Here is a 71,806-nt window from a genome sequence, read left to right on the forward strand (position 1 = left end):
TTTAATTTTCTGAATTATGTGTCAGAGCTTTCCCAATCACATTTTCTGTGAATAAAATGCAATTTAGTTCAATTTTACAGGTTATCTTTGTTTTGGAATAAACAAAAACATGTTGAAAAGATGATTCATGTGTTAAATTACAAATACAATTGAAATTTCCCTAAATGAAAGGAATTTTGTACCACAGCCAGACAATTAGCATTTCCTGTTTCAAAGGCTTTTAGAGAGAATTACAGCAGGTTCCTGCAAAGCATCACTATTTACAGAATAGAGCTTTTATCCAGACCTGGCATCCTGTCATCACCTTTAGGACCAAAAGGTGATCTTCAAACAGGGCCACTCCCTGTTAGAAGACTGACTACAGGTCTACCGTCAGTTACATTTCCGTGATGCCAGATTTGCAACGTCTTCATCCCAGATCCATTTAGTAGAGACAGCTTTGTTCATCCGAAGTTCTTTTGGGTATCCTTGTTTATTCGTGAGTGTATCAGTGAGCCCACACATGAAAGGTCTCAGGAGGCTTTGCTGTCCTCACAACAGACAGGACAGAGGTCCTAAACAATCTGGAAAGGTCCTCCTCTGAAAAGACCTTTGTCCCTTTCCTCAGCAGTTGAAACCTGGAACTTTTTGTAAAGCATCAGTCTTTTTTCTTTTTCTTAAATGTTGTTTTTGCTGCCCTTCTGGACAGGAGGAAAGTCTCTAAAAGATGTTTCCCTGGAGGTCACCATGTTTGACTTTGAGGAGAATGCAAAAAGTGCCACAATTAAGCATTAAATTAATAAGCTATTAGTCGTTCAAGGCATATTGAAAAAAATAAGGGGACATAAATACCATGAATTAAAAATGCAGTTAATCAAATCTGTCATTCATTGAATGAAATAATTACCTGCAGTGTCTATTATTTATAATATAATTCATTACACTGTAAAATCCTGTAAATATTTCAGCATGTAATGAATTATTTGATAGTTCCTGTGCTGCTGTGCTCCAAGCAATCACCTTTGCTGTCCCAGACCCTCAGATCTGTCTGGTTAACCTGGACTATAAGCACAGAGTAACTTTGATTGGAAAGGCTGATAGATAAAATAAATTTCCATATATATATATATATATATATATATATATATATATATATATACACAAACACATTTTTGCTTCATGTTAGAATTGTACAAATACATAAATAGTTTATTACATTATGGCACATTTAATCCTCCTTGGGCACAGGTTTTTGGTTACAATGATTTTTTGGGTAACTTACTTTCTCCTGATGCAGCACCACCGCTGCCACCATCATACCTGGAGTAGTGAAGCTTGTAAGAAGGGTTAGTCCAGTGGATGATGATTTTCTTCAGTATTTTAGCCACTAGATGGCAGAAGCTGCCTCTTTAAGCGTTCCTTGTGGGATCTGAGTGAAATCTGCCATGCTGTTGGTTTTATGGAGCTTTCTGATCATTTAATCGTTTAATCTGATTCAGATAATGACCATGGTAAATCCACACCATCATGTCAGAGAGAAAAACTGCCTCAGTACTCAGCGCTGTTGGACAGTGGGACTGGGGTGAAGCTGAAGGGGTCAGCCGGTTTCCTTCCAGTCCAGATCCATCTGAAAACACGAAGCTACTGGGTAGTGGGAAGCTTCCGGCCCTTTGGCCCCGGTCGCCTGTATCCTCTCAGCTTTTATGAGCCAGCTGCTCTGAACATTAATAGGGCGAGTCTGTGGACTCGGACTACTTATACACTGAGGACAGTCCATTAATGTGAACACATGCAAACCCAAACATCTGTCCAGACTGCTGCTCTAGAGCAGTCGTTTCTGGTCTCTAGTGAAAGTGAGGCTCATTGAAAGATAAAGTGCTCAAAGATTATTTGCGCTTGTCAAGAGGCAAATGCCAACACGGAGCACAGTGAAAATCTTGCATCCATCGGTAGTGAGGCCCTACCAAACAGAACCTTGAACCCGAACCACTGGGTGGCTGTGTAACGCAGATGGCTTCTCAGTCCAATCAAAGCAACGAAGGCCGACAGCTTTTAACTGCAGTTCCAGAGGGCTGTGGAGCCCCACACTGTGTCTTTAGTAAGAACTATGGAAAACAGTTTGAATTTCCAGATATTATACCTTATTCTATAATCTGAAAGAAAAAGATGAAAGGCTTTTTACACTGATTTATACATAGACAAGGATCAGTTTGCCATATCACAGCTTTTACTTACTGTCTGGCTCAACAGTGAAACACTCATCCATCCATCGTCTATACCTCCTTATCCTAGTGTGTGAGGCAGCAGGTCCTGTGTGTCCATCAGAGATACAAATGGTCATACACACACACGCATACTCCAGGCAGAAGGACCCCAGACTGGGATTTGAACCCTTGGTCTTCTAGCTACAAGGCACCAGAGCTTGCAACTGTTCCAACGTGCAGCACATTTATAACATACTCAGCCAGAAAAGGTACCTTCTACAGATGTTTTGACCCACAGATCTTTTACTACTGGCTTTTAAACTGAACTCAAGATCCTTTCAACTGACTCTGATTCAGATGCCAAACAAAGCATTGAAATAATTTCTTTGGTCATTTTCTGGAACAAAGATTTCACAAACTGGGATTTAAAAGATCTGCATCTACTCCATGATGTTCCAATCCAGGTGTTTTTCTAAGTATCATAGATTTCAACTAGTTTAAGTTTCTCTAAATGCCAACAAAAGCACAACAGGCCATAAGGCACTGCCAACGTGGGAACCAGCTGCAGGCCTGCATTTCATCATTTGTGAGATTTGGGGGGGGGGGGGAACTAACAAAATTAGATAATAAAAAACAACTACAGTATCGGTTTGTCTTGCACTGATATGTCCACAAAGATGAAAAAGGTACAGAAAATTCCTAATCTTGGAAAAGTAGGGAATTTTGAAATGGAAAATCTGTAGGATTCCCATGGACAAAGAAAAAGCCATGCGTTATAGAAATAATGGAAAAGTGATGTGTGTTTGGAAACTAAAACGGACCCAGATGCAGCAAATTTATTTATATATTACTCAGACATGTCAAATTAAAAGTCTGCTGTGGCCTATCATCCACAGGTAGACCCAATAATAAATGGACTTCAGGCTCTAAATGTTATTGGTTTTTCATTCTTAAACAGGGGTACCAAAACTCACTTCTGGAGTGAGACTGAAACTTTTCCTCCATTTCTCACGCTACCCAGATAAATCTCACACCAAATAAGGAACCCGCCTGCAGTGAAAGCCAAAGTCCCCCTCCACAGTGACGGTTGTGATCAGTCACCCTGAACCCAGTGGTAATGAACTAGTCCTCTCTCAGGTCAGATCTCTGCAGCTCTTGGTTCTGTTGCCTCAGCACCACCGTGTTTCAGCTGGATCACACAGCTGTAGGATCACTCTCTTGTTAAGGCCATTGCTCCTCTGACTCAGTCTGGGTATCTGACACATCCTCCAGTTTACAATAACCTCCTTGGTTCCATCAGCAAGTCGTATCCATATTTTCCAGGATACCCATGTGTCTGGCAGCAGTCAGTAGCTTGCAGTGTTAAAAGGAAGCATTAAAGTATCTCAAGAGGGCTTCCGATGTTCGAGAGCAGATAAACATATGGACACAATGGCATCAGTTCCTTAAAGTAAACCACACAGTACTGGCCACGCAGATTGTTTGACTCTTTTCATGACCAAGTGAGGTACCATGGCATAATGGAGTCTGATTGGCTGCTAACTGTTCTGCTGTAAACCCGACAGAAAACCTAAGGAGTGTCTGGAGGAAGGTGAGAGGCAGCTATCAAAGCAGCCTGGGCTTTCTGGGCACCTCAGCAGAATCCCAGGCTGATCCCCTCCATGCCATGCTACATTGATGCAGTAATTCTTCTAAAAAAATAAGTCCAATCAAGCAAAGATGCAGACTCTGAAAGCACATGGATATGCTTTACTTTTGGATGACTGGCACAACTCTTTTTTTTTTCTTAACTGTAAATTCCAGTGTGTAGGTGCCTCTCTGTGATTGGCGGATCCAGAAGACGGATGAATGCGGATTGGTTACCTTGCTGCAGATTGCCAGTCACTCCTCCTCTGCTCCTCCCTACCAGCCAGACCTTTGCAGATGTTGGGTGTCTTTGTGGACACCCAACATCTGTACACCACGCTGAGGTGCTGAGGGTGGGTGCCTTTTCATTTTATCCTGGTTTTCTCATGTTCATTTGAAGTTAGGGAGGCAAGTCGCTGTCATTTTGTATATTTACATGTTAGTTTGGTTAAAAGTTCAGTCAATTTGGCTTAAAGCTCACCCTGAAGCTACACCCGATTCCCTCCCTTCTCAGTGCTAAACCAAAACACTTTGTAAATAAATTATTGTGAAGTGTGTAAACTGCTGCTCCTTGAGGTCTGACGAGGATGGATCACCTTTATATTGTTGTCTGGCCACCCCTAGACAGGCCATACGCCGTCATTTCTGTATCAACAATTCCTTTTCATTGGTCTTATGTAATATTTAAAATGTTCTGAAAAACTGAATTTTGAATTTTCCTGAATTGTAAGGAACATATCTTCAACACATATGCAGAAATAAACATAAAAAAGTGTTGCTCCATGTGGAATAAATCTAGGTTTGTTTCACAGTCTGAATTGAAATAGTGAAATAAGCTCACTTGTCTGTTTCCTTCTCATTTATCGCCATGCAGCTGTGCATGGCTTCCTGTGCCTCCAGTGGCGCAGTCAGGAGGCCAACTGTCCACATTCTGCTTCAGGAAGCCTCAGTTTAATCCTTGGCAGTTTGCTTACAGCCAGACATCCACCGTTTCAGACCATGCAGTTTGCTACAGAAATGTAACGCTTCACCATTAATCTCATATATATATGGATGTTGTGAAGCTTCACTAACCAACAAGGAAGTCAACCCAAAATGAGGCTGAAGATACAGCTAAAATGATCTGTACAACACCAATTAATTACCAAGCTTCTCAACTGCCCTGAAAATTAAACGCTACTCTGATCGTGAATCTGGATCTCCACCAGAACGTAATTTGAAAATTGGAAGCAAATGTTTACCCAGTAAACAAGCCCTGGAGCTCGGCGGCGGCCTCCTCGCAGCTATTTCAGGCCTGTGGGTCCCAGTCAGACCAGATACGCGCGTGCTGTGGAGAGATCCTCCCTCGCAGGGCAGTGTCATAAACTCTGCTCCACGGCCACAGCTAATATTTGAGCTCTGTTTAAGCAAAAATAATTACAGGCATGCTCATGCAAGGAACCTCCAGAGAAGGGCATTCGTCTTCACTGGCGTGACTGAGACTGTCGGAGGCAGAGCTGTTTGGGCCCAAATTAGATGTTTCCTTCAGGAGGCATCGAGCAAGCCCAGCGTGGGGTGTTAACGTCTGTCATGCGTTTTCTGGGAGCTGTTTGTGTGTGTAAGTTTGTTTTGGGGTTGAGGGCGTGATGGCGAATTAGAGCAAACTGTCAGAAAAAGCACAAGCAGTACTTTTCCTTTCTTCCTCCACTGCTGAAGGGAGCGGACCACAGGATGGAGGAGCATTTCTGCCTAAGGATTTTCTTCTTTCTTCGTTCCTGCACGTGTAGCGCTGCAGCTGTTGATTATTTTTGTACTAATCGATTGCTTTTCTGATAATTCCATTAATCTAAAAAGAGATGGTCTTAGTAAATAACACATCTGAATAAACAAGCGTTTTGAACTTGAAGAAACAACCATTTATTGCACATTTTAAATGCGCTGCAATTGTGCCGTGCCACCGGAAAGCCAGCAACAAGTCGGCAGAGCACAAACGGATATAACAGAAGAACGCCTTAAATTTCTGAGAACATTAGTGTCAGGGTTCCCTGTGTATCTGTGCCCTATTCTGCTCCGCAGGTGGTTCTAGCTGGCGAGGGGTGTGGCCCACACCTGCGATTCATTTGGAGCGGCTTCTTAAGCAGAGCACCGACAGATGGAAGACGCCAGAATGTTAAACCAGTCGTGTTTTTGTGCTTGGAAGCACTTACCTCTTGACACTCTGTCCGGAGAATCCCACCCGCAGCATCACAAGGCTCAGATCTTGCTCTGGCGACTCCCCCCTTGCTCCCTGGATGTTACCCAGCCGGGCTTGTGGTTCCCCTCCCGGATGCTGCTGGTTCCTCCCTTCATTCAAGTTAATCCATCTGTCAACCCGCTCAGCCGAAGCTCGCTCTGGGTCCCTCGCCAGTTCCACCTGCTGCCCTCCAGCCGCTAGCCACTACACCAACAGGGGGTAGGATCACAGGGTCCTCTTGCCGCTACTTCCTCCCGGTCAGGTCCGCCCAGCTGAGTGGTAAGCTGCGCAGGTTCTTGTATTTCCTTGGTTCGTTCAATCGTAGTCATTTTTCTTTCCTTTCCCACAGTACCTCCCGCTCGACGCTCACACCTCTCCTTCGGTGTCTCGTCGTTGTATCCCAGCAGTTGATTCCTTCAATAAAACATCTTAAAACTTGTGCCTGGCCTCCCGCTCGTATCCGCATATGGGCAAAACAATTGAAAACCATGACAGAGGAACATTCTGGCCAACAAAGTCCAGCGGATACGTTCGGGCGGCAGCTGGCCGCGCAACAGGAACAGCTGCAGTCACTGGGTTTAGCAGTAAATTCAACGCAGGAACAACTCCAGGTACTCACCGCCCAGCTTAGCCAGCTCACTGCCTCGCTTGCCGCGGCAACCCAGCCTGTCACTCAAGCTCCTGACACCCCGCCTCCTGCAGCGCAAAGCGCGGAGGACAGCAGTTTGGCCCCGCCTCCCGGAGACACGTCACCGTGTCCGGAGAAATTTTCCGGTGACAGCGGGGATTGCGGAGGTTTTTTATTCCAGTGTAAACTAGTTTTTAATCGTTCTCCCCACACATTTGCTTCAGATCAAGTTAAGATCTCCTATATATTACGACTCTTAACGGGCAAAGCCTTCAGATGGGCAGAAGCCCGTTTCCCTGACTGTGACTCGTTTGGCTGCTCTTTTCAGGACTTTATTACAGACTTTAAGACGGTGTTTTCGGCAGAGTTAGACACCGATCAGCAGTCTCGAGTCCTTCTCGGTTTAAAACAGCTCGGTCGACGTGTGTCAGACTTCTCCATCGAGTTTCGCACCGTGGCAGCAGCAGCAGGTTGGGAGGGCAAGCCCTTAAAGGCAGCATTCTTTCAGGCTCTGGATGAGGGTCTAAAGGATGAATTGGCCCGGGTTAAGGATCCCAGCACGTTCGAGGAGCTGGTGACTTTAGCTATTCGTCTCGACTCCCGGCTACGTAGTCGAAACCGGGCTCGTTCGGACAGACCGTTACGGTCTTTTGGACCCCCGGCACATACGAACGGTTCTCAACGACGGGAGGTTACTCCTCCACCTGAGCCCATGCAGTTGGGACGGGTCAGTCTGACTAGCGACGAGCGCCAGCAGCGCTTCTCCAATAACCTGTGCCTCTACTGCGGAGGCGAGGGTCATTTTGTCAGGGAGTGCCCGGTGCGGCCAAAAGACCGGGTCCGCCGTCAGTAGCGGGAAGGACGGCGGACCGGTGTTCGATTCCCACCCCCAACATGAGTGACAGCCAGCCGTCCTCGCGTTTTTGTTTACCTGTTACACTAGTCTTTAATCAGGATAGTATTAGTGTGTCGGCTCTCGTAGATTCCGGCTCCGATTTTAATTTAATCGACCTAGAGATGGTCGAACCGCTCCGTTTACCTACTAAACCATTATCGGAGCCACTCCAGGTTTCCTCCTTAGATGGGCTAAGACTGACTTTGATCACCCGCCGGACTGAGCTTCTGGAAGTGACAGTATCAGGCAATCATCGGGAACAGCTCTCGTTCTTTGTCTTTCCCGTAAAGCGTTCGCCAGTGGTTTTGGGTTTAGCCTGGTTAGCCGTTCACAACCCGCAATTAAATTGGGCTGAATCACGGCTCGAGTCGTGGTCCCCTGCCTGCCACTCTCGGTGATTGCAGTCTGCGCTCCCGGTTTCCCACGCCCCGAGTTCCATCTCGGGTCCTGTGGATGTTATTGATCTTTCTCGCGTCCCGGGTTGTTACCACGATCTGCGAGAAGTATTTAGCAAGAGTCGGGCTAGCTCTCTACCCCCGCACCGTCCTTATGACTGCGCCATCGACTTGCTGCCCGGGGCCCCTCTACCAGCCAGTCGCCTTTACAACTTCTCGAGGTCTGAGCATCAAGCGCTCGAGCGTTATATAAGAGAGTCCCTTTCAGCCGGATTAATCCGCCCGTCGTCCTCACCTTTGGGGCTGGCTTCTTTTTTGTGGGAAAAAAGGATGGGTCCCTCCGACCTTGCATTGATTACCGGGGACTAAACCAAATAACCATTAAGAACAAGTATCCACTTCCTCTGTTATCTTCTGTGCTTGAACCAGTCCAGGACGCGGTCATCCTCACCAAACTCGACCTGCGCAATGCTTACCATTTAGTTCGTATTAGGCAAGGAGACGAGTGGAAGACAGCCTTTAAGACCCCGCTAGGTCACTTTGAGTATCTAGTAATGCCTTTTGGTTTGTGTAATGCCCCGGCTGTGTTTCAAGCCTTAGTAAACGATGTCCTTCGCGACTTTCTAAACGTCTTTGTTTTCGTCTATTTGGACGACATTTTGATTTATTCAAGCGATCTTGAGCAGCACAAACAGCATGTTCGCTTAGTCCTGCAACGCCTCTTAGAGAACCGCTTATTCGTTAAAGCGGAGAAATGCGAGTTTCATCAAGCTTCTGTTTCCTTCCTCGGTTTGATTTTAGAAGGCGGACGAGTCAGATCAGACCCTGAAAAGATCAAGGCGGTCGTAGAGTGGCCAACCCCAGAGTCCCATAAACAACTCCAGCGGTTCTTGGGTTTCGTCAATTTTTACCGGCGTTTCATTAGAAATTATAGCCAGATTGCCTCGCCCTTGCACGCGTTAACCTCTACCAGGGTCCCTTACGCCTGGAGCCCTAAAGATGAGGCCGCTTTCGTTGATCTCAAGACCCGGTTTTCTCAGGCCCCCATTCTTATTCACCCCGATCCCTCTAAACAGTTCATCCTCGAGATTGACGCGTCCGACACCGGGGTCGGCGCGGTCTTATCTCAACAATCCAAGGTTGATAACAAGAACCACCCCTGCGCCTTCTTTTCTCGCCGGTTATCCCCAGCCGAGCGAAATTACGATGTCGGCAACCGAGAACTGCTGGCCATTAAGTTAGCGTTGGAGGAGTGGCGTCACTGGTTAGAGGGATCCGAGCAGCCCGTAATCGTCTGGACAGACCACAAAAACCTTTCATACCCGCAGTCAGCCCAATGCCTTAATCTCCGACAAGCCCGCTGGTCCTTATTTTTCTCTAGATTCAACCTCACTATAACCTACAGACCCGGATCCAGAAATGTGAAACCAGACGCTCTCTCTCGCCAATTTGCCCCTCCAGAACAGGAGAGAGAACCAGCACCAATCCTTCCCCCCTCGTGCACCATTGGGGCCTTACATTGGGACCTGGAGGATCGAATCAACCAAGCCCTAAAGCTCGATCCAGACCCAGGTACTGGACCCGCAGGTCTTAAGTACGTACCCCGATCTGTCCGTCCCGATGTCCTACGCTGGAGCCACGATTCCAAGTTTTCCGCACACCCCGGCATATATAGGACCCAGTCCCAGGTTTCCCGGCATTTTTGGTGGCCATCCTGGACCAAGGATGTCCGAGAATACGTCCTAGCCTGTCCGGTTTGCGCCCAGAACAAACCTTCGACCCAACCACCTTCCGGTCTATTACATCCACTTCCTATCCCCAAGCGTCCCTGGTCCCATATAGCCTTGGACTTTGTTACCGGTCTTCCCACATCCCAAGGTATGTCTACCATCCTTACAGTAGTAGATCGCTTCTCCAAGTCCTGCCACCTCATTCCGATCCGAAAACTACCTAATGCTCTCCAAACAGCCCAACTCCTCATTAAACACGTGTTTCGACTCCATGGGATCCCCACAGAGATCCTCTCTGACCGGGGGCCCCAGTTTGTCTCCCAGGTCTGGCGGCACTTTTGCTTTGCTCTCGGTGCACATTACACCCTCACTTCTGGATATCACCCACAGCCAAACGGTCAAACCGAACGTATGAACCAGCAACTAGAAACCACCCTCCGCTGCCTCACCTCGTCATCCCCAACAGACCGGAACAAATTTTTACCATGGGTTGAGTACGCCCTCAATTCTCACCTCTCGTCATCCACCGGACGTTCACCTTTTGAAGTAGCCCTAGGTTATCAACCTCCACTTCTACCCTCCGATGAACTCCAAATCCCCTTCGCTTCTGTCAACGAATACATCGCCCGCTGTCAAGATATCTGGAAAGCCACCATCTCTGCACTTTCACGCACCGCAGAGCAGAGCAAGAGATTCGCCGACAAACGCCGCAGAGCAGAGCAAGAGATTCGCCGACAAACGCCGCAGACCAGCACCGCCTTATCACCCCGGTCAGAGAGTCTGGCTGTCTTCCAGGGACGTCTTGTCAGACTCATCCGCCAAGAAACTCGCTCCCCGGTTCACCGGCCCCTATATTATAGAGTCCATCATCAACCCCTCCTCCGTCCGTCTGCGTCTGCCTCCTCACTCCCGTGTGCATCCCACCTTCCATGTCTCCCAAATAAAACCGGTCTTGGACAGCGACCTGTGCCCGCCTGCCGAAGCCCCTCCACCCTCCCCGGATGATCGGAGGCCCCGCGTTCTCAGGGTTGTGGACGCCCGTCGTCGAGGTAAGGGCCACCAGTACCTTGTCGACTGGGAGGGTCGCAGCCCTGGGGAACGATCCTGGGTTTCCGGTTCTGCAATAACAGATAAGGACCTGCTAAGCAGGTTTTGGTCAGCGCAACCTAGCACGTCCTCGTCCGGGCCGCCAGGAGGCGGCCGTTGAGGGGGAGGTAGTGTCAGGGTTCCCTGTGTATCTGTGCCCTATTCTGCTCCGCAGGTGGTTCTAGCTGGCGAGGGGTGTGGCCCACACCTGCGACTCATTTGGAGCGGCTTCTTAAGCAGAGCACCGACAGATGGAAGACGCCAGAATGTTAAACCAGTCGTGTTTTTGTGCTTGGAAGCACTTACCTCTTGACGCTCTGTCCGGAGAATCCCACCCGCAGCATCACAAGGCTCAGATCTTGCTCTGGCGACTCCCCCCTTGCTCCCTGGATGTTACCCAGCCGGGCTTGTGGTTCCCCTCCCGGATGCTGCTGGTTCCTCCCTTCATTCAAGTTAATCCATCTGTCACCCCGCTCAGCCGAAGCCCGCTCTGGGTCCCTCGCCAGTTCCACCTGCTGCCCTCCAGCCGCTAGCCACTACACCAACAGGGGGTAGGATCACAGGGTCCTCTTGCCGCTACTTCCTCCCGGTCAGGTCCGCCCAGCTGAGTGGTAAGCTGCGCAGGTTCTTGTATTTCCTTGATTCGTTCAATCGTAGTCATTTTTCTTTCCTTTCCCACAGTACCTCCCGCTCGACGCTCAGACCTCTCCTTCGGCGTCTCGTCGTTGTATCCCAGCGGTTGATTCCTTCAATAAAACATCTTAAAACTTGTGCCTGGCCTCCCGCTCATATCCGCATGTGGGCAAAACAATTGAAAACCATGACAATAAGGATTCTCGTTTTATTGGAAAATGCGCAACATCTGAGTTAAAGTTATGGACAAGTCACTCGACGCTTTAAATGACCACACCAGAGGTTTTAAACCGGTAAACTAAGTTTAAACTCGGCCTGCATCTGTTTGTGTGTGTGTGCATCTTAAATGCAAAATGTTTATTTTGTAGATTTGGCTTCATTAGCCTATTGCTGAGAGGGTTATTCTTTCAGCACATGGCATGCTTCAGAGTTTGTATACTCCAGTTAACGATTCCATGACTAAATTAGTTGACGGCTGTTTGAATAATCTATTAATTCAGCCCTATTTTTAGGTCACTCGATGCAATTAACAAGGTTCAGAAACCTTCATGCTGAGGTTTAGCAAGCCATTCCTAGGTCATGGAGATATACCTCTACCCAGTTCTTGGTCTGCCTTGGGTTCTGAACTCAGCAGGACGGATCCGGTGATGCATCCAGAAGGCGTCATGATCAGAAGCTTGAACCTCGTTAACTAGCTCTTTTAGATACAGAAGCAGTGGTTGTACTGGTTGCCCTGGATGAAGGAACAAACTCATCTCTAGAGGAGCTACCCGTCAGCCCTGACTGCTTTGGCTGTGAAAGGCTCGTCTACGCTGAAGGTCAAGGCCTAAAGACGCCGACAGTCACATCTGTAAAAAGCAACGGTAAAACCCTAAAGATCCCAAACCTGACTCCCTCCTCTGTATGATTATGCCTTGAGGTCCCGTGAGTCCAGAGAAACACGAGGACTGGACAATCAAACTCCTCTGACCGATTCAGAAACTCTGAGAGTAAAAGCCTGCTCCCTGGTGCTACAGCCAAGATTAAAGCCACACTGCTCCCTCTGAATCCAAGGGTCAACAATCGGTTGGAGTATCCTTGCAAGGCTCCACACAGACACAAAATAACTTGACTTTGAAGAAAACTGAAGTCAGAGGAGCTGAGGAACTAAATGTAGATAAGACTCAAACTTCTCCTTACCCCACGACTGAATAAACTGCATGAGGAAAATGTCTGACCTGTGGAATCAGCTCAGAAAGCTAACAGTTTTCAAATGTGCACCACTGCAGCTCGTTTATCTGTAGAAAGGAGCAGAAAGAAGATGTTGTTACCGATCAGTGACCTCCACCTACTCCAGTCCATTAACAGTATCAAAGGTTTTACTCTCCGACTGCAGAGGCTGGATGAATCACACAGCCAGGTTTTGGCTGCTGCTGACCCCTGAGCTTAAGATCTTTCTGCCACATTTGACGTACCGAGACCAGGAAGAAACAAATCACGGCCAGAAAAAGGTTCCTTCGAAGGGATCACAGGCAATCAGGCAGCTGATTTTGGTCCAGTTTTGCCCTTTTCCCGTTCTGAAGGCACAACTCATTTACAATACGACTTTGTCATAGTAGCAAACCACCAGCGACGGCAGCCGGCTTGGTTCTTAATGTGTTCTGCTCCAAAGCGATATCTCTGAGTGCACTGCAAAAACAGAACCAAAAATAAGCAATATTTTCTTGAAATTAGTGTGAAACCTTGAAAGCTCGCGAGATCAGGATGGTCTCACGAGGCTAGTTATGTGATGGACTATAGTTGTGAAGTTAAATGAAGATTCTGTTCAATTCATCAAGACCTGCTTTTTGGTGTTGGGTTGCGGGGGGCGGGTTCGAAGCAGGGAAGACCCTGGACAGGTGGCCAGTCCATCTCAATCTGTTCCATCTATTAACCCAACGTGGAAATAGTACACAACCGTTTACCAGGGAAGCAGCCAACAGGCTCGTGGTGTCTCTGGAGCAGCTGCAGAGATCAGTAACTCAGGTGGGAGTAGGAAAAAGGCCATGAGAAGGCTGTTTGGCACAAGACACACAGCAAAGTATGCAGACTGCCTGGAAGACAGCTGACATGGCACCTCTCTGGAAGACAGCTGACATGGCACCTCTCTGCACCCAGGCTCCACTGTCACTGTGAAACAGAGGGACACCGTAGGGCCCGGCCCTAAACATTCAGAGATAAAATGAAGTAGTTCAGACTTCGGTTTTTTTGAGAATCTGAGGTAAGACTTGAAAATGCATGTTAATATAATATGATTGATTCTGACTTTGTAAAGTGCCTCAAGATGACATGTTTCGTGAATTGGCGCTATATAAATAAAATTTAATTGAATTGAAAATTGAATTGAATTGAAGTTAATAGATGCTCTATCCGACCTGGGCCTGAGCTCTTCTGCAAAGAACAATGCCACCAACATACTTCCATCAATAATTACAGCCAAAGCCGGTTCTGAAAAGTATTAACTTAGGAGGGATGAATCAAAATGCACACCACACTGTTATGTTTCTGTGTGTGGATAAGGTTGCATCGGATCAGGATGCCCCCATGGCGCCTCCCTTAGGGGGGTTTTCAAGCACGTCCCACTGGGAGGAGACCCCGGGGAAGACCCAGAACTCACTGGAAGGACCATTTAGTCTGGCCTGGGAACGCCTTGGGGAGGAGAGGGATGTCTGGTGGCAGCAGAGGGGTTATCCGACCCGATCCCGGAGAAGCAGAAGACGATGGACAGATGCTGAAACCATTTATTATCTCCGTCCCACTTTACAATTATACACTATGTAGTGTTGATCTATCACATAAGATCCCAATAAAATACGTAGAAGTCTGTGGTCGGGGTGTGAATAGTTTAGCAGGAAACTGCAGTTCAGACCCTGTTGGGTGTAGCGGTGGTGCAAAATGGCTGCTGGAGAAGTAAAATGGTCACTTTAAAGCTTTCTGTGTAAAAAGATGTAAATATTCATACAGTACATGACACTAGGGACATGAAATACATGAGTTAAGCACAAAATAAGGACAATATTCCATAGCAGAGCTGGCACACCCAGCACCTACTAGAATTGCACAGAACTGTGTCAGCCATTTTTGGGTTTTTAACCACGCATCAGCACAAGCTTTCAGAGCAGGGCGGAGTGTTCGCGGCAACAGGAGGCTCGCTGGCTTCACCTTTTGGCACGTTAAATTCTGACGCCGAGCTGCACCTCACTTTCAACGTCCTGCTGAAACAGTAGGGTCTCTTTGGGGCGGCGGGGGGCGGCCGCTCTCTTCTGGAGCTCCGTTTGCACCTTTTGGCGCTTTGCTCCCGTGTGACGGGAATACTGTTGGGCCTCTCCTGGTTGCCAGGGATTTTAGCACAATCGGCGAGTTCTGCAATTGCGTCTGTAATAATGATGGATGCAGGATTTGCTTCACAGCAGTGTTCGCTTTCCTTCATCCTGTGTTTGTCATGACGGGCGGTCTGTGCAGAGGGGCTGGCACACCGGCCGTTGGGCCGTGTCGGGGCTTGGGAGCTCGCCTCCTGCTCCCCTTCAGGATTTAAAGGTTTTGTTACTTTGTCCGCAGTCTGCGGAGTAGAGCCTTGTCCGGAAGCTTTGCTGCTGTCCTGGTGTGACGCCGGTTGGACACAGTACTTTCTGAGACGGCAGGCATGGGCAGGTCCCTGCCTGGGGCCCACTGGCCTTCCCTGTGAGCAGTGATGGAACTGAGTGAGGGGGCAGTGGACGTAGTGGACACAGCAGTCCATGTGTGAGTAGGCCGGGTCCACGCTGGGCGCTAACAGGGCTGGGTTCTGTTTGATCCTGGCATTGCCTGAGAGATGGAGGAGCTGTGGGGTGGGAGGGCAGGACGGGGAGTCCCGGGGAGTGCAGGGACGCGGGGCCCACTGCTGAACAAGCTGAGATGGGGGATCTACACATGTACAGTTGTAAGTGTACTGGCAACTGGGTGGGGTAGGGAGGCCGTTTTCTGGCTGTGTTCTGTCTATATCAGTGCTGCGAACATGTGGAAAAGCTGCGGTGTGGTTTGGATGAGGAGGGACTCCGTTACAGAGCCGAGAGCAAAGCTCCTCCTCCGTCTCCTCCTCCTCCTCCTCTCCGGGTTTAACTTCGGCCTTCTGGCAGGAGGCCAACGGCTCCAGCTCATAGCGCTCTGCCTCCCTGCCCCTGGCCCCCAGCTGATACTTCTCCTCGGGGGGTGGGCATGCGGGCATGTCTTCGCCAAATGCTTGGCACTGCAGCTTCTTGGGCAGAGGGATCTAACCACAGGTGCCCTGGGGCCCCAGGCAGCAGCACATGCACTGGAAGAAGAAGGTGGCAAAAGCCCAGCTTATGCACATGATGAGCATCATGAACGTGCCCAGCTGGGTGTAGGCTAGGACCGTCGACGGCATCATCATCGCCCCAGCAACAAAGGTTGTCACCGCTGCCATGGCGATGGCGGAGCCCATCCGGCTGAGGGAGAAGACCACCTTCCCCTCCCGGCCGGGTTCTGGAGCGAGCCTGAAGGCCACGCCGTAGTGGACAGCGAAGTCCACAGAGAGCCCCACGGCAACGGAGATGGTGACCGACTCCAGGACGTTCAGCTCCCAGCCCAGAAGCACCAGAGAGCCCACGGTGACAAAGATGGTGCCAGCAATAGACAGGATGGCGTACAGGCTGATTATGACGTTCCAGGTGGTCAGCAGCATGACCCTGAAAGCCACGGCCACAGACAGCGCCATGGCAATCAGCGTGCCGCCCGACAGGCTATCCTGGAGGTCGTAGAACTCCAGGTTGCTGACAAACCAGCCGTGGCTAAGACCTTCTGGGGCGAAGCGCAGCTCCTCCGTGATCCAGGCGTCCACCTAAAACATCATCATGACGACAGGGGGGACACGTTTAGTCAAAGCATGAAGCATTATCACACAGGATCAAAACTTTAAAGGCCACAGGCACAACCTCACGGTAGAACTGGTACATCTTCTCATACGCCAGGGTGAAGAGGTACGTGCTCTGGAACTCCAGAACGATGGCTCTGATGGTGTCGTTGATGTCAAACCGAGGTCCGGGGGTCTTGCTGTCCAGATGGTAGCTTGTGCTTCGATCCAGCTCCATGATGGCTCTCTTGATGCACAGCTGAAACACGTCCTTCTTATAGGGGAAAGTAGACTGACTACAGCAGGGGTAGACCGAGGTCTCCTCACAGTCCTGGTTCTCCATCCACTGTTACACAGAGCAGAAGACATGCTGTAAGGCAACTCCTCAGGGATGGGCCGGTCCAATCAGAGCCTTGCAAAGCCGTCACATGATCCAAACCTTTTACATACCCACTGTATTTTATCAGAATGTTATGTTATAGACCAAAACAACGTAGTACATGTCTTTGAAGTAGAGGGAAACGGATAACTGGCTCTGTTTTTGTTTAAATAAAATCACCTCCTGTATTCGGCCTCCCTGTTTCAACACCATGTTGAAAACAATTCTTTCAGGATATGTCCCCATAGCTTTGCACATCTAGAGATTACGCTTGGCCGTCGTTCATTTTTGAAAAATATGTCAAGTTCTGTCGCACTGGATGGAGAGCATCTGACAACCAGACTTTTCAGGTCTTACCAGATCCTCGAGTGGATCCAGCTGTGGACTTGGACTGGGTCTTTCTAACACAGGAACATGCTTTGATCTGAGGTAAGAAGCTGAACTCTGTGCCAGTCTCAAGTGGTTTGCAGAGTCTGATGGGTTTTCTCTCAGAATCGTCTCATGCTTAGCTCCATCCATCTTGGAATAAACCCTGAGCAGCTTAAATGTCGCTGTTGAAGAAAAACAGCCCCGTATGATGCTGCCACCAGGGTGTCTCTTGGACTGGATGGCATGTTCAGGGTGATGTGTGATGGTGGTTCTCCCCCAAACAAGAGTTTTGCATGTTAGTCAAAGCATTTCATTTTGGTTTAATCTGAGCAGAGAACCTTCTTCTATGTGTCCCTTACCTGGTTTGGGTCAAACCCTAAGCAGGATTTATTTTGGCCTTCTTTCGCCAATGGCCTCTGTTAGTTCTGCCCCAGGGCAGCTGTGGCTTCTGACATAGCTCACCACCGTCAGGGTGTGAATGTGTGTGTGAATAGGTGAATGATGTAGTGCAAAGCGCTTTGGGGTCGTGGGACTTGATAAAGCGCTGAGTACAAATGATTTGCCATTTTCTTGCAATCAACAGCCAGATTTGTGAAGTGCAAGAATAATAACTGGCCTGTTGACAGATTAGTTGACCTGAGCAGTGGATCTCTGCAGACTGACCAGAATTACCGCGGTTCTGTCAGTTTAAGAAGATGGACAAACCTTGGTTGGTTGGGAGCACCTTCTATAACCATCAGATTCTATTTAGGGTACTAATGTAAAAGATCTGAACAAAAATGCATGAAAGGGTTTTAAGATTTTTCTTTGTATAAAACTTCCATTCCAATTCTCAATCAAGTTCTAGTCTGCAACGTTTTACTACATAAAATTCAATTTAAATACATTAAAGTTTGGTTGTGAAAAAATGATGAGCTGTGGTACCGACCTGTTTGAAGGTCTCGATGAAGCAGCTGGTGAAGTCCTGATCCTCCGACTGAAAGACAAAGCTCTGGTTCCTCAGCTTCTGGCAGAAGTTAAGGATCCACAGCTGAGATGCTGGGCTGGCTATGTTGAAGCTGCTGTCCAGCATCAGCTTCCCCTAGTTCTTAGGGTTCAGGGGATCCCTGTTGTCCTCGGGTGTAACCCCCCCCAGATGATGGTGATAGGCTGCGTGGGCTTGGAGCAGGCGAACAGGTTAGGCAGGTAGTGCTCACCGCGGCGGGCAGCCACATCACCATCAGGATGTAGTTGACCAAGATGGCCGTGCTGGCGTAGACGCCAAAGCAGCGGATGGCGGTGATATTGCTGACGTAGTTGCCGTAAAAGGCGGCGGCGGTGGTGAAGCTGGTGACGAACATGGAGAGGGCGGCATGGTGCAGGGTCACACTCACCGTCTCCGACAGCTCGGCGTGCTGCTTGTCGAACTTGGTGTAGTTCCACACGTCGCACAGCACAAGCGCGTCGTCTGCCCCGATCCCCACCAGGATGATGAGGGCGGTGAGGTTCATGAACGGGAAGAACTCGAAGTTAAAGACCATTCGGTACAGGAAGTAGGACACGATCAGCGAACTGATGATGGCGATTATGGTTATCAGCTTGATGAAAACCGAGCGTGTGTACACGCACATGACCAGCAGGACTATCACTATGACTATAGCGGGGTACAGCGTGTCAGTGAGCAGGTAGTCCTGAAAGAGGTCGTGTTTGATCCCAAACTCGATCCCCGTGACGGTGGTGACGCCATCTGACGAGTTCCAGTTCTCAAAGTTGTCCAGATAAATGTTCATCATGGACTCTCCTTTCTCTGTGGGCAAGAACAACATGCTGTACCTGAGCACGGGAGGATGCTCCAGGCTCTTTGGGCTCAGGAAGTCTTTGTCCACCAGGAAATGGAGGATCTGGAAGACGGCGTCGTACTTGGTGCACTTGCGGGGCACGCTGGCACATTTCAGCTGATCTTTGCGCCACAGCGCCATGTCCCAGCAGTCGGGTACGAGGGTGCCGTTGTGGTAGTACTTGGCGCACGAGCGCAGGGTCTTGAGTGTGTGCGACACGTCCCACTCTGTGATCTTCTGGCAGGATGACTTGTTGGTGAGGACGGCTATGTAGTTACCCAGAGTCCAGCTTGGACAACAGGAGACGTTATTGGTGCGCTGGAAGAGATTCAGGTAATCGCGGTGGGAGCGCACCTGTGGAACACACAAAGAATAAAAACAGACTAAAGGTAGGTAGAAAGGCAGCGAACACTAACAGCGTACCCATGGCGAGGCTTTAGTGGGCTTACCCTTCTGTTGTCCTGATTGCACATGGATTTGATGGCCTGAATGTTCCACAGACTTTTCCCCTCGGCCGATGCAAACACCAGTCTGGAATAGCTGTCACCTGCATAAAGTTACAAAAACCTTTTGACTCCACGAGGAAGACACAAACAATAACACCTCTCAGCCAGGCCTGATTCTTCCCAACGGCTTTTCACAGATCTAGTTTTGAACACAATTTGTTTCTACAGCGGCTCGCAAAAGTAAACACACCCCCTTTTTTCACGGATTTTATTAGCCAGATGAACACAAAGTAGCAAAAATAATTGGAAAGTGGAAGAAAAATTTACTTTTTAAAGCAGAAGAATCAGAAAAGTGGCAGTGCATCTATATTCAGTGTCCCTTAGCCAACACTGTGGAATCCCCTTTCACTGATCCACAGCTGCAACCCTTTGCTGCCATGTCTCTACCAGATTTGTAAATCTACAAACTATTCTTCTTTCCTATTCTTCTTTGTTAAATATCACAATCTCAGTCTGACAGGATAAATATCTGTGAACGGCCTTTTTCAGGTCTTTCCACAGACTCCTAATGTTTAGAGTTGTTATCCTGCTGGAAGGTGAACCTCTGCTCCAGTCTCAAGTCTTTCTCAGCCTCTAACAGCGTCTCTTCCAGGACTGCCCTGTATTTCCCTCTGGCTTCCTTCCCTTCAACTCTGACTAGCCCCACTTCCCTCGTTAAGGACAGCATCTCCACAACACGGTGCTAACACCACCATGTTTAACAGAGAGGACGGTGACTTCAGCATGCCGTGCTGTGTCTTCAAGCACACCTTCGGTTTTGCATGTCGGCCCAAAGGTCATCTGAGGACAGCATCTTTTGTGTCTGTGAGTTAGCTTGGGACAAATTCCAAATGGGACATGTCGCGGCTTCCTTCAAACAACAGCAAACAATGACTAAGTCAAGGTGATAAATTGTTTGGGGGCAGCGCTAGAAGTCAGAGAGTACCACGCAAACAATAAGCTGCAACTAAACAGAAGTCAGTCCACTGTCACTGGTCTGCTGCTGGATTGTCCGTTCCAAGACCATTTATCCGCTTTTTTCCTCCGATGAAAGTATCATGAAATGAGCATTGTGGAAATATATAACCGATATCACCACCGGTGCGTTTTTGTTGTAGTCTGACTCTTCTGTTTGCATTAAGATGTTTGATGACATTCACAAGCTGCCAGGTGTGTGACTGGAACGTATGATGAATGACTCTGATTGGATGAAGAATGATTGGCCATGGATCTGTCTCAAAGGCGATGCCTTAAGTAACCAGTTGACCAGTATGGAAGACAAAAAGTAACATGAATGCATACACACTCATCTGCCCTGCTCCGCTCGGCTCTGAAAGATTAAGCCCAACTAAATCTAAAAAGAATAATTCTTATTTTATGAAAGACCAGATGTGATAGTTACCTTCTTTCTCCTGTAACCTACGTTTACCATGTCCACACTTTTTCACAGCAGCACCATAGCGCCCTCTATTGACAACCTACCACTTGTTCTTATGGCTGCAGATTATTTCACCCAGCTCTGTACCTCTGTAGCTCATCTAGCGTCACCACTGGCCTCCTGGCTGCTGCTCTGATCAGTCTACTCCTTGCCCCACCTGTCATTTTAGGTGGACGACCATGTCTTGCTAGTTTGGCAGCTGTGCCATAATCTCTCCATGTTCAGATGGTGGACTGAACAGAGCCCTGGGAGATGCTCAGAGTTTGGGATATTGTTTTAGACCCTAACCCTCATTTAACCTCTTAAGATCTGAGAATGGTACTCTAAACATTTAAAAAGGCTCTCTGATGCCTAAAAATGGTCCGTTTCTCTTCCATAATATATATTTGAAGTTCAAAACTGATCAAAGATATATGTTTACTCCTTTTCTAAGGGGTCAAAAAGCCTAAGTTTGGACCATAATTCTCGGGTCTTAAGAAGTTAAACCTCTTCCCAGCGCTCTCCCTCACCTGTCTGCTGGGTTCCTTGGTCTTCATGGCACTGGTTGTTCTCTAATGTTCTCTAACAAACCTTTGCAGCCAGAAGCAGAACAGCTGGATGCATACCGAGGTTATATTACACACACGTGGACTCTGTTTACTAATCAGGCCTCTTCTGAAGGCGATTGGTTACGCTGGATTGTATTCAGGGGGATCAGAGGAACAGGAGCTGAAGACAAATTTATGCCATAAGCAGAACGCATGAACAGTTTCCCTTCCACTTCAAAATGATGCATCGCTTTGTGTCGGCCTATTACATAGCTCCAAATAAAAGATGTTTATGTTTGTAATCTGACAAACTGTGGATACGGTTTAGGGATGGGAAAACCTTTGAGCAGCACTGTACCTAAAGCTTCAATTCTTTCTCCTCTGGATGTCTAATTTTACCTGGTACGTCACAGAAGAACTCTTTACTGAAGTCCCACTCAACCTCCCGTTTGTCTCTTTCCAAGTGGTCCTCTGGCCATCGAGGTTCTTGGTGACTGGAGAACAATAAGAGCAGAATTACATCATTAGATTACAGGTCAGGTTACAGGGGCTGAACGAAGTTCAGGACACTTTTAGCAATGATGAAGGTAAAAGAAAAAGGAAATGGGATGTAGTCCTGCTTCAACAAAGTCATTCCTGACTAATTGTTCCCATCAGATCAATTTAAAATTTGGAATCAATTCGACTGAAGAGAAAAAGGCACAAAAAGGCATCATAGAAAGGCGTCAACTAAGGCCAATAGACAAAGAGGAGATGACTTAAGCAGAGAATAGACAAGGAATGAAAAGCAATCCAACTACTGGAATAAAAAAACAACACAAGATGAAGGGATGGGTACCTTTCACATTTGAACCGATACGGTACCGATACCCGGTACCTAAAAATCAGTATTAATAAAATCTCTAAAACCTTAAATTAAACAAATTTATTTCTCAATATATAAACTTGTTTGGTTCTACAAATGAGCCTTATTAAATCATTTATGAATTTTACTACACTGCCTGACTCCACAGCACATAAAACTATGTTTTACCAAAACAGAGGCACACAGTGAACGAGGTGAATAGGGCGTTGAATAAAATTCACGGAATAGTTCTAGTGGCACAGTTTCAGAGAATTTAAAAACCTATATTTCTTTGTAATTCAGGGCAGGATGCATTTGCAATGAGGGAACACAGAGATGCTCTCCTCTCTGCTCTGACTACAGGCGAGTTAGACAGCGTTTGTAGAGGAAGGGCTTTTCAGCAGAACTCGCCGCTGCCTCAAGACAATAACTCCAGAACGATTGTTACGTTCATGGGAAGTCACTGATAACAGAAGAAAGTCGCTAGATTTTTCGCTAGTTGCCTTTTTGAACAAAGGTCGCTGGGTGGGTCTGAAATGTTGCTGGTCACTGGCAGCAGTGACCAGGTGCTTCCTCAGATTAGAAGTATTTCCCGCCGCTGGCCTCGCACTGCGCGTGACAAATATTGCAGCAACCGTAATCTGCAGCGCATTTTGAAAAGCAGAGACAGAGCTTTCTATCAGCCATGCTTGCTTTGTTTACTGGACCAGCGGCTACTGGAGTCATTACGCTTTTGTGCGTGCAACGCTGTGTTCATGTCTGGCATGGTAAATCGGCCACTCTTCCACTCCCTCAGTGTCACAATGGTGCGTTTAGGTACCGTTTGATTTTACATAAATTGGTCATTGGTAGTACCGACGTGGTTTTGTGGGTATCTACAAGAGTAGTCTGCTCTATATCCTTCATCATATACGGTGCTGTGCTATTTTTGCTCAAAGCACAGCGATACCCAAAACACTCTTAGTCTGCACTTCTTATGACCCCAGCTCAGTGGGGGTAATAATGCTGATTATAATGACAGCAGAATTCTGCTTCACCATGTTGTTCCATGTGACCAGTCGCTGGCCAATAGCAGTTCCCCGAGGCTCAAAACCCTTTGGGGGTGAGAAAAATAAAAAGAGTAAAACAACTTCATAAAATAAATAAATAAATAAAAAAAAGCGGATGCCAAATCAGATTTATGGCATGAGCTAAAAAATTAAATAACAGCAACACAGATGCAGAAAAACAGACTCAGCGTGTCATTTCCCACCAACGATGAGCAAACAAAAGGAAACCCAAAAATATCTCAAACTTTTTTTTGGGGGGGGGGGGGTAAAAACATTTAAATACTTCCCAATGTAACTTCTGAATCCCAGAGGAACACGATGATGCTGTACTTACTAGCAGCGGGTCAGAGAAATCAGGTAGGTCGGGTACCAGGACCCCCACCAGGGCGCAAATCACAATTAGCACCGTACACACTCCCAGCACGACAACTGGCCAATCGGCTATCAGCTCTGAATTTCTGGAAACACGACAGAAACCAGAATCCGAACGGATCCAGCCTGCCGTGCATCTCCAATCAGACACTTAGAGAAACTTAGAAGGAGGCAGCCAAAAAAGACGAGACCAATGGACCTAACATTGTCAAAAGTCATTCTATGATTTTTATGTTGGGTTAAAAAAAGAGAACTGAATCTAAAACCTCCATCTTGTTATTATTTGAGGCATTTCCTTTTTTATTTAAAGTGATATTTTTGGGAAGTCTCCACCTTCCCCTATGAACAGCCTGCAGTACAGAAGTGGCTTCCTCTAAACTCTCTTCATGTTCTGCATTAAGCTGCAGGAGAACGGACAGATGAGGAGATCCAAGCTGCCGGTTACTGGAGGCCAGGTACCGGGAGAAATACAACTCCCTTTTTCCAACTCTCATGAGTCACTGCTGAGGAATGATGGCTCCAAAAGAGCAGTGATGGATGGATGACAGGACCAAAGGAGAGAAGGGGAGGAGGAGAGTTTCGCAAACCAGAACATCGACAGAGGAGAAACAGTTTTTTGGCGGGTCTTACCTTTTGGGGAATCGAAAGGGCCTTGCAGGGCTGAAAAACAGAACGAGGGAGGTAAATCAAGTTTACATCCCTAAGTCAAAGCAACAGCCAATCACAAACAGACCTGTGGAGGCTTTAGAAAAAGAGTGCACAGACTGTCCTCAGCATCTGAAGTCTGTTCCAGCAGGAGCACACGGGCTGGGTTCTGGATGACTTGAAACATTAAAGCTGACGCTGCTGTCAAAAACAGAACAGAACAGATCTAAGAAGAAGAATCTCCAAAATGTTCTTACTACATCTTTATGAATCTTCTCTGAACTTCAAACTGAATCTGTATAGGTTACATTAAAGTCCATTCATGGGCTTGACTGGCCTATAGGGGTGGGCCATATGGCCTTTAAATTTCAATCACCATGTATTGTGGTTATGTTGTGATCATTAAAGACTACTTACAGCTTCTTGGAATCTTTTTCAGGTAACCGTGTGGCTGTAACTGCATGTCAATTATTGACCAATAAAATGTAAAAAATTTGAAAATACAATATTAAAACAAAATTTGAAATAGGTTTCACCAGGACACTGGTCACGGAAAGAAATTAGATTTTTATTACACAGTAACTGCTTTTAATTAAAATTTTGGATTTATTGATATTTATTGATGCTCCTACAAAACCAACTGTGGAGAAAATAATAAATAAAAAAAACAATCCAAAGCAGTTTTGAGGGTTTTCAGACACCACTAGTTGGAATTTATTGTTGTCAAGATAAATCTAAATTCTTATCATGACAAGACATTTTTTACTAAAACAATAAAACAATACAATAAAGGCCAAGCCCTAATGGCCTAGTCAAAGCCCAGTACTAAATTCAATTAAGAATATGTGGCAAGACTTGGAGACCTGACTCTCACTGATGCTCTTCATCCAATTTGATCAGGCTTCAGCTATTTTAGACAGAAAATGAGGAAAACTCTCAGTCATCTGCAACACTGGGATAACTTTAACCTGACAGACCGGCAGGTAGAAGGGAAGTGAAATATGCTTCAACAAAGTATTGTTTCCTGAGACTAACACCGATATGGTTTCTATTTACTAAATAGACCTTTGAAGGCACTTGGATGCAATGGATTTGGGGGTGTCAGAGTTCAGATAGCTGAATTCAAATGCACATCACACCTTTCGGCTTTGAATTTGTGAAACCACGTGCTGTCTTTCTTTTTCTCAACAATTATGCACAAATTGGTACACGCTAATCTGTTGCATAAAGTCAACACATTCAGGGTTACAGCTTGACGAGACTAATTGTGAAAATGTTTAAAAAGGTATAAATAGTCTTGCAAGGTACTATAAACCTTTTAGAACAGCCCAAACGGATCATGCAGTAACAATGCAAAGTACTGTGAAACTTTACTATCTACTACCGCCTCCGGTAGCCCTTCATGACATGGTGGAGTTGACCCCAAAACACCCCCACCCCCCCAAAAGGGGTTTTAGCTGCTCGGGATTTCTCTGGACTTCTCGTCAACTCCTCCACAGAGCAGTAGAACGTATGGATGCTTGAGTATTGGGGAGGTGTGTGTGTGTGTGTGTGTGTGTGTGTGTGTGTGTGTGTGTGTGTGTGTGTGTGTGTGTGTGTGTGTGTTTGTTTGTTTGTTCTTGCGTCAGAGTGAGGACCATCACCAGTTTTTAACCAACAAAGTGAGGTCAATTTTGGGAAGTGAGGACATTTTCCTGGTCCTCAATTTGTTTTATATAGTAATGAGTAATGAGCACCATAACTCTGAGTTTTAACATTTTGGACAGTAGATTTCTTTGCTATTTAAAATATGTAAAAATAATAATTGCTGTTATGATGAAATTTATGACATCCTCAGTTAAAATTATTACACAAACCTTTTTCTATAAATTAATCAAAACAAGCTTTTTAGGACAGTACAGAATGATTATTGTATATAAACAAAATATTTTTATACCAATGATAACTAAATTAATATTAATTATGCACAAAATCTAAAAAGGACCCTAAACAAAATGCACCTAGAATAACACTGAGTGCAAAATCATGGCTATTTTTACTTAAGAAAACATCTCAGACTTAAGTCAGAGCCAGCAACCAGTGAGTGATCCCTCTTCGACCCTCAACTTTGCAACATTCACAACCTGCAGATGGCCCATCAAGCTATTATCCAATCAGAGTCATGCATGTGGATTCTGCAATGTGCAAGAGGAATTCATGCTGCAGATTAGGAACAACAGTTGTTAGGCTCTGCTAATGTCCACAAAAATGCTTTGTTTCTAAAATAAACATTATTCAAAGTACAATTGATTATTTTGTTAAAATTATTAATTTATCAGGGGGTAATAAATCAGAGCCACACAACCTCAAGCTTTCATTTTTAGTACAGCATAGGTTTATTGTTCAGTGCATTAATCAGTAAAACACAAAAAAACATGTTTGTTTTCAAATCTTAAGTACATTTACTTCTTAATTACTTAAAATGTCAAAAAAGTTGGTTGAACTCCTCGGTCCCAACACTGATGGTAAAATACCTTTTTGGTAATTTAATTCTTTTGCAAAATCTGAAGTGGTGTTTTGTGTGTCGGTGACACCTAGTGACAGAAAATAAAAACGTTATCTTTCTAAGTAGCTCAGAACTACCGGTCCTCGGTCCCTTTTACTCGGTCCGTAGGTCTTACACGAATGTGTGTGTGTGTGTGTGTGTGTGTGTGTGTGTGTGTGTGTGTGTGTGTGTGTGTGTGTGTGTGTTTGTTTGTTCTTACATCAGAGTAAGGACCATCACCAGTTTTTAACCAACAAAATGAGGTCATTTTTGGGAAGTGAGGACATTTTCTTGGTCCTCACTTTGTTTCATATAGCAATGAGCTCTACTAGCCATATAGATGTTACTTTGTCTTTTTTATCAAGGTCCTCATTTTTTATGTGAAATGAGTCTGAAAGTTCACAATTCTCTACTCACTAGGTCCCTCTACTGTATAGTTCTGCAACTGCACTCAGGTTTCCACCAAACTGGTTCTCTATTGCTCCCCCTATAGGTGTTCTTTTGGCACTGCACCCAAATTGGACATATCTTACCTTAATTGAATGCCTTTTTCAGTGATCAGTTTATTATTTGATATATAGACAGTACAATTTTTATAGTGTAGGCAAAACATAGATTGAATAAGTATCAACTAAATCTGTATTTTTTGGCTTTATGCATAAATAAAAATAGTTATATGCCTTCAGACTTATTTAATGCCCAGACAGGGAACATGATATTCAAGCTGGACATGATGTTGCAATTTTTTTGTAATATAATTAAACAATGTGTAGATTGAGTCCTGGAGAAGCAGGTAACAGGTAGACATGAAAACAGACTACTAACAGCGGGGATGATGGGCTTAACGGGCTGGTGACAGGCTGAAATCAGAGCTCAGCTCATTAAGGCTGCTGAACTCTCGGGAGGACCATTGAGCAGGAAAAGACCGTATAATTTTGAAACTTGTACTGAGAAACGGTAAGAACAAGGTTGTATTCCGCATTACCAGGAGATGCTAAACTGTGAGATGAATCAAAATTCTCTACTGAAAAGTGCCTCAAAAGGAGGAAAAACCTCAAAGGTCACAAAAGGTCAGCAGTCAGATTAGCCTCGATCAGTAACAAAGCCTCACCAAATCTGGGTCAAAACTGAACGTTTGACCACAAAGGGATCTAGTGCCATTTTCTATGGGTTGATGACGCTATGGTGGCCAGAGTTATGGTGCAAGGAGGCTCCAACCGGCTCCTGGCAGGTTCAGAGGCCAGACAGCAGATGTCTCTGACATTGATGGAAACCCTATTCAAACTTCTGTGCATGTTCCTATTGTTCAATTGCTGCACCCAACTCAGCCGCAGAAAAAGATAGCTTTTAAGCTTTTGATGAAAAAGAGTCATTGCTTCCAGCCTATGCCTAATAGAAGGCCTCAGTTGTCATGTTAGGGTTGAGTTCTGGCACTTGCCAACTGGTTATGGAGGAAGGGGACTTATTGTTTTAATCGTCTAATCAGGCTTTTCACAACTATAACATGCACATCCAGATCAGAGCTTCCTAGCCATAGCAGCCGGGTCAAACACATTTCCATTTCTGGTGTATCTGTGGAACACAGGAACCTTCCTACAGGTACTTCAGGTTAGCTATATGACAGTCCTTAGCCGCTAATGGGGTTGTGTTCCGCAATACCAGGAGATGCTACACTGTGAGATTAATCAAAATCCTCCACTGAAAAGTGCCTCAAATAGTGGAAAAACTTCAAAGGTCGCAAAAGGTCAACTGTTAGATTGGCCTCCTTCAGTCACAAAGCCTCACCAAATCTGGGCCAAAACTCAACTGTTGACCAAAAAGGGATCTAATGCCACTTTCCATTGGGTGGTGACGCAATAGTGCCCGGGTGGGTCATTTTTGGGCCTCTGACCGGGTCCTGGCAGGTTCAAAGGCCAGACGGCAGAAGTCTCCCTCTCTGACATTGATGGAATTCATATTCAAGGTTCCTCCACTCAGCCCCGGAAAAAGATAGCTTTTAACACTAGAAGTCCCAGAGATACGAGAATTTTCGTCAGCCTCCAGTCCCCCCGACAGTACTTCACAACTCATGAATCCCTGTTCAGATGTAAATGCCCCATTAGCCCTGTCGTTGGAGAACCATTCCACCCCCTTCAGTTTCGGTTTTAGCTCAACCCTCTCTGTTGACGAGTGTTTTACCTGAGAGCAGGGGGGAAAAATCATATTTGTAATTAAATATACCTAGGTCTACGTCATCAGTGTCGCCAACAACGGAATGACAGTGGAGCCACCAGCGCAGCGGTCAGCTGTACAGGTAAAAGCCAGTAAATTAGAATATTTTGAAAAACTTGATTTATTTCAGTAATTGCATTCAAAAGGTGTAACTTGTACATTATATTTATTCATTGCACACAGACTGATGCATTCAAATGTTTATTTCATTTAATTTTGATGATTTGAAGTGGCAACAAATGAAAATCCAAAATTCCGTGTGTCACAAAATTAGAATATTGTGTAAGGGTTAAATTTTGAAGACACCTGGTGCCACAAACTAATCAGCTGATTAACTCAAAACACCTGCAAAGGGCTTTAAATGGTCTCTTAGTCCAGTTCTGAAGCCTACACAAACATGGGGAAGACTTCAGATTTGACAGCTGTCCAAAAGGCGACCATCGACACATTGCACAAGGAGGGAAAGACACAAAAGGTTATTGCTGAAGAGGCTGGCTGTTCTCAGAGCTCTGTGTCCAAACACATTAATAGAGAGGCAAAGTGAAGGAAAAACTGTGGTCAAAAAAAGTGTACAAGCGATAGGGATCACCGCGCCCTAGTCAAGATTGTGAAAAAAAAACATTGAAAAATGTGGGGGAGATTCACAAGGAGTGGACAGCTGCTGGAGTCAGTGCTTCAAGATCCACCACCAAGAGACGCTTGAAAGACATGGGTTTCAACTGCCGCATACCTCGTGTCAAGCCACTGTTGACCAAGAAACAGCGCGAAAAGCGTCTCACCTGGGCTAAGGAAAAAAAGAGCTGGACTGCTGCTGAGTGGTCCAAAGTCATGTTTTCTGACGAAAGCAAATTTTGCATTTCCTTTAGGAAATCGAGGTCCCAGAGTCCGGAGGAAGACAGGAGAGGCACAGGATCCACGTTGCCTGAAGTCTAGCGTAAAGTTTCCACCATCAGTTATGGTTTGGGGTGCCATGTCATCTGCTGGTGTCGGTCCACTCTGTTTCCTGAGATCCAGGGTCAACGCAGCCGTCTACCAGCAAGTTTTAGAGCACTTCATGCTTCCTGCTGCTGACCTGCTCGATGGAGATGGAGATTTCAGGTTCCAACAGGACTTGGCGCCTGCACACAGCGCAAAATCTACCCGTGCCTTGTTTACGGACCATGGTATTTCTGTTCTAAATTGGCCAGCCAACTCCCCTGACCTTAGCCCTATAGAAAATCTGTGGGGTATTGTGAAAAGGAAGATGCAGAATGCCAGACCCAAAAACGCAGAAAAGTTGAAGGCCACTATCAGAGCAACCTGGGCTCTCATAACACCTGAGCAGTGCCAGAAACTCATCGACTCCATGCCACGCCGCATTAATGCAGTAATTGAGGCAAAAGGAGCTCCAACCAAGTATTGAGTATTGTACATGCTCATATTTTTCATTTTCATACTTTTCAGTTGGCCAACATTTCTAAAAAAAATCCCTTTTTTGTATTAGCCTTAAGTAATATTCTAATTTTGTGACACACGGAATTTTGGATTTTCATTTGTTGCCACTTCAAATCATCAAAATTAAATGAAATAAACATTTGAATGCATCAGTCTGTGTGCAATGAATAAATATAATGTACAAGTTACACCTTTTGAATGCAATTACTGAAATAAATCAAGTTTTTCAAAATATTCTAATTTACTGGCTTTTACCTGTATATCTGCATGTGCTGGAACGATGTAAAGACGGCTAGCAAGAATATTTATACAATAATAGCCATCTGCCCTATTTACTAGGCAGCAAATATAACTCAAGTCAGTTCAGCGCGATCTCTCCTCCACGACGCTGCAGCGGAGCCGCTCCACTCCGCGCGCGCACACACACACGCGCGTATATATATATATATATATATATATATATATATATATATATATATATATACTGGAGGGCCAACTGAGTTTGCAAGCCGGAAAAACTACAAGTCGCCTCCAAAGCTTCCTCTGTTTGGTGGATATTGGTGTGCTGATGACCATCAGAGACTGCACAGTCCAGCAGGGTCTCATATCCGAACATGGCTGGAAAATGAGTGTGTATGAGCTGGTGGCTTTCATTGCAGATCTGTTTATGAAGGCAATGGACCCAGTATTGGCGCCATGAGGGATTTGTGGTCCAAAGACTTTGGGAATTCACACATCAAAGCCACAATGCCTCGAAAACGGTTTCAAGATGTGATGAACAGGGGCGGATCCAGGAAATTTGGGGCCCTAGGCAAAAAAAGGCATGGGGCCCTCTGAATTGTGAAGACAACACATAACAGACCCATTTTACAGATACAGAATTTTTTATAGAATAGATATACATTATTTTTTCTCCTTTTTTCCCTCTCTTATCCCTTTTCTTGTTGTTTTCCTCTATGTTTTCTTTTGTCCCCTTTTCTAGTAGACAAACTGTGATCTGCTTATCTGTTCTCATTTTTATTTAAATGAAATAATAGCTGGAAGTAAATCTGCGCCCATCTCCATTTCTTGGCAAGATACTGTTCTTTAACTGGAGCGGTCCTCTCTGTACTATTGAGCAGCGTGCATGATCAGACAGCTGACTGGCCAGATCTGGGTCATCTTCAGGAAATCCACTGTGCTGACTGCTTACCAGCAGAGTGGATGATGCTGGACTCTCTCAGTCTGGTGGAACAACATCATTCTCAAAGCCTGGCTGGATAATCAGCCCCCAGGAACTTGGGGGCCCTAGGCAACTGCCTAGTTTCGCCTAATGGTAAATCCGCCCCTGATAATCAAATATCTGCGCTTCGACAACAAAGACACTCATTTGGAACTTCTGAAAACAGACAAATTTGCTGCAATTTCAAACATCTGGAAACAGTTTATACAGAGCTGTGTGTGTCCCACAGTCCAGGGCAACATATAACTGTTGATGAGCAGTTATTTCCATCAAAGGTTCATTGTCCCTGTCTGCAAAACATTGCATCCAAGCCTGATAAATTTGGAATTAAGTTTTGGATTGCAGTGGATCTGGACACAAAATACATGTGTAGTGCTATCCCCTATTTGGGAAAAAATCCCTCCCGCCCCACAGGAGAAAGGCTGTCTGAGAACGTTATTGTGAAACTGATGGAGCCATTTATGGACCAGGGCAGGACTGTAACTATGGACAATTTGATGAACTTTGTTAGAGGTTTATGCAGGAAAAGGAAATACAAGAAGAAAAGATGAGACAGCATCGTGAGATGAAGAGACGTTCTTATGGTAAAACAGCACAGTGCCAGGTGCACAATCTCTGCAACAGGAACCACAGCACTGAGCGTTGTGTGCACTGCACAAAGTATACCTGTCGCAAATGCAGGAAGGACTCACTTTGGGTTTGTGGAAACTGCTAAATGGGACAGTTGTAGCTTTATATGTAGTGCTTTTCCTTGGGTGAAATCAATGTTACTCCAATACTAAAGTCATACTGTTTGTCATTTTCTAAGCTGAAATGTTGAATGACATGAAAAGGCGAGACAAGACAAAATACAATTATTCTCTAAGTTGTTCTTTCTTTCACATAGTGAGCTTTGCGATATAAATGAGTCTGTTGGTGAATGGACAATATAAATAGGCTCTGCCTTGCCTTGTTGGAAAAGCTTGGCTATGACCTGTTCTCAGCTCAGGAACTAGGACCCGTCACAGGTTATTTGCATTACAGTAGGGACAGTTACCAAGGTAGAGTGAATACACTCTACCTTGCTAACTGTCTTGCAAGAAAACTAAAATTCTCTGGGACTTCTAGTGTTAAGCTTTTGATGAAAGAGAGTCGTTGCTTCCAGCCTATGCCTAATAGAAGGCCTCAGTTGTCATGTTAGGGTTGAGTTCTGGCACTTGCGAACTGGTTATGGAGGAAGGGGAGGTATTGTTTTAATCGTCTAATCAGGCTTTCCACAACTATAACATGCAAATCCAGATCAGAGCTTCCTAGCCGTAGCAGCCGGGTCAAACACACTCCCATTTCTGGTGTATCTGTGGAACACAGGAACCTTCCTACAGGTACTTCAGGTTAGCTATATGACAGTCCTTAGCCGCTAATGGGGTTGTGTTCCGCAATACCAGGAGATGCTACACTGTGAGATTAATCAAAATCTTCCACTGAAAAGTGCCTCAAATAGGGGAAAAACTTCAAAAGTCACAAAAGGTCAGCAGTCAGATTGGCCTCCTTCAGTCCCAAAGCCTCACCAAATCTGGGCCAAAACTGAACTTTTGACCAAAAAATTATTTAATGCCACTTTCCATAGGTTGGTGACGGTATGGGTGGGTCATTTTTGGGCCTCCAACCCGGTCCTAGCAGGTTCAGAGGCCAGATGGAAAATGTCTCTATCTGACATTGAGGGAACCCCTATTCAACCTTCTGTGCATGCTCCAATTGTTTGCTTGCTGCCCTCTACTCGGCCCCAGAAAAAGATAGCTTTTAAGCTTTTGATGAAAGAGAGTATTTGCTTCCAACCTATGCCTTATAGAAAGCCTGAAAGGCCTCAGTCGTCATAATAGGGTTGAGTTCTGGCACTTGCCAACAGGTTATGGAGAAAGGGTAGTTCTCATTTTATTTGTCTAATCAGGCTTTTGACAACAATACCAAGCACAGCCAAATCAGATCTTCCTAGCCTTAGCAGCAGGGTCAAAGACACTCCCATTTCCGGTATGTCAGTGTAGCACAGCAATGGACCATTGTGCAGACTGTAGGATATAGTTAAAATGTCATGCATGAGCCAGTCTCTTTATCAACTCTTTCCCTACAAATGGTACCATGCATTCCTGCAAAAACCTCTCCCACCTGCAGCAGGACGGCAAAACAAGTGTTTCACAAAATGGCAGATTTTCCGTCATGACTCCATTCAAAGATCTTGCTATTATCACTTTAAGCCCTATATCAAATGACCTTGGGGACCAATTAATGCTTATTATGGGCAGATATTTAAGAAATCATAGAGTATGCTGTTTTTTCCCCGTAAAATAATCATTTTAATTTTGGATTCCTGAGTTTTAACATTTTGGACAGTAGATTTCTTTGCTGTTTAAAATATGTGAAAATTATAATTGCTGTTATGATGAAATTTATGACAGCCTCAGTTAAAATTATTACACAAACCTTTTTCTATAAATTAATCAAAACAAGCTTTTTAGGACAGTACAGCATGTTTATTGTATATAAACAAAATATTTTTATACCAATGATAACTAAATTAAAATTAATTATACAGAAAATCTAAAAAGGATCCTAAACAATATGCCCCTAGAATAACACTGAGTGCAAAGTCATGGCTATTTTTACTTAAGAAAACATCTCAGACTTAAGTCAGAGCCAGCAACCACTGAGTGACCCCTCCCCGACCCTCAACTTTGCAACATTCACAACCTGCAGATGGCCCATCAAGCTATTATCCAATCAGAGTCATGCATGTGGATTCTGCAATGTGCAAGAGGAATTCATGCTGCAGATTAGGAACAACAGTTGTTAGGCTCTGCTAATGTCCACAAAAATGCTTTGTTTCTAAAATAAACATTATTCAAAGTACAATTGATAATTTTGTTAAAATTATTAATTTATCAGGGGGTAATAAATCGGAGCCACACAACCTCAAGCTTTCATTTTTAGTACAGCATAGGTTTATTGTTCAGTGCATTAATCAGTAAAACATAAAAACATGTTAGTTGTCAAATCTTAAGTACATTGCTTAAAATGTCAAAAAAGTTGGTTGAACTCCTCGGTCCTCACACTGATGGTAAAAAACCTTTTTGGTAATTTAATTCTTTTGCAAAATCTGAAGCGGTGTATTGTGTGTCGGTGACACCTAGTGACAGAAAATAAAAACGTTATCTTTCTAAGTAGCTCAGCTGACAGAGGGGAGCAACAGGGGAGCAAAAGGCAGCGGAGGACACCGAGCCGCTGCGTTACCATGCTCAACTCTATGATACCGTGCTACACTTAGGAGCTCGGAGAATAATACTGACGTTCTTACCTCTGTGGGGATAACAGGGGCTTCACGTCAAATTACAGAAATGATATGTTTTGACTAAAAGTACAGTTTTACGAAGCTATGAGCAGCACATTGTCCTGGTGTCCAGGCCATTCTGTAGGGTGGTGGTATGTGTGCTGAGACACAAGGCTGAGGGTTACCTGTCCACAGTGGGATGGGTAACCCTTTACTAAATAACACCCTCATGTCAGAGCAAGAGTAATTAGTGTCAACCATTGGACTGTGGGGCCTGCCTTATTCCGCACAATTACAAGCCGTGAAACGGGTCCCTGCTACCAGTGCTGCCATCCACAACTACCTCTGGAGGCAAGCCGGGCTGGAAAGCTGTGCTCTGCACGAAAATGCCCATCACTAATTAATACTATTGGTGTAGTAGATGCTGCAGGAGGCATTAGGTGACATCAATATGACTTCTAAGAGACTTTACCTAAACTCATCATGGACATCAATGTCTTATTGACTTAGGCTGGTTATAATTCATCTCTTTAACCATGGTAGGCTGCTTATAGATAAGACCAGAAAATATATTAAATTTGGTAAAAACAAAACACTGATGCAGAAGTTGAGATTTGTTGTGGATAATCTCAAATCCATGCAGGATCAAGCTTACACTTACCGGCTCAAATATGTAGATACACCCACACAGAGACTGATGTCCCTTATCGAGCTGAAAAGAAATAACACTTTTTGTAGCCACTGACAAGTTTTCTGGGCACGACTGATTGATTATCTGACCCCTCTGCTTAGTACACTTGATAAAAGACTATCTTATCTTATTTTACTTACCAGGTACCTTTAATCTAACAAACAAGCCTCATTGGAAAACATCGGCCTATTTCTCATTTATTGAGTATATAACTATTATTGTTGTTGTTAAGGATTAGAAAAAATTAGCCTTAAACACTCTGTGGCATACCGCACACTGCTGTAAATGGTATAAAGAGAAATCAGAGCATGGAATGGATGGCTCATTATTGGTTTTCTTGCTCCTGTGTGCTGGTGATTGAAGCCTTGGTGCTCTCTGTGATAAGGGAGCAGCCTTCAGAGCCGTCCCTCCTGTTCCCGGGTGTGTTGCAGCGTCTGCAGGCGGAGGAGGAGGCTCTGCAGGCGGGAAGGAAGCAGGCACACGTGGGCTGCTACTGGAGCCGCAGAGAAAGCGAAAGCTCCAAGAACAGGAGAACCAAAAAGAGGAAGGAGAAGCTTCTCTGGTCTTGAAGGAAATTGCGAATTTCGTGTGTTTTGAAAAAGGAAACCAGGTTTTCTAAACACACACAGAGGCAGAGGCTCTTTGGGGAACCAGTTTGCTGGGAAGAGGCGTTTTTATCAAAGTTTTCCACCGTGAGGGATTTCTATCACCGTCTCATTCAGCACCGAGGTAAGAGACAAGTCCCCGCGTCCCACTCTGGCTGTCCGGCGACGTTCTCCCACATGACGTCGCTGCTCCGCGGCTACTTTGAAGTCAGTGACGTCTGTTCACGGACTGATTCAGGCGACCCCCACAATTACGCAATCTAACCGCTAAAAGGGAGACCTGAACAAGGACCAGGGACAATTTGGGAAAATACACGGACGGTAGACAGGGTTTAGAAAAAAAAAAAAGTCTGCTTGAGTCATAGTTTTCGTGTCTTGAATTTGTATCTGACATATAAGTCAGGAAAAGAATGAAAAGCCGTTTATAACTTTATTTAAGATATCACAGCGTTTGCTGCGTGCTCGCCTGTAGCTTCTTGAGTGCACGACTGTGGTACCTACTTATATCTGAAGGCTCCATTCTGTTGGGTCGTCCTCGTCGTTCTCATCTTGCTCTGGGTCAGTGTGAGGGATTTACCCCCTCACTAACAGATGTTGTAAACAGGCATCTGCTGGTTTTAGAGTGATTGAGTATTTGGGGAAAGGTTTAAGTTTATTTGTATTTATAACTTTCTTAACTTGTTTTGTTGTTCTCACCACTCTTTTTTTTTCTTTGAGGTCACCTGGTCAGGTGTTGCCATGGAAGCGCGCCCATGAGCAGTACTAATAAGGACCTGGTGTTGTCAATCAGCCTCATGAGGGAAAATCCATTTTGATTGAGATGGAGGGGAGATATTTTGGGTTTTACTCTAGGATTTGGAGTATTGTTTTGATTTGTTGAAGTTTAATGTAAATTGTTTTTTTGTTTTTTTTTTTCCTCTAGAGGTTTTAATTTAGTTTGTTCCCTAAATATAAATTGTAATTGTTAAAAAGGTTTTCACCCCTGTTTCTTTTTAGTTGGTACAGGCTGGTGCTTTAAAAGCTGGGTTGTTGCAATATGGGAGAGTCTGGTTTTTTTTGTTTGTCCTGCACTGTTGAAGAAAGTGGAATCCCTGCTCCTCTGCTGTTTAATGTAAGTCCCTAAGGTTTTTGCTTTGGCATGCAAATCCTTACAGTCAGACTGGCTCCAACACGTAGGGTGGAATGGAAACATCTTCCGCTGACATTTTTTAAATAAATTTGGGAATAAAAAGTTTCTCTTGTATTTGCCCGCATCAAAATGTCGTGCACAACGTGACAAAACACGTTTTTAAAAAATATTTTTAAAAATACACACTATATCAATTAGAGTTATATGTTTCTGCAGAGAAAGGTCTTAGCTATTTAACCATGTAAACGAACAGGTTCTAAATAAAAACACATATTTAACAAATAAACACGTTTCCCTTCAGAAATGGATTTGTGTCAACCCCGTCAGACACTAAAAAGTATACAATTTGAATTCTTCCAATCATACAAGAATCTGAAGTTCTGAAGTAGGCTATATTATAATAATGTTTAATTACTCTATGTAAAAAAAAAAAATACAATATATAAACTTAAGTTGCGATTTCACACTATTTTGAAAACTCAGATTTCTAAATATTTGCGTTTTCAAACTTTGATTTTAATTTCAATATTTTAAAAACAAATTCCTTAAATAAAACATAAGAGGATGTAGATCAGATGGTCCTTTATTACAAAAACAACATAAACTGAAGGAAGAATATTTTTTCTCCTAAAAAAATTAACAAAAACATACATCCCACGCTGTCGACGAAGATCTGACGGTGTTGACAAAAAAATGTGTGCATTGCTGATTATTGAACAGATTTGCTCTTTGAACACTACTACTAAAACTACTCCTTGTTATTAGAGTATTTAACTTACTGTAAAGCAAACTATTATAAACATATTGCACATACACCGTTTCTATTATAAATTACACCGTTTCCAATTATCAAAAAAACAATAAGGGAAACAAGGGGCCCTCCCCAATACCACTTCCTGCTCTCCATCTTCTCTTCCACCTGTTCTTCTCTTCTGTTCCTCCTTCGTAAGTACCCATTTAATTTAAAGTTGTGTGTGTGTGTGTGTGTGTGTGTGTGTGTGTGTGTGTGTGTGTGTGTGTGTGCGTGTGTGTGTACCCTTCGATATATTTTCTTTCTCATTTTGTTTTGTTGCTTTGTTAACTTCTTAAGCTTCTCTTTCAAAGATTTTATTTCTCTTGAATGCAGTTTTCTTGTTTTATTTCTCTTCCTTTCCTGCCTGCTGTGTCTGGCATTGTATTCTTGAATATCCTGATCTTGCGGACTATCTGGTGGGGTGTGTGCCTTCAGCATCGCACCTTCATTGGATCTTTTCTCTCTGGACCTTTTCTGTGCCTCTCTCCAATACTTTCTCCAATTTCTCCTTTTTGCCCTGTCTCCCATCTAGTCTATTTGTATAACTTTTTTGTCTTTAACTCTCTTCTTCTACCTTTGTCTTTCCTTCTCTTGCATAGCATGCTTGCTCTCTTGGTCACTGTTTAATTTTTCTCTTCTCTTTTGTTGGTACTCTCTATTTCTTTCCCTTTACTCCTCAAGTGACAATTTCTGTCCAGCCATTTTTTCCTACAATACAAATAGAAACAAATACGACCATAGAATCAGATTTTTATTAACTTGATAAGATTGATTGATTGACTGATGGATGAATGAATGGATGGATGTAAAATCCTATAGGTGCAGTATGTAGTCTTCCAGATGTTGTGAAAATCTACACACTGGCTTCTCATTTATCTATCTATCTATCTATCTATCTATCTATCTATCTATCTATCTATCTATCTATCTATCTATCTATCTATCTATTAAAATGCTGGCAAAGTTACACGTAACACAATAAGCAGACCACTGCCTGCCCATTCTCTACAAGTCAGATGCGTATGGTTAAATAATGTAATGCATGCTATTTATGTGTAAATAAAACCCTGAAATATCAGTTTAACCCTTCACTAGATGCACAAATAATATTATATTTGCACATTAAGAGGTTATTGGTGGTTTTGTCAACTCTGTCAGCTTACAGGTAAGTTGACAGATTCTGTCAACTTACCTGTTCTGTTAGCAATAGAACCTGACGGGGTTGACGTCTGATGGAGTTGACGTATAGGCATGTATTTTCCCTCCAAAACATGTATTGTACACTGCAGCCAGGTAGTTTTTTCTCAGTTGCCAGCAGTCCCAATAACCTCACTAAAATGCTTACATTCAATCCACTATTGTTTAAAAAAAAAGTATCTCAACAGAAATATGGTATTGACATGGTGCAGCTGTGAACATAGGAATATTGACATTGTTTGTCTAAAATATAAAAAAAATGCAAAACGTACTAGAGCATGTGTGGTAATGCTGCATTCACCACAGACAGGGAGATGAAAAGGGGTCCTCAGAGATATAGCTGACCATGCTATTTCCTGATTTAAAGAGCTTTATGAAAAAATCTGACGGAGTTGACAGAAACTGAGGACACAACTTTAATAGGCAGATTTTTATGGAAAATATAATTTTTTAAATATTGTTTTTTATATTTATACCCCTTATTTTTTATTTGATATTTATGTTTTCACAATTTTAGAGCTTTTTTAGTGGGATGGTTAATATTGTAACCTCTTGCTGAGGACAAGTAAAATAACATGGACCTTCTAACCAAAGACCATACATATAAACAAATTTTCCCCAAAAAGATAAAAAAGTTTATTCTAAAAATCCAAAAGGTATATACGATTCCTTTAGATTTAACTTTGTAAGTATGTCAATCATGATGAATTTATTATTTTTTGCTATAAATTAGACTTTTCTATGTGGGACATGTTTTGTTAGCCTCGTGAGACCATCCTGATCTCGCGAGCTTTCAAGGTTTCACTCGCAGATCAGTCTGGCTACTCTCCGTTAAAGAAAATTTGGAGCCGTTCACCAAACGAACGTCCAATCAAGGCAAGGCAAGGCAAATTTATTTATATAGCACAATTCAGTACAAGACAATACAAAGTGCTTTACATGATTAAGATATACCAAAATAATAAAATGTAGATAGAAAATAGAATAAAAGCAAGTAGGGATAGAATGTAGTAACAAAAAAGAACATTAAAAACAGTAAAACTGTTTAACTAGAACAGTCAAAGGCAATTTTAAACAGATGTGTTTTTAATCTTGATTTAAAAGAACTCAGGCTTTCCACACTTTTACAGTTTTCTGGAAGTTTGTTCCAGATAAGCGGAGCATAGGAACTAAATGCTGCTTCTCCATGTTTAGTTCTGGTTCTAGGTATGTGGAGTAGACTGGAGCCAGAAGACCTTAGTGGTCTGGAGGGTTGATACACTGATAACAAGTCTGTGATGTATTTAGGTGCTAAGCCATTTAAGGATTTATAGACTAACAGAAGTATTTTAAAGTGTATTCTCTGAGATACAGGGAGCCAGTGTAAGGACTTTAGAACTGGGGTTATGTGCTCTACTTTCTTAGTCTTAGTGAGGACTTAGTGAGCCAATCAGCGTTGGCTTTGAGGCGGGTGGAGGTGTGACGCAACGAGAAGCGCGACAGTTCAGTCTAAAGAACATGGTGGCTTCAGCCGATGAAACTAGCGTTAGCGTGGCTATCGAGCAAGTTTTATCGGAATTACAGGGTATTTCTTTGCTGAGCTAACAAGCCTTTACCTGCAGCAGCAAGAGTAGCTTGGCTTGTGGTTGTGTTTTTGTCGTCGCTCGTAACAGAGCGACGACGAATCTGATTGGTTTATTTGGCCCGTCTATCACCAACATAGGCCAATCAGCTAACCAGTATTTTCGCCCCTTCCCAAAATAACTTCAACGGAAGGTTTCCAGATGGATATGCGGAGCAAATCTATCTGGCGGAGTCAGGTAAATGTTTTGTCCCAACTCTCAAGAATCAGTGCGTGAAAAAGACGCAGCCTCAGAGGCTGCTGATGATGGCTTACAGGAGGGGTCTCTTGAGCTTCAACCATTGCAATTCCACTTCACATAGACCCCAGCTGAAGGATTTGAATGTGAAAGGGAAGGATTTAAAACATAATTGTTTTCCCTTTAAAATACAATTGCATAAAATACTGTAGTGAGGATGTATTAAGGATGTTAAAATCACGAAGAATCCTTTCAGTGCTTATTTCACCCTTATTTCAGGTATAAATCTAAACATTAATCATTTTTCCAACACTGTGAAGCGAGAGCTGCAGCTGTAATCATTTCCACGGTACATATTTTCATTCTCATATCAGCTCAGGGCAAACAAATGAAGTATTGCACTGGGGGCTTGATGAAATGTGCAATAAGAAGAGGGAAAGACAGGCTGCTGGCGTGGACCATGACCCTGTCAGAGTAAACACTGGGACTGTTTGTCCTTCGTAGGTCGGGGACAGAATGTGGCGGTTGGTCCTTCCACTGATCTGCACCAGCTTCTACCTACAGGTGGGTGTCTAAAACTGGCCTCAACTGGCACATTTTCTAGAGATCAAGTATACCGTGTGTACAGTTCTATCAATCCTCAATGACCTTAGTTGATTGTGGTTTCAAACACCTGTCCTCCTATGTGCTCCAGGTTTTAAAAGTGGAATTTTTAGTGCTGAAAAAGGAAAGGAACAAAAATCACCAGCGTTCTGTTTGCTACTCTGGGGCTGATGGAAAACCAGGAAAGGAAAATCAAGCATGGTTGTTATGCTAGAGATGAGTTTATTAAAGTTACAAGGGTCAAGAGCAACCACTAAGTGGAGCCGACTGAATTTTACAGAGAAATCTAATCTAAAACCCTCAAGATCTAACATTTCAGACACATACGTCCTTGTTTAAAATACAACTGAAAACCGTGCTTTGACTTTCATTCATTTTTAACCCTTTCTAAGGCCTAACTCTGACCATCACCAGTATATACCTAACCCTAACCTAATTGACAACCTAGTCGTAAACCTATCCCCGAAAACAAATGTCCTCGATCTACATCAAAGTCCTCATTTTGGTGGTAAAAGAGGGAAATTCTGTTCTCACTCAGCTGCAAGTACATTCAAACACTCTCACACAGATATACGTGGAAAAACAAAGCCAGAGTTGCAAAGATTTGGTGGATCTTTCATATAAAATCCAAACATACGCTCCAAAAAATCTCTGTCAACAACAAATGTTCACGTCGTCAACTTCATCAATTGTGTCATCTACGATCATGGCTAGACAGGACCTCAAGCTATTCTGCTAACATTGGAGCCTCCGTTGCTGCTGCTGAACTGCAGCCTGTTGAGTACACAGTGTGCAAACTACCTGATCCAAACTAACACAGACTCGTCCATAAAAGTGCCACCTTGTTCTCTAAATGGTGATCCCACTGGTGATCCCATCAGCCAAATCCTCGCTCTAAGTCACATGCATATTTAGTGCTTCTTTAATCCATCAAATGATATTTTGCTTGAGTAAATTGCATCTTTACACCTGTGCATTTTGCAGCTGTAATACACACACAAACGTGCACACACACACACACACTTAAACACAAACGGACAGCATAGCAAAATAAATGTTTGGATATGAGGCTCTTAAAGTTGCTGTAGATCGTTGGTCTTCGATCACGCCGAGTTGCCGCTTTATTGCGAGGCATCGCAGAGGGTCAGGCTCTGCTCTGTCCGGCAATATTTATGAATTAAGCAAACCGGCATTATGATAGATCTGCGATACTGTCGCTAGATGTCGTCTGTTTATATTTCTTTGATCGCGGCTGAGAAGGGATTATTTTTTGCCTCAAAAAGGACCATCAAAACACGATCAAGATGGAGGCTTGGTGTATATGATCTTATTTTATCATGATCAAACGGTTTTTGGTCTGTCTATTAATCTGTCTATTAACTTGCAAGCAGTCTGAAAAACTGGAATACACAGTTGCTTGGTCCTGAATTCTCTAAATTAATGTATCCTTTCTCTCTGCAGCCAACTACTGGTCACCAAATATGCCAGTTGTCGGGACAAATAGCCGACTGCGCTTCAAGGAACCTCCACTGGGTCCCAGCTCTGCCTCTGGACACCATCCATTTATATTTGGATAGAAATTACATCAGTGAGATCAACAGAACATCCTTCAGAGACTTGGAGGAACTCCAGAGATTAGACCTGGGAAGCCAGCATGTAGTCGTCATCATCAGGAACGACTCTTTCCTGAGGCAGAGAAAGTTGACCGTGCTGATTCTTGGACAGAATGTGGGTCTTAAGCTGGAACCGCGGGCATTCGCCGGGCTGGTCAGTTTAAGAGACCTCTGGCTGGATTACTGCTCTCTGAACGACTCCATACTGAAAGAAAGCTATCTAGAGCCGCTTGTGTCGTTGCAAAGGCTCAACCTCTTCAGGAACAACATAGAGGCACTTCAACCCGGCCTGTTCTTTTTGAATCTCACAAAGTTTTCACAGTTAATTCTTAAACTGAACTCCCTCAAGAAAATATGTGAGGAGGACTTAGTTGGCTTCAGGGGGAAATCTTTTCACCTCCTCGACTTGTCGTCCAACAGCTTCTTCCGATCTGAAGTTGACTGGGCGAGCTGTGGAAACCCTTTCAAAGGGATGGCCTTCAACGGGCTCGATATCTCAAGCAGTGGAATGAATTTGGAGAAATTAAGGCTGTTTTTCAGAGCTATCAGGGGGACTCCAATTGCTCATCTCAAATGTTCTGGAAGTCTTGGAAAAGACTTTTCCTATAAAAACATTGAAGATCCAGATAAAGACACATTCCAAGGCCTTGAGAACAGCTTGATCAACAATTTTGATCTCTCAGGCAACAGGATTTTTGCTTTAAAGACTGGCGTCTTTAGGGCTCTGAAAGATGCAAAGATGATCGATGTCTCCAGGAATAAAATAAATGTAATTGAGGAAAATGCCTTTATTGGTCTGCAGACCAATTTACTGCGTCTCAACTTGTCATCCAATCTGTTAGGGGAAATCCTCTCCCAAACGTTCAGAGGTCTGACAGAACTTCTTATTTTGGACTTGTCTAACAACCACATTGGTGTGCTGGGACACAATGCCTTCTGGGGTCTTCCCCAATTACAACATTTATACCTGACGGGAAATGCTCTGCAACAGCTGGAGTCTCCTGCGGCGCTGCCCGACTTAAATTTCCTCCTCCTGAGAGACAATAAGTTGAATTCCATCAGCGACCTCACCAGCTCGTGGAACAACAGCGTCTATTTAGACATTTCAGGAAACAGGTTCACAAACCTGGGGGACGTTTATGTCGTTCTGACTCATTTCAAGCGTCTGCGGTACTTTTTTTATGGGGGCAACTCCATTTTGTGGTGCACAATAAATCATGGTGTCTCCATGCCTCGTGATAATAGTTTGGAAGTGTTGGACCTTCACGCCTGTTCCCTGCAGATTGCTTGGGCCCAGGGGAAGTGTGTTGACATATTTGATCATTTGCAGAACCTGCTTGGTTTAAATATCAGCCTCAACACCCTGATGTCCCTCCCTCATGGGATCTTCAGGGGTCTCACGTCAATCCAAGAAATTGACCTTTCAGCCAACGCCCTTACCTATCTGGAGACCAATGTTTTCCCAGCAAGCCTGAAATGGCTCGATCTCTCAAACAACTTTCTAGTCTCTCCCGACCCGATGACCTTCTACTCGCTCAGTTTCCTCAAACTGTCAGAAAACCGGTTCCACTGTGATTGTACTCTGGAGGGTTTCCTCAAGTGGCTGAATACGACCAATGTGACCTTCCTGAGCCAAGCTGAGCAGCTCAGATGTGAGTTCCCAGCTTCTGTCCACAACCTCCCCCTGCTGGAGTTCGCCACCATCATGGAGCCGTGTGAGGACGAGGAGGAGGCAGTCCAGGCTCTTCAGTTTGCTCTTTTCGTCTGCTCTGCCCTCCTCGTCTTCAGCCTCACACTTGGCGGGATTACGTATGCCCGCCTCAGGGGGCAAATATTCATCATCTACAGAAAGATAGTCAACAGGGTTCTGGAGGGCCCCAAACCGCCAGCCCATGAGGATGACTGGCAGTACGATGCCTTCCTGTGCTTCAGCAACAACGACTACAGATGGGTGGAGGCCGCGTTGCTGAAGAAGCTGGATAAAGAGTTTTCAGAAGAGAACCTGTTCCGCTGTTGCTTCAAAGCCAAAGACTTCCTGCCAGGGGGGGACCACCTCTCGAACATCAGGGATGTCATCTGGAGCAGCAGGAAGACCTTGTGCATCGTCTCCAAGGAGTTCCTTAAAGGTGCTGTTTAATGTGCAATTAGAATTGGGGGGAATGGGGGCTACATGTTAAACCTTCTGTAGCACTTTGTTAACGTCCAAGAAATAAACAAATCCGCCACTGCTTTGTCAACGTCACACCCACATCAGACTTTTAATGTTGGAGACAGATTCCAGAGAGAGCCCTCAGCTCTATGTTCTCACTTTAATCCAGCTGTTTGGGTAAAAGCTCTTAAGGACTCCCATTGTCTCGTTCTTAAACCCAGCCCAGATGGTTACTGCCCTTGTTTACGCTAAAAGAAATCCAGGTGGCATAACCCCAGATATTAAAAAAGAGCTAACAGATTTTTCCATGTGATAACAAGAAAAGCTTACAGTATATCCAAAGAGACAAATGCACAAATGCTTCATTAATTGTGATTTTTATTTCAGAAACAATGAAAACAAGAGATTTCATCTTTTGTTCCATCAGTAAACCAGACCCCCTACATCAGTCTTGTTTTCCAGACAGCAGCATGCTTGTTACCACGGTCCGGCTGTTGTTCCTCTGCTGTCTTTGGTTCTGTTCATATGAGTGGAGACATTTTTGCCTCTTTGCAGATGGCTGGTGCTTGGAGGCGTTCACTTTAGCCCAGGGCCGCATGCTGGAGGAGCTGACCAACGTCCTGATTATGCTGGTGGTGGGGAAGGTGTGTATATGAAGCTGGCTTTGGTCCTGTTGAATTGGGTTAATAAAAAACACTTGCTCACAACATACTTATAGATGTGTATCTCTATAAATTATTGTTACCAGATTGATCTATAACAGTCATTTATTTCAAAAAGTGAAACTCATGTAGAATTACTGCACAGAGTAATATAATATGCTTCAAGCGTTTATCTTTTTTACAGCTAAACACAAAATTCTGTGTCTCAGAAAACTAGAAAATCAAAAATATTCAAAACAAAAATATTTTATACATAAATGTGTACCTACTAGAAAGTGTATAACTGTACTGTACAGTATTTGAACTCGTACTTAGTTGGGCCCTTTTATTGCTTGAATTCCTCCATCTCCCTCAGGATGCCTCCCTGCCACCCTGCAGGCTGAACCACAGGCAGAACTCTGGTGTTTCAGCCTGTGGTTCTTCTGAGGTGTAATGAAAGCCCAGGTTCCTTTGATAGCGGCCCTTTAGGTCATCCGCATCGTCGGCTCTGGCGTCTCTCACCTTCCTGTTCATAAGGCTCTGTTTTTCAGTGGTTTCCGTTATATCTTTCTGAAAGGACTTTTTTAAGTGAACATGAATACCTTCAACTCAGAAATATTCCCTCTGAGTTATGGTGTGCTCCAAGGCTCAATTATGAGTCCTGCCTTGTCTGCACTGAGTGGGCCCAGAGAAAGTGCTCAGAGCTCACTATTCTCCTTTTTTGAGGCCAATGGAAAAGCCATGGTGTTTGTCTTAATGGTATCCCCGAAACTGTGGAGGCAGATAAGTGCATTGGTCCAACTTAGCTTTTTCCATCTCAGACAGCTTGCTAAGTTAAAGCCATACCTTCCACCTTACATTTGTCTCCAAATAAAATGCAAACTTTACTTTTATCTGAAAAGATGACTTTGGACCACTGAGGGTCAGTCCAGTTATTTTTCTCCTTAGCCCAGGTCGGATGGTTTTGACGTCTGGGGTTCAGGTGTGAACGGATGACATTCTTTTCCTTTTTTGTTTTCTGCCACAGATTTTCCACCCACCCCATTTTCCAACAATAGGTTTGGACACGGGATCCGATCTGATCATGAATCGTTTACAGCCTCCCAGATGCTAAGTTACACTTGCGCACGCCTTAGCTACTTTGAGATGCTGCTGTACTATCGTGCATACTGCATATTATCTCATATCATTCTATAAACAGGCTGGAGGTTTTCCACTGTTTAACTTGAATATATAATCATCTTTACCTGAACATGTCATATTATCAATGATTGTGCAATATTTACTCTGGTGTTTATCTTTTACTTTTGTCTTTGGCATTTCAAATAAAACTCATCCACTGTTGCTTTAGAACTGACTTCGGATTAGTTTATCTTATTTTTCCCCCCCTTACTACTAATTTTGTGCAGCTCTGTGTCTTTGCCACCATCACGCCCGAATTTCCCCATTGTGGGACGATAAAGGATTTCTTATCTTACCTTTTACAGCACTCTGTGATCACCCAGCTTTTTAGTGGTAACCTTTTGTGGCTTACTCTCATTCTGTAGTGTGTCAGTGAGTGTCAGCTGGACAGCTGTGAAATCGGCTGTATCAAAAATCTTTAGTTTTTTTTAATGCAATAATCAAAATGTCTAGGAAACTGGATGTTGTGTTTCCTGTCAGTGACATTAACACAAATAAATGCTTTAAATGGATGACTGAGTAATGAATATCTAACTGATACGTTTGACTTCTATGTGAAAACGTTTCATACTTTCTCACTGAAGTGCGCTTGCATCTCCCGTTGTGAGATGTCTGAATGGTGCTGCTGCCATCTGACTGACCGCCTGCTTGTTACAACCCTGAAGGTCGCTCACTACCAGCTGATGACGTGCAATGCAGTCAGAGCCTTTGTCCAGAGGAGGGAGTACCTCACCTGGCCCGAGGACCCTCAGGACCTGCAGTGGTTCTACGAGCGGCTTGTCTCGCTGATTATCAGAGACACCAAGGTGAAGAAGTTTCCCGTGGACAAGCCACGGTCTGTGCAGCCTGAAGGTGGACCTCCTGCCAAGGACGAGGTTCCGCTTAGGAACATCAGAATTGCTGCCAACTGAACTCAGCGCTAAGCGTAAAGAAAAGTCCAGTAATGTGAAGGTAAGTTCTTGGCTCTCTTCACGTTTAAGATAGCAACCTTTGTCAAACCTAAACCCCTTACTGAATTAATCCTACCATCAAATGAAGCTGAAATCAGGGTTAAGTCAAGACTGCAAAGGTTGAGCTTAACATATGAAGACCTTAACGGACATTAATTCAGCTTGTTTTTGTATTTTATCCAACAGGGATGCCTTCCTGAGCCAATGAAGCCCACCTCTACTCAACACGCACTATGTACTTCAGTTCAAATTGATTTGTATAGCACATTTTAGCAGCAAGGCGGTTCATAGTGCTTGAATGTAAAGACTACTGAATTTTGTGGAACATTAAGTTTAATGTTCTGAATTATGTGTCAGCGCTTTCCCAATCACATTTTCTGTGAATAAAATACAATTTAGTTCAATTTTACAGGTTATCTTTGTTTTGGAATAAACAAAAACATGTTGAAAAGATGATTCATGTGCTGAATTACAAATACAATTGAAATTTCCCTAAATGAAAGGAATTTTTTACCACAGGCAGACAATTAGCATTTCCTGTTTCAAAGGCTTTTAGAGAGAATTACAGCAGGTTCCTGCAAAGCATCACTATTTACAGAATAGAGCTTTTAGCCAGACCTGGCATCCTGTCATCACCTTTAGGACCAAAAGGTGATCTTCAAACAGGGCCACTCCCTGTTAGAAGACTGACTACAGGTCTACCGTCAGTTACATTTCCGTGATGCCAGATTTGCAACGTCTTCATCCCAGATCCATTTAGTAGAGACAGCTTTGTTCATCCAAAGTTCTTTTGGGTATCCTTGTTTGTTAGTGAGTGTATCAATGAGCCCACACATGAAAGGTCTCAGGAGGCTTTGCTGCCCTCACAACAGACAGGACAGAGGTCCTAAACAATCTGGAGAGGTCCTCCTCTGAAAAGACCTTGGTCCCTTTCCTCAGCAGTTGAAACCTGGAACTTTTTGTAAAGGATCAGTCTTCTTTGTTTTTCTTGGAGATAAATGTTGTCTTTGCTGCCCTTCTGGACAGGAGGAAAGTCTCCAAAAGATGTTTCCCTGGAGATATATATATATATATATATATATATATATATATATATATATATTAGGGCTGGGCAACGATTAAAATCTTTAATCGCGATTAATCGCATAATTTGCCCGATTAATCAAGATTAATCGCATTGTATGCGCAAACTCCAAGAATGAATTCAAAAGTAGTGTAAAGAGCACTTTTATTTTAATGTTCTGCTGCCATATGAACAAAAGTGTTGTAACATTTGTAGCACTTATCAGTAATACATATTTAGTGTAAAGCTCAACTTAAACATGTAAAACAAAAATAATAAATTAAAGCTTATTGCCACTGACAGGAAATTCTCTTTATGGGGAAAAAACCTACCAAAAACAGGCAATTTCTGAGGTAACAGCAGGGAGCAGCATTACCATTTTATGTTCAATACCAAAGTGTGAAGCACAAAAAAGGTCTACAGTAGCTATCCACTTCGCCATTACATTGGTTAGCTTCTCTGAGTCATTGAATTGTTTGGTGATGTCTACAGTGTTTTTGGCATTTAAGTGATATGTTAAGCTCAAGGTGCTCCGGTGATAAGAAAGTTTATATATATATATATATATATATATATATATATATATATATATATATATATATATATATATATATATATATATATATATATATATATACACATAAATACACACATAAATACACACATATATACACATTTTTCATCATCAATTGAAGAGAATAAAAATAATCCTAGATTTCTCTTTAGTACAGTTGCCAAACTTACCCAGAGCCACAGCTCTGTTGATCCATCCATTCCCTTAGCTCTTAGTAGTAACAATTTTATGGGATTCTTCATAAATAAAATTGATGCCATTAAAACTAAATAATTGGCATCCTCCCAAACATGATTACCTCGTCCTCAGTAAGTGAGGCAGCATTGGAGGAATCTTTAGAACCTGCGCAGTGTTTGAACTGTTTACAGGCAGTAGAGCTTTCTGAGCTATCTAAAATTTTACCTTCATCTAAACCTTCTACCTGTATGTTAGACCCAATCCCAACCAAGTTGTTTAAGGACATATTCCCTTTGATCAGTGGCACTATTTTAGACATGATTAATCTATCCTTAGTAAATGGATATGTAACACAGATTTTTAAAGTAGCTGTTATTAAACCTTTACTTAAGAAACCTTCTCTTGATCAAGATGAGTTAGTAAACTACAGACCTATATCTAATCTTCTTTTCTTATCTAAAATTCTTGAAAAAGTAGTTGCTAATCAACTTTGTGAACATTTACAAAGCAATGACCTACTTGAGGAGTTTCAGTCAGGCTTCAGACCTCATCATAGCACTGAAACAGCTCTGGTGAAGGTCACTAATGATATTCTCATGGCCTCAGATAATGGACTTGTGTCTGTACTTGTCCTGTTAGATCTCAGTGCTGCATTTGATACAGTTGATCACAATATTCTCCTACAAAGACTTGAACATACTGTAGGGATTAAGGGGAAAGCATTAGGCTGGTTTAAATCTTATCTATCGGACAGATTCCAATTTGTCCGAAGTTGTAATCTTTGGGCTAGAGTCCTCAAAAAATAAACTTCTTAACCAATCACTTAATCTGGGTGGCATTAACTTGGCCTCTGGTAATAAAGTAAAAAATGTTGGTGTTATTTTTGACCATGACATGTCATTTAAATCCCATATTAAACAGGTTTTCAGAGCTTCCTTTTTTCACCTACGGAATATCGCCAAAATTAGAAACATTCTGTCCAGGAGTGATGCTGAAAAACTGGTCCATGCATTTGTTACTTTAAGGCTGGACTATTGTAATTCTTTCAGTAAGTCCACAAAATGCAGTTCAAAGTTTATATATATATATATATAAAAACACATTTTTGCTTCATGTTATAATTGTACAAATACATAAATAGTTTATTACATTATGGCACATTTAATCCTCCTTGGGCACAGATTTTGGTTACAATGATTTTTTGGGTAACTTACTTTCTCCTGATGCAGCACCAGCGCTGCCACCATCATACCTGCAGTAGTGAAGCTTGTAAGAAGGGTTAGTCCAGTGGATGATGATTTTCTTCAGTATTTTAGCCACTAGATGGCAGACGCTGCCTCTTTAAGCGTTCCTAGTGGGATCTGAGTGAAATCTGCCATGCTGTTGGTTTTATAGAGCTTTCTGATCATTTAATCGTTTAATCTGATTCACATAATGACCATGGTAAATCCACACCATCATGTCAGAGAGACAAACTCAGTACTCAGCGCTGTTGGACAGTGGGACTGGGGTGAAGCTGAAGGGGTCAGCCGGTTTCCTTCCAGTCCAGATCCATCTGAAAACAGGAAGCTACTGGGTAGTGGGAAGCTTCCGGCCCTTTGGCCCCGGTCGCCTGTATCCTCTCAGCTTTTATGAGCCAGCTGCTCTGAACATTAATAGGGCGAGTCTGTGGACTCGGACTACTTATACACTGAGGACAGTCCATTAATGTGAACACATGCAAACCCAAACATCTGTCCAGACTGCTGCTCTAGGCAGTCGTTTCTGGTCTCTGGTGAAAGTGAGGCTCATTGAAAGATAAGGTGCTCAAAGATTTCTTGCGCTCGTCAAGAGGCAAATGCCAACACGGAGCACAGTGAAAATCTTGCATCCGTCGGTAGTGAGGCCCTACCAAACAGAACCTTGAACCCGAACCACTGGGTGGCTGTGTAACGCAAATGGCTTCTCAGTCCAATCAAAGCAACCAATGCCGACAGCTTTTAACTGCAGTTCCAGAGGGCCGTGGAGCCCCACACTGTGTCTTTAGTAAGAACTATAGAAAACAGTTTGAATTTCCAGATATTATACCTTATTCTATAATCTGAAAGAAAAAGATGTAAGGCTTTTTACACTGATTTATACATAGACAAGGATCAGTTTACCATATCACAGCTTTTACTTACTGTCTGGTTCAACAGTGAAACACACATCCATCCATCGTCTATACCTCCTTATACTAGTGTGTGAGGCAGCAGGTCCTGTGTGTCCATCACAGAGATACAAATGGTCATACACACACACATGCAAACTCCAGGCAGAAGGACCCCAGACTGGGATTTGAACCCATGGTCTTCTAGCTACAAGGCACCAGAGCTTGCAACTGTTCCAACGTGCAACACATTTATAACGTACTCAGCCAGAAAAGGGACCTTCTACAGATGTTTTGACCCACAGATCTTCTTACTACTGGCTTTTAAACTAAACTTAAGATCCTTTCAACTGACTCTGATTCAGATGCCAAACAAAGCATTGAAGTAATTTCTTTGGTCATTTTCTGGAACGAAGATTTCACAAACTGGGATTTAAAAGATCTTTATCTACTCCATGATGTTCCAATCCAGGTGTTTTTCTAAGTATCATAGATTTCAACTGGTTTATGTTTCTCTAAATGCCAAAAAAAAAAAATGCACAACAGGCCGTAAGGCACTGCCAACGTGGGAACCAGCTGCAGGCCTGCATTTCATCATTTGTGGGATTTGGGGGGGGACTAACAAAGTCTGTAGGATTCCCATGGACGAAGAAAACGGCATGCGTTATTGAATCATGGAAAAGTGATGCATGAATGGAAACTAAAATGGACCCAGATGCAAATTTATTTTTTATATTACTCAGACATGTCAAATTAAAAGTCTGCTGTGGCCTATCATCCACAGGTAGACCCAATAATAAATGGACTTCAGGCTCTAAATGTTATTGGTTTTTCATTCTTAAACAGGGGTACCAAAACTCACTCTTCTGGAGTGAGACTGAAACTTTTCCTCCATTTCTCACGCTACCCAGATAAATCTCACTCCAAATAAGGAACCTGCCTGCAGTGAAAGCCAAAGTCCCCCTCCACAGTGACGGTTGTGATCAGTCACCGTGAACCCAGTGGTAATGAACTGGGTTTCATGTGTCTGGTAGCAGTCAGTAGTTTGCAGTGTTAAAAGGAAGCATTAAAGTATCTCAAGAGGGCTTCCGATGTACGAGAGCAGATAAATATATGAACACAATGGCATCAGTCACTTAAAGTAAACCACAGTACTGGCCACACAGATTGTTTGACTCTTTTCATGACAAATTGAGGTACCATGGCATAATGGTGGCTGACTGGCCGCAAACTGTTCTGCTGTAAACCCTAAAGAAAACCTAAGGAGTGTCATGGTATTTCTCTGGGAAGAACCTGGACACAGCACACACACACACAGAGCTGGTTCTTTAAAGAGAGTTTATTGAACAATGTGGATGATGGATGACGATGGGAACCAGAGTCTTTTACCAGACGGAGATGTAGGGTGCAGAAGCTGGCCGGCAGGAGTAGAGCGGAGAGACTGATCAGGAAGAAACACTGGAGCTGATGACTTGAGACCAGGACGGAACCCAGCAGTCGAGAACTTGAAGCCAGGACGGAACCCAGCAGTCGAGAACTTGAGACCAGGACGGCTCACCAGGTGTTGAGAACTTGAGACCAGGACGGAACCCAGCAGCAGAGAACTTGAGACCAGGACGGCTCACCAGGAGTTGAGAACTTGCGACCAGGACGGAACCCAGCAGCCGAGAACTTGAAGCCAGGACGGAGCACAGGAGCCGAAAACAGAGACCACAGCGGAACACCGGAACCGGCGAACCCAAGACTGCGGGCTGGGCTGGAATGGAGTCTCTGGCCGAGGGTGAGCTGGAACAGAGCTAAAGCAGAGTCTCTGGCAGTGACTGAACAAAAATAAACCTGAAGCAAGGTCTTCTGGCTGACTGAACAAAAACAGAGCTGACACAGGATTTCTGGCTGAGACTGAGCAGAAGTTGAACACTACGGACCGGCAACGAGAACAGAATGAGGTGGATATATATAGAGGTGACAACAGGTGGAAACAAATCAGTGATAATTGCATCCTGACAGGTGGAACCAATCAGGCTGCGCAGGGAAAAGAGAGAGGTAGAGAGGCTCAGCATGCAGCCTACAAGCTGCATCCTGACAAGGAGTGTCTGGAGGAAGGTGAGAGGCAGCTATCAAAGCAGCCTGGGTTTTCTGGGCACCTCAGCAGAACCCCAGGCTGATCCCCTCCATGCCATGCTGCATTGATGCAGTAATTCCAATCAAGCAAAGATGCAGACTCTGACAGCACATGGACATGCTTTACTTTTGGATGACTGGCACAACTCTTTTTTTTTTTTTCTTAACTGTAAATTCCAGTGTGCAGGTGCCTCTCTGTGATTGGCGGATCCAGAAGACGGATGAATGCGGATTGGTTACCTTGCTGCAGATTGCCAGTCACTCCTCCTCTGCTCCTCCCTACCAGCTAGAACTTTACAGACCTGCGCGTCTTTGTGGACACCCAACATCTGTACATCACGCTGAGGAGCTGAGGGTGGGTGCCTTTTTATTTTATCCTGGTTTTCTCATGTTCATTTGAAGTTAGGGAGGCAAGTCGCTGTCATTTTGTATATTTACAGGTTAGTTTGGTTAAAAGTTCAGTCAATTTGGCTTAAAGCTCACCCTGAAGCTACACCCGATTCCCTCCCTTCTCAGTGCTAAACCAAAACACTTTGTAAATAAATTATTGTAAAGTGTGTAAACTGCTGCTTCTTGAGGTCTGACGAGGATGGATCACCTTCATGTTGTTGTCTGGCCACCCCTAAACAGGCCATACGCCATAATTTCTGTATCAACAATTCCTTTTCATTGGTCTTATGTAATATTTAAAATGTTCTGAAATACTGAATTTTGAATTTTCCTGAACTGTAAACAACATATCTTCGAAAAATATGCAGAAATAAACATAAAAATGTGTTGCTCCATGTGGAATAAATCTAGGTTTGTCTCACAGTCTGAATTGAAATAGTGAAATAAGCTCACTTGTCTGTTTCCTTCTCATTTATCGCCATGCAGCTGTGCATGGCTTCCTGTGCCTCCAGTGGCGCAGTCAGGAGGCCAACTGTCCACATTCTGCTTCAGGAAGCCTCAGTTTAATCCTTGGCAGTTTGCTTACAGCCAGACATCCACTGTTTCAGACCATGCAGTTTGCTACAGAAATGTAACGCTTCACCATTAATCTCATATATATATGGATGTTGTGAAGCTTCACTAACCAACAAGGATGTCAACCCAAAATGAGGCTGAAGATAAAGCTAAAATGATCTGTACAACACCAATTAATTACCAAGCTTCTCAACTGCCCTGAAAATTAAACGCTACTCTGATCGTGAATCTGGATCTCCACCAGAACGTAATTTGAAAATTGGAAGCAAATGTTTACCCAGTAAACAAGCCCTGGAGCTCGGCGGCGGCCTCCTCGCAGCTATTTCAGGCCTGTGGGTCCCAGTCAGACCAGATACGCGCGTGCTGTGGAGAGATCCTCCCTCGCAGGGCAGTGTCATAAACTCTGCTCCACGGCCACAGCTAATATTTGAGCTCTGTTTAAGCAAAAATAATTACAGGCATGCTCATGCAAGGAACCTCCAGAGAAGGGCACTCGTCTTCACTGGCGTGACTGAGACTGTCGGAGGCAGAGCTGTTTGGGCCCAAATTAGATGTTTCCTTCAGGAGGCATCGAGCAAGCCCAGCGTGGGGTGTTAACGTCTGTCATGCGTTTTCTGGGAGCTGTTTGTGTGTTTAAGTTTGTTTTGGGGTTGAGGGCGTGATGGCGAATTAGAGCAAACTGTCAGAAAAAGCACAAGCAGTACTTTTCCTTTCTTCCTCCACTGCTGAAGGGAGCGGACCACAGGATGGAGGAGCATTTCTGCCTAAGGATTTTTTTCTTTCTTCGTTCCTGCACGTGTAGCGCTGCAGCTGTTGATTATTTTTGTACTAATCGATTGCTTTTCTGATAATTCCATTAATCTAAAAAGAGATGGTCTTAGTAAATAACACATCTGAATAAACAAGCGTTTTGAACTTGAAGAAACAACCATTTATTGCACATTTTAAATGCGCTGCAATTGTGCCGTGCCATCGGAAAACCAGCAACAAGTCGGCAGAGCACAAACGAATATAACAGAAGAACGCCTTAAATTTCTGAGAACATAAGGATTCTCGTTTTATTGGAAAATGCGCAACATCTGAGTTAAAGTTATGGACAAGTCACTCGACGCTTTAAATGACCACACCAGAGGTTTTAAACCGGTAAACTAAGTTTAAACTCGGCCTGCATCTGTTTGTGTGTGTGTGCATCTTAAATGCAAAATGTTTATTTTGTAGATTTGGCTTCATTAGCCTATTGCTGAGAGGGTTATTCTTTCAGCACATGGCATGCTTCAGAGTTTGTATACTCCAGTTAACGATTCCATGACTAAATTAGTTGACGGCTGTTTGAATAATCTATTAATTCAGCCCTATTTTTAGGTCACTCGATGCAATTAACAAGGTTCAGAAACCTTCATGCTGAGGTTTAGCAAGCCATTCCTAGGCCATGGAGATATACCTCTACCCAGTTCTTGGTCTGCCGTGGGTTCTGAACTCAGCAGGACGGATCCGGTGATGCATCCAGAAGGCGTCATGATCAGAAGCTTGAACCTCGTTAACTAGCTCTTTTAGATACAGAAGCAGCAGTTCTACTGGTTGCCCTGGATGAAGGAACAAACTCATCTCTAGAGGAGCTACCCGTCAGCCCTGACTGCTTTGGCTGTGAAAGGCTCGTCTACACTGAAGGTCAAGGCCTAAAGACGCCGACAGTCACATCTGTAAAAAGCAACGGTAAAACCCTAAACATCCCAAACCTGACTCCCTCCTCTATATGATTATGCCTTGAGGTCCCGTGAGTCCAGAGAAACACGAGGACTGGACAGTCAAACTAAAGTAAAAAGTAAAAGCCTGCTCCCCGGTGCTACAGCCAAGATTAAAGCCACACTGCTCCCCCTGAATCCAAGGGTCAACAATCGGTTGGAGCATCTTTGCAAGGCTCCACACAGACACAAAATAACTTGACTTTGAAGAAAACTGAAGTCAGAGGAGCTGAGGAACTAAATGTAGATAAGACTCAAACTTCTCCTTACCCCACGACTGAATAAACTGCATGAGGAAAATGTCTGACCTGTGGAATCGGCTCAGAAAGCTAACAGTTTTCAAATGTGCACCACTGCCGGTCTAGCAGCTCGTTTATCTGTAGAAAGGAGCAGAAAGAAGATGTTGTTACCGATCAGTGACCTCCACCTACTCCAGTCCATTTACAGTATCAAAGGTTTTACTCTTCGACTGCAGAGGCTGGATGAATCACACAGCCAGGTTTTGGCTGCTGCTGACCCCTGAGCTTAAGATCTTTCTGCCACATTTGATGTACCGAGACCAGGAAGAAACAAATCACAGCCAGAAAAAAAGTTCCTTCAAAGGGATCACAGGCAATCAGGCAGCTGATTTTGGTCCAGTTTTGCCCTTTTCCCGTTCTGAAGGCACAACTCATTTACAATTCGACTTTGTCAGAGTAGCAAACCACCAGCGACGGCAGCCGGCTTGGTTCCTAATGTGTTCTGCTCCAAAGCGATGTCTCAGAGTGCACTGCAAAAACAGAACCAAAAATAAGCAATATTTTCTTGAAATTAGTGTATTTGTCCTTGATTTGATCAAGTAAATATGATTAACTGCCAACCCCTAAAATAAAATAATTAGATGTGCTGCACTTGAAATAAGTTGATGGAGATGAGTTCTTCCTTATTTAAGTGCAAAAATCTTATTCCATTTGCAGATTATGTTATTTACCTGCTCAAATAAAGTACAAATACACTCATTTCAAGAAAATTTTAACTTATATTTAGTTTAGTCTGTTTTTGCAGAGTGATTAAAGCTGTCTGCAGCAGCAGAGCGTTTCTGTCAGTTAATGGAAGGAGCTTCTCAGCCCATCTACTAAAACACCGGGTCTCTTTGGTCAAGCTTTCACAAGATCCACGAATACTAGTGTGAATAAAATGCTGTGAACCAATGTGAACATGGGTCCCGCAGACAGCCAGATCAATCACATAAACGGTTATGAAAAGAACGCGGCGTTGCTAAGATGGCTGACGACAGGTCTACACAAGAAGGCATCCCAGTTTACTGAACTCAGGTCGCACATAAAGAGCCTCAATAGACAGTGAAACAGGCGGCCATTCATCCTGACTCTTTGCTTTTGGGACGATTCTTTCTGGGAAAAACAAACAAACAGGACAAAGGTGGTAAGAGAAAGCGTTTTAATGACGGTGCAGCTTCTATCTGAGGCATGTTGAGGCTCGAGCAAACTGGGAACACAACAGGTGATCCCAGAAATACAAAAGGTGACACTAAACAACGTGAAGCCGCTCGTGAAATATGTTAAGGTCGAGGTGATCAACAGAACCTGCTAAGCGCGCATGCAGTGCCTTGCAGAAGTACCTGCTCCCTTTTTTTCCCAGCAAATTCTGACCAAAAACCAATTTTTTATTGGAATGTTATGTGATGGACTATAGTTGTGAAGTGAAATGAAGATTCTGTTCAATTCATCAAGACCTGCTTTTTGGTGTTGGGTTGTGGGGGACGGGTTCAAAGCAGGGAAGACCCTGGACAGGTGGCCAGTCCATCTCTATCTGTTCCATCTATTAACCCAACGTGGAAATAGTACACAACCGTTTACCAGGGAAGCAGCCGACAGGCTCGTGGTGTCTCTGGAGCAGCTGCAGAGATCAGTAACTCAGGTGGGAGTAGGAAAAAGGCCATGAGAAGGCTGTTTGGCACAAGACACACAGCAAAGTATGCAGACTGCCTGGAAGACAGCTGACATGGCACCTCTCTGCACCCAGGCTCCACTGTCACTGTGAAACAGAGGGACACCGTAGGGCCCGGCCCTAAACATTCAGAGATAAAATGAAGTAGTTCAGACTTCGGTTTTTTTGAGAATCTGAGGTAAGACTTGAAAATGCATGTTAATATAATATGATTGATTCTGACTTTGTAAAGTGCCCCAAGATGACATGTTTCATGAATTGGCGCTATATAAATAAAATTTAATTGAATTGAAAATTGAATTGAATTGAAGTTAATAGATGCTCTATCCGACCTGGGCCTGAGCTCTTCTGCAAAGAACAATGCCACCAACATACTTCCATCAATAATTACAGCCAAAGCCGGTTCTGAAAAGTATTAACTTAGGAGGGATGAATCAAAATGCACACCACACTGTTATGTTTCTGTGTGTGGATAAGGTTGCATCGGATCAGGATGCCCCCATGGCGCCTCCCTTAGGGGGGTTTCCAAGCACGTCCCACTGGGAGGAGACCCCGGGGAAGACCCAGAACTCACTGGAAGGACCATTTAGTCTGGCCTGGGAACGCCTTGGGGAGGAGAGGGATGTCTGGTGGCAGCAGAGGGGTTATCCGACCCGATCCCGGAGAAGCAGAAGACGATGGACAGATGCTGAAAACCATTTATTATCTCCGTCCCACTTTACAATTATACACTATGTAGTGTTGATCTATCACATAAGATCCCAATAAAATACGTAGAAGTCTGTGGTCGGGGTGTGAATAGTTTAGCAGGAAACTGGAGTTCAGACCCTGTTGGTGTAGCGGTGGTGCAAAATGGCTGCTGGAGAAGTAAAATGGTCACTTTAAAGCTTTCTGTGTAAAAAGATGTAAATATTCATACAGTACATGACACTAGGGACATGAAATACATGAGTTAAGCACAAAACAAGGACAATATTCCATAGCAGAGCTGGCACACCCAGCACCTAGTAGAATTGCACAGAACTGTGTCAGCCATTTTTGGGTTTTTAACCACGCATCAGCACAAGCTTTCAGAGCAGGGCGGAGTGTTCGCAGCAACAGGAGGCTCGCTGGCTTCACCTTTTGGCACGTTAAAGTCTGACGCCGAGCTGCACCTCACTTTCAACGTCCTGCTGAAACAGTAGGGTCTCTTTGGGGCGGCGGGGGGCGGCCGCTCTCTTCTGGAGCTCCGTTTGCACCTTTTGGCGCTTTGCTCCCGTGTGACGGGAATACTGTCGGGCCTCTCCTGGTTGCCAGGGATTTTAGCACAATCGGCGAGTTCTGCAATTGCGTCTGTAATAATGATGGATGCAGGATTTGCTTCACAGCAGTGTTCGCTTTCCTTCATCCTGTGTTTGTCATGACGGGCGGTCTGTGCAGAGGGGCTGGCACACCGGCCGTTGGGCCGTGTCGGGGCTTGGGAGCTCGCCTCCTGCTCCCCTTCAGGATTTAAAGGTTTTGTTACTTTGTCCGTGGTCTGCGGAGTAGAGCCTTGTCCGGAAGCTTTGCTGCTGTCCTGGTGTGACGCCGGTTGGACACAGTACTTTCTGAGACGGCAGGCATGGGCAGGTCCCTGCCTGGGGCCCACTGGCCTTCCCTGTGAGCAGTGATGGAACTGAGTGAGGGGGCAGTGGACGTAGTGGACACAGCAGTCCATGTGTGAGTAGGCCGGGTCCACGCTGGGCGCTAACAGGGCTGGGTTCTGTTTGATCCTGGCATTGCCTGAGAGATGGAGGAGCTGTGGGGTGGGAGGGCAGGACGGGGAGTCCCGGGGAGTGCAGGGACGCGGGGCCCACTGCTGAACAAGCTGAGATGGGGGATCTACACATGTACAGTTGTAAGTGTACTGGCAACTGGGTGGGGTAGGGAGGCCGTTTTCTGGCTGTGTTCTGTCTATATCAGTGCTGCGAACATGTGGAAAAGCTGCGGTGTGGTTTGGATGAGGAGGGACTCCGTTACAGAGCCGAGAGCAAAGCTCCTCCTCCGTCTCCTCCTCCTCCTCCTCTCCGGGTTTAACTCCGGCCTTCTGGCAGGAGGCCAATGGCTCCAGCTCATAGCGCTCTGCCTCCCTGCCCCTGGCCCCCAGCTGATACTTCTCCTCGGGGGGTGGGCATGCGGGCATGTCTTCGCCAAAGGCTTGGCACTGCAGCTTCTTGGGCAGAGGGATCTGACCACAGGTGCCCTGGGGCCCCAGGCAGCAGCACATGCACTGGAAGAAGAAGGTGGCAAAAGCCCAGCTTATGCACATGATGAGCATCATGAACGTGCCCAGCTGGGTGTAGGCTAGGACCGTCGACGGCATCATCATCGCCCCGGCAACAAAGGTTGTCACCGCTGCCATGGCGATGGCGGAGCCCATCCGGCTGAGGGAGAAGACCACCTTCCCCTCCCGGCCGGGTTCTGGAGCGAGCCTGTAGGCCACGCCGTAGTGGACAGCGAAGTCCACAGAGAGCCCCACGGCAACGGAGATGGTGACCGACTCCAGGACGTTCAGCTCCCAGCCCAGAAGCACCAGAGAGCCCACGGTGACAAAGATGGTGCCAGCAATAGACAGGATGGCGTACAGGCTGATGATGACGTTCCAGGTGGTCAGCAACATGACACTGAAAGCCACGGCCACAGACAGCGCCATGGCAATCAGCGTGCCGCCCGACAGGCTGTCTTGGAGGTCGTAGAACTCCAGGTTGCTGACAAACCAGCCGTGGCTAAGACCTTCTGGGGCGAAGCGCAGTTCCTCCGTGATCCAGGCGTCCACCTAAAACATCATCATGACGACAGGGGGGACACGTTTAGTCAAAGCATGATGCATTATCACACAGGATCAAAACTTTAAAGGACACAGGCACAACCTCACGGTAGAACTGGTACATCTTCTCATACGCCAAGGTGAAGAGGTAGGTGCTCTGGAACTCCAGAACGATGGCTCTGATGGTGTCGTTGATGTCAAACCGAGGTCCGGGGGTCTTGCTGTCCAGATGGTAGCTTGTGCTTCGATCCAGCTCCATGATGGCTCTCTTGATGCACAGCTGAAACACGTCCTTCTTATAGGGGAAAGTAGACTGACTACAGCAGGGGTAGACCGAGGTCTCCTCACAGTCCTGGTTCTCCATCCACTGTTACACAGAGCAGAAGACATGCTGTAAGGCAACTCCTCAGGGATGGGCCGGTCCAATCAGAGCCTTGCAAAGCCGTCACATGATCCAAACCTTTTACATACCCACTGTATTTTATCAGAATGTTATGTTATAGACCAAAACAACGTAGTACATGACTTTGAAGTAGAGGGAAACGGATAACTGGCTCTGTTTTTGTTTAAATAAAATCACCTCCTGTATTCGGCCTCCCTGTTTCAACACCATGTTGAAAACAATTCTTTCAGGATATGTCCCCATAGCTTTGCACATCTAGAGATTACGCTTGGGGTCGTTCATTTCTGAAAAATAAGTCAAGTTCTGTCACACTGGATGGAGAGCATCTGACAACCAGACTTTTCAGGTCTTACCAGATCCTCGAGTGGATCCAGCTCTGGACTTGGACTGGGTCTTTCTAACACAGGAACATGCTTTGATCTGTGGTAAGAAGCTGAACTCTGTGCCAGTCTCAAGTGGTTTGCAGAGTCTGATGGATTTTCTCTCAGAATCGTCTCATGCTTAGCTCCATCCATCTTGGAATAAACCCTGAGCAGCTTAAATGTTGCTGTTGAAGAAAAACAGCCCCATATGATGCTGCCACCAGGGTGTCTCTTGGACTGGATGGCATGTTCAGGGTGATGTGTGATGGTGGTTTTCCCCCAAACAAGAGTTTTGCATGTTAGTCAAAGCATTTCATTATGGTTTAATCTGAGCGGAGAACCTTCTTCCATGTGTCCCTTACCTGGTTTGGGTCAAACCCTAAGCAGGATTTATTTTGGCCTTCTTTCAACAATGGCCTCTGTCAGTCTGCTCCAGGGCAGCTGTGGCTTCTGACATAGCTCACCACCGTCAGGGTGTGAATGAATGGGTGAATGACATAGTGCAAAGCGCTTTGGGGTCATAGGACTTGATAAAGCGCTGTATGAGTACAAATGATTTGCCATTTTCTTGCAATCAACGGCCAGATTTGTGAAGTGCAAGAATAATAACTGGCCTGTTGACAGATTAGTTGACCTGAGCAGTGGATCTCTGCAGACTGACCAGAATTACCACGGTTCTGTCAGTTTAGGTGGATGGACAAACCTTGGTTGGTTGGGAGCATCTCCTATAACCACCAGATTCTATTTAAGGTACTAATGTAAAAGATCTGAACAAAAATGCATGAAAGGGTTTTGAGATTTTTCTTTGTATAAAAGTTCCATTCCAATTCACAATCAAGTACTAGTCTGCGTCGTTTTACTACATAAAATTCAATTTAAATAGATTAAAGTTTGGTTGTGAAAAAGGATAAAATGTTGAGCTGTGGTACCGACCTGTTTGAAGGTCTCGATGAAGCAGCTGGTGAAGTCCTGATCCTCCGACTGAAAGACAAAGCTCTGGTTCCTCAGCTTCTGGCAGAAGTTAAGGATCCACAGCTGAGATGCTGGGCTGGCTATGTTGAAGCTGCTGTCCAGCATCAGCTTCCCCTTGTTCTTAGGGTTCAGGGGATCCCCGTTGTCCTCGGGTGTAACCCCCCAGATGATAGTGATAGGCATGTGGAGGTCCTCGCCGTGATTCACGCGCTCAAACATGAAGAGCTTCTTGTACTCCGCGTCGTAGCGCTCGAACGGGTGAGAAGACCGGAACACCTGGAACTCCGCCAGCTCCAGGGACGGCAGCTTCATCTTGGGATTCACGCACACCACGTAAGCGCCGCCCACCGTGATGGCGAGGAACCAGAAGAGCCACAGGTAGCGCAGCTTGATGACGATGCACGGCAGTACCTTCTCGAAGAACATGCGGGACGCCTCGGAGACGGTGAACAGGCACCTGTGGAGCTTGTGGCACAGGGCGGCCCAGAACGCCAGCGTGCAGCAGTTCGCCTGCTGCTGCGCCGGCTTGGAGCAGGCGAACAGGTTAGGCAGGTAGCGCTCGTGTAGCACCACCACGGCGGGCAGCCACGTCACCATCAGGATGTAGTTGACCAAGATGGCCGTGCCGGCGTAGACGCCAAAGCAGCGGATGGCGGTGATGTTGCTGACGTAGTTGGCGTAAAAGGCGGCGGCGGTGGTGAAGCTGGTGACGAACATGGAGAGGGCGGCGTGGTGCAGGGTCACGCTCACCGTCTCCGACAGCTCGGCGTGCGGCTTGTCGAACTTGGTGTAGTTCCACACGTCGCACAGCACGAACGCGTCGTCTGCCCCGATCCCCACCAGGATGATGAGGGCGGTGAGGTTCATGAACGGGAAGAACTCGAAGTTAAAGACCATTCGGTACAGGAAGTAGGACACGATCAGCGAACTGATGATGGCGATTATGGTCATCAGCGTGATGAAAACCGAGCGCGTGTACACGCACATGACCAGCAGGACTATCACTATGGCTATGGCGGGGTACAGCGTGTCAGTGAGCAGGTAGTCCTGAAAGAGGTCGTGTTTGATCCCAAACTCGATCCCCGTGACGGTGGTGACGCCGTCCGACGAGTTCCAGTTCTCGAAGTTGTCCAGATAAATGTTCATCATGGACTCTCCTTTCTCTGTGGGCGAGAACAACATGCTGTACCTGAGCACGGGAGGATGCTCCGGGCTCTTTGGGCTCAGGAAGTCTTTGTCCACCAGGAAATGGAGGATCTGGAAGACGGCGTTGTACTTTGTGCACTTGCGGGGCACGCTGGCACATTTCAGCTGATCTTTGCGCCGCAGCGCCATGTCCCAGCAGTCGGGTACGAGGGTGCCGTTGTGGTAGTACTTGGCGCACGAGCGCAGGGTCTTGAGTGTGTGCGACACGTCCCGCTCTGTGATCTTCTGGCAGGATGACTTGTTGGTGAGGACGGCTATGTAGTTACCCAGAGTCCAGCTTGGACAACAGGAGACGTTATTGGTGCGCTGGCAGAGATTCAGGTAATCGCGGTGGGAGCGCACCTGTGGAACACACAAAGAATAAAAACAGACTAAAGGTAGGTAGAAAGGCAGCGAACACTAACAGCGTACCCATGGCGAGGCATTAGTGGGCTTACCCTTCTGTTGTCCTGATTGCACATCGATTTGATGGCCTGAATGTTCCACAGACTTTTCCCCTCGGCCGATGCAAACACCAGTCTGGAATAGCTGTCACCTGCATAAAGTTACAAAAACCTTTTGACTCCACGAGGAAGACACAAACGCCAGGCCTGATTCTTCCCAACAGCTTTTCACAGATCTAGTTTTGAACACAATGTGTTTCTCCAGCGGCTCGCAAAAGTAAACACACCCCCTTTTTTCATATTTTGTTACATTACAATCACAAACTTTACGGATTTTATTAGCCAGATGAACACAAAGTAGCAAAAACTAGAAAAAGCTGTTCCTGCGTAACAGCGAGTGAGAATGCTAATCTGCAGAATGATTGAGCAGAAGATGCAGAAAACATTGAAATCAGATTTGAAGAATTTGAAAAAAAATTAATTTGAAAAATTTGAAAAATTGGAAGAAATAGAAGAATTTGAAGGAATTTGAAGAATTTGAAAAAAATTGAAGGAATTTGAAAAATTTGAAGAAATTTGAAGAATTTAAAAAAATTTAAGAAATTTGAAGAATTTGAAAAAAAAGAAATTTGAAGAATTTGAACAAATTTGAAATTTTTTTAAAAATTTGAAGGAATTTCAAAAATTTGAAGAATTTGAAAAAATTTAAAAATTTGAAGAAATTTGAAAAATCTGAAAAACTTCAAAAAATTTGAAGGATTTTGAAAAATTTGAAGAATTTGAAGAATAAGAACAATCAGAAGAAGTGGAAGTATAGGAAGAATGTGAAGAATTTTAAGCAATTTGAAGCAATTTGCATTGATTTCAATGGGAACAGCAAAAAAAAAAAAAAAAAAAAAAAAAAAAAAAATCGCACAAAAAGTGAAATATTTTAAAAAGTGTATAAGTTAGCATACACTTTCTAAAGCTACTTGTTTGACACCTCATAGCTTGGAGATGCTTTATGCGACGTAGGCCAAATTTCTTGTGGAGCTTTCTCTCTAAAGGAGGTACAGACTCTGTGAAGCAGAAGTTTGTACGAGCTTCCTTGAGCTACTTCCGGTTAGCAACATGCTAACCGTTAGCCGCTAACAAGGTTGTGTTCAGTATCACCGGGTGATTGTACTCTGTCAGTTTGGTCCAAATTCTGTACTGGGAAGTGCCTCAAAAAGGGGTGCCAATACTTAATGTCACCAAAGGTCACCAAAGTTCATGGGTCAGATTGGCCTCCTTTAGCAACTGAGCCTCACCACATCTGGGCCCAGAACTCAACATTTGACCAAAATGGTCAGTAGCGCCATTTCCCACAGGTGGGTGGTGCTGTATTGGCCAATTGGGTCGTGTCTGGGCATCATGCCAGGTCCTGTTGGAAGCAAAGGCCCAATAGGAAAGTATGTGAAATCCAAAATGGCACAGAAAACTGACACATGGCTGAAAGTCACTTGAAAATTTTAAAATGTCAAGAGGAAGTGACTGTGCAAATTTCAGGTTCCTACAATAATCACAGCCACTGCAGTGGAAGTCGAAAGTTGCCATTCTATCCCAATAGAGCCTCTCCATCTGGCCCTCAGAGTTCCGTCGTCATGGAAACTCACTGACACACCTGCAGCGGGCCAGTCTACAGAAGTGCAGACACTTTGTGTCAGACTCTGCCTGTTGGATTATAATGGAGAACTTTGCCTCGAACAACGCTCCATATCTCCTGATCCGTAAATGGTAGAGACGTAATTTTTTCAGCGTTTATTTCGTAACGGATAGGAGAACAAGACAAACTATCGGCTTTTGCTAAAAATATTTCAATTTAGGCATAAAAAATTATGATATAAAGGGGATTTTTATGGAATTTCAGAAATCCTCTGAAAACAGTCCCGAACAAATCGCTGTAGCTGAAAAAGTATACGAGATATCAAAATAATTCTTTCACCGTGAGTATCAGCAGGCCTTTGAGGACTATGGAGCTCACTTTTATGTTTGTACAAAAATTGGTGTAGGCACAGCGACGATGTAAAAAAGTGGATGATGTGGAAGAATGAAGCTCCAAAGCGTTTTAAGGATTTTGCACATTCGCTACTCCCGAACAAATTGTTCCTGCGGAAAAACCGTAACAGTTATCCACAAAATTCCTTTTTTGTGAGTGCCAGAAGGGTCGGGACATTCATGTGTGAAAGTCTCATGCCTGTACATAAAATGGTTTAGGAGTAGCGACGATGCAGAAAAGTGCCTCATTTGGGGGGATGGAAGTCTGATCCTGTTTTAGCATTTTCCCAAAACGCTATTCCCGAACAAATTGTTCCTGCGGCAAAACCGTAACATTTATCGACAAAATTCCTTTTTTGTGAGTGCCAGAAGGGTCTGTACATGAATGTGTGAAAGTCTCATGCCTCTGCATCAAACGGTTTAGGAGTAGCGACGATGCGAAAACATGTGATCTTTTGGATTTTTAGGTGTCATTTTTGAAAACCGCTCCATAGGAAATGAATGGGGAAGGTTTCGGGTTAGTGTTACTCTGAGGTGATTTGCGAAAAATCTATAAATCCCACACCAATGATGGTTACATTTCCAGAATACAGACAAAAATTCCTACGTTTTGATGTATAATTTATGTGGATAGGGTGAAAATTGAGTGAGTGAGAAGAAATTGTTCAGAGAAGGAAAATCTATAGGAACGTAGAGTGGCCACTCTAAATTAACTCCCTAGCAACCGTAGCAACGCATTCATTTTTCTGAATTTTATGAAAATGCTAAATTATTTTAAGGAGGTACTGTATGAAAATGGTAGAAGATATGAAAAAGCTGAAGTAGCTGAAGGTTACTTGAACATTTTAAAAGTTGAATGGCGTTTCTAGCTGAAAGTAGGCTGAAGCAGTAAGCTGTCAAAAAGCTGAAATATTTGAAGAATTTGAAGAATTCTCCATTCAATTTCAATGAGAGCAAAAAACTCACAAAAAGTTAAATATTTTATATATTATAAAAGTTATAACTACCAAAAGACAGCAGTAATGTCGTGATCGAGCTGAACGTTTTGATACGAAAATTGTTTAAATCGGTTGAAGTATGCAGGAGTAGTTAGATGCCGAAAAACGTACGGAATAATAATCAAGACCTGAAGGAACTTAATAAGTGAGAATGCTGTATAGCATAATTGTGAAGTGGAAGAAAAATTTACTTTTTACAGCAGAAGAATCAGAAAAGTGGCAGTGCATCTATATTCAGCTTCCCTTAGCCAACACCGTGGAATCCCCTTTCACTGATCCACAGCTGCTGCCATGTCTCTACCAGATTTGTAAATCTACAAACTATTCTTCTTTCCTATTTTTCTTTGTTAAATATCACAAGCTCAGTCTGACAGGATAAATATCTGTGAACGACCTTTTTCAGGTCTTTCCACAGACCCCTAATGTTTAGAGTTGTTATCCTGCTGGAAGGTGAACCTCTGCTCCAGTGTCAAGTCTTTCTCAGCCTCTAACAGCATCTCTTCCAGGACAGTCCTGTATTTCCCTCTGGCTTCCTTCCCTTCAACTCTGACTAGCCCCACTTCCCTCGTTAAGGACAGCATCCCCACAACACGGTGCTAACACCACCGTGTTTAACAGAGAGGACGGTGACTTCAGCGTGCCGTGCTGTGTCTTCAAGCACACCTTCGGTTTTGCATGCAGGCCCAAAGGTCATCTGAGGACAGCATCTTTTGTGTCTGGGAGCTTGGGACAAATTCCAAATGGGACATGTCGCTGCTTCCTTAAAACAACAGCAAACAATGACTAATTGAGTCAGTCACTGGTGACTGGTGATAAATCGTTTGGGGGCAGCGCTAGAAGTCAGAGAATATCATCAAACAATAAGCTGCACCTAAACAGAAGTCAATCCACTGTCACTGGTCTGCTGCTGGATTGTCCTTTATCCACTTTTTTCCTCCGATTGAAAGTATCATGAAATGAGTATTGTGGAAATAAATGACCGATATCACCACCGGTGCGTTTCTTGTTGTAGTCTGAATCTTCTGTTTGCATTCAGATTTTTGATGACATTCACAAGCTGCCAGGTGTGTGACTGGCAGGTATGATGAATGAATCTGATTGGATGAAGAATGATTGGCCATGGGTATATCTCAAAGGCGATGCTTTAATTAACCAATAAGCGACCAGTATGAGGTCACATGGAAGTCAAAAGATAATATGAACGCATACACGCTCATCTGCCCTGCGCCCAACTAAACCTAAAAATAATTATTTTCATCTTATGAAAGAACAGATGTGATAGGTACCTTCCTTATCCTGTAACTTATGTTTACCATGTCTACACTTTTTCACAGCAGCACCATAGCGCCCTCTATTGACAACCTGCCACTTGTTCTTATGGCTGCAGATTATTTCATCCAGCTCTGTACCTCTGTAGCTCATCTAGCGTCACCACTGGCCTCCTGGCTGCTGCTCTGATCAGTCTACTCCTCGCCCCACCTGTCAGTTTAGGTGGACGACCATGTCTTGCTAGTTTGGCAGCTGTGCCATAATCTCTCCATGTTCAGATGGTGGACTGAACAGAGCCCTGGGAGATGCTCAGAGTTTGGGATATTGTTTTAGACCCTAACCCTCCTTTAACCTCTTAAGATCTGAGAATGGTACTCGAAACATTTAAAAAGGCTCTCTGATGCCTAAAAATGATCTGTTTCTCTTCAAGCATATATTTTTGAAGTTTAAACCTGATCAAACATATATGTTTACTCCTTTTTTAAGGGGTCAAAAAACCTAAGTCTGGACCATAATTCTCGGGTCTTAAGAAGTTAAACCTCTTCCCAGCGCTCTCCCTCACCTGTCTGCTGGGTTCCTTGGTCTTCATGGCACTGGTTGTTCTCTAATGTTCTCTAACAAACCTTTGCAGCCAGAAGCAGAACAGCTGGATTCATACCGAGGTTAAATTACACACACATGGACTCTGTTTACTAATCAGGCCTCTTCTGAAGGCGATTGGTTACGCTGGATTGTATTCAGGGGGATCAGAGGAACAGGAGCTGAAGACAAATTTATGCCATAAGCAGAACGCATGAACAGTTTCCCTTCCACTTCAAAATGATGCATCGCTTTGTGTCGGCCTATTACGTAGCTCCAAATAAAAGATGTTTATGTTTGTAATCTGACAAACTGTGGATACGGTTTAGGGATGGGAAAACCTTTGAGCAGCACTGTACCTAAAGCTTCAATTCTTTCTCCTCTGGATGTCTAATTTTACCTGGTACGTCACAGAAGAACTCTTTACTGAAGTCCCACTCAACCTCCCGTTTGTCTCTTTCCAAGTGGTCCTCTGGCCATCGAGGTTCTTGGTGACTGGAGAACAATAAGAGCAGAATTACATCGTTAGATTACAGGTTAGGTTACAGGGGCTGAACAAAGTTCTGGACACTTTTAGCAATAATGAAGGTGAAAAGAAAAAGGAAATGGGATGTAGTCCTGCTTCAACAAAGTCATTCCTGACAAATTGTTCCCATCAGATCAATTTAAAATTTGGAATCAATTCGACTGAAGAGAAAAAGGCACAAAAAGGCATCATAGAAAGGCGTCAACTAAGGCCAATAGACAAAGAGGAGATGACTTAAGCAGAGAATAGACAAGGAATGAAAAGCAATCCAACTACTGGAATAAAAAAACAACACAAGATGAAGGGATGGGTACCTTTCACATTTGAACCGATACGGTACCGATACCCGGTACCTATGAATCAGTATTAATAAAATCTCTAAAACCTTAAATTAAACAAATTTATTTCTCAATATATAAACTTGTTTGGTTCTACAAATGAGCCTTATTAAATCAGTTATGAATTTTACTACACTGCCTGACTCCACAGCACATAAAACTATGTTTTACCAAAACAGAGGCACACAGTGAACGAGGTGAATAGTTCTAGTGGCACAGTTTCAGAGAATTTAAAAACCTATATTTCTTTGTAATTCAGGGCAGGATGCATTTGCAATGAGGGAACACAGAGATGCTCTCCTCTCTGCTCTGACTACAGGCGAGTTAGACAGCGTTTGTAGAGGAAGGGCTTTTCAGCAGCACTCGCCGCTGCCTCAAGACAATACCTCCAGAACGATTGTTACTTTCATGGGAAGTCACTGATAACAGAAGAAAGTCGCTAGATTTTTCGCTAGTTGCCTTTTTGAACAAAGGTCGCTGGGTGGGTCTGAAATGTTGCTGGTCACTGGCAGCAGTATTCCCGCCGCTGGCCTCGCACTGTGCGCGACAAATATTGCAGCGAGCGTAATCTGCAGCGCATTTTGAAAAGCGGAGACAGAGCTTTCTATCAGCCATGCTTGCTTTGTTTACTGGACCAGCGGCTACTGGAGTCATTACGCTTTTGTGCGTGCAACGCTGTGTCCATGTCTGGCATGGTAAATCGGCCACTCTTCCACTCCCTCAGTGTCACAATGGTGCGTTAAGGTACCGTTTGATTTTGCATGAACTGGTCCTTGGTAGTACCAACGGGGTTCTGTGGGTATCTACTACTCTTGGGTATCTACAAGAGTAGTCTATATCCTTCATCATATACGGTGCCGTGCTATTTTTGCTCAAAGCACAGCGATACCCAAAACACTCTTAGTCTGCACTTCTTATGACCCCAGCTCAGTGGGGGTAATTATGCTGATTATAATGACAGCAGCATTCTGCTTCTGATTGCTGACTTTAACTCTTGCCCCCCTTTTATTATTCATGATGAAGACAT

General features: G+C 44.3%; 3 protein-coding genes and 1 pseudogene across 4 annotated transcripts in view; 2 read left to right on the top strand and 2 right to left on the bottom strand.

Moving 5' to 3' along the window:
- Positions 1 to 557, top strand: part of LOC118566236 (toll-like receptor 5) — a 7,844-nt gene extending 7,287 nt beyond the window's left edge. Inside the window, exon 5 of the mRNA XM_036147679.1 lies at positions 1 to 557. This exon is cut by the window's left edge and continues 146 nt beyond it. The gene's annotated coding sequence lies outside the window, so the exon portion shown is untranslated.
- Positions 558 to 13,187: 12,630 nt separating this feature from the next.
- LOC118566238 lies at positions 13,188 to 21,763 on the bottom strand (annotated as a pseudogene).
- A 14,312-nt stretch (positions 21,764 to 36,075) lies between these two features.
- On the top strand, positions 36,076 to 48,784 carry LOC118566237 (toll-like receptor 5). The gene is made up of 6 exons (XM_036147682.1): positions 36,076 to 36,292; positions 41,591 to 41,650; positions 43,151 to 45,428; positions 46,007 to 46,095; positions 47,940 to 48,225; positions 48,411 to 48,784. The coding sequence occupies exons 2-5, from the start codon at positions 41,603 to 41,605 to the stop codon at positions 48,183 to 48,185; spliced, it is 2,661 nt and encodes an 886-aa protein (XP_036003575.1). The 5' UTR covers positions 36,076 to 36,292; positions 41,591 to 41,602; the 3' UTR covers positions 48,186 to 48,225; positions 48,411 to 48,784.
- A 9,633-nt stretch (positions 48,785 to 58,417) lies between these two features.
- LOC105917171 (protein dispatched homolog 1-like) overlaps positions 58,418 to 71,806 on the bottom strand; it is a 97,518-nt gene continuing 84,129 nt past the window's right edge. For both annotated transcript variants that reach the window (XM_036147680.1, XM_036147681.1), the window contains 5 exons: positions 70,316 to 70,410; positions 65,108 to 65,205; positions 63,426 to 65,012; positions 61,831 to 62,094; positions 58,418 to 61,736 (listed from right to left, as the gene is read on the bottom strand). In XM_036147680.1, coding sequence (XP_036003573.1) covers positions 60,000 to 61,736; positions 61,831 to 62,094; positions 63,426 to 65,012; positions 65,108 to 65,205; positions 70,316 to 70,410 — 3,781 coding nt within the window. In that variant the 3' untranslated portion in view covers positions 58,418 to 59,999. The remainder of the gene's footprint in view (positions 61,737 to 61,830; positions 62,095 to 63,425; positions 65,013 to 65,107; positions 65,206 to 70,315; positions 70,411 to 71,806) is intronic.

Source organism: Fundulus heteroclitus, chromosome 15 (genome assembly GCF_011125445.2).
Source record: "Fundulus heteroclitus isolate FHET01 chromosome 15, MU-UCD_Fhet_4.1, whole genome shotgun sequence".
NCBI classification, from domain to species: Eukaryota; Metazoa; Chordata; class Actinopteri; order Cyprinodontiformes; family Fundulidae; genus Fundulus; species Fundulus heteroclitus.

Bases quoted from the DNA above. Each gene is read 5' to 3' on its own strand.
- LOC118566237 (XM_036147682.1), top strand. From the start codon at position 41,603: ATGTGGCGGTTGGTCCTTCCACTGATCTGCACCAGCTTCTACCTACAG. The intron at 41,651-43,150 runs GTGGGTGTCTAA...TTCTCTCTGCAG, and splicing joins GCACCAGCTTCTACCTACAG to CCAACTACTGGTCACCAAAT. The intron at 45,429-46,006 runs GTGCTGTTTAAT...GCCTCTTTGCAG, and splicing joins CTCCAAGGAGTTCCTTAAAG to ATGGCTGGTGCTTGGAGGCG.